Source organism: Lactuca serriola, chromosome 1 (genome assembly GCF_051521515.1).
Source record: "Lactuca serriola cultivar US96UC23 chromosome 1, Lser_US96UC23_V15, whole genome shotgun sequence".
Taxonomy (NCBI): domain Eukaryota; kingdom Viridiplantae; phylum Streptophyta; class Magnoliopsida; order Asterales; family Asteraceae; genus Lactuca; species Lactuca serriola.
Window position 1 is genome coordinate 84,705,574 of NC_136408.1, and position 72,089 is coordinate 84,777,662.

The 72,089-nt window shown below is 36.7% G+C and overlaps 3 protein-coding genes across 4 annotated transcripts in view; 2 read left to right on the forward strand and 1 right to left on the reverse strand.

Annotated features, from left to right (window-relative positions):
* Positions 1-20,483: 20,483 nt before the first annotated feature.
* On the forward strand, positions 20,484-29,448 carry LOC145093870 (linoleate 13S-lipoxygenase 2-1, chloroplastic-like). Of its 2 annotated transcripts, none has more exons than XM_079032119.1 (8): positions 20,484-20,911; positions 24,140-24,408; positions 25,494-25,740; positions 26,244-26,564; positions 26,644-26,729; positions 26,825-26,935; positions 27,015-27,322; positions 28,192-29,448. In XM_079032119.1, exons 1-8 carry the CDS (start codon positions 20,494-20,496, stop codon positions 29,225-29,227), a joined length of 2,796 nt encoding a protein of 931 aa, XP_078888245.1. In that variant the 5' UTR covers positions 20,484-20,493; the 3' UTR covers positions 29,228-29,448. The 2 variants fall into 2 exon arrangements, with proteins under 2 accessions (XP_078888245.1, XP_078888249.1); XM_079032123.1 differs by having other exon boundaries at positions 24,146-24,408.
* Positions 29,449-64,996: 35,548 nt separating this feature from the next.
* On the forward strand, positions 64,997-70,617 carry LOC145093883 (linoleate 13S-lipoxygenase 2-1, chloroplastic-like). Its single transcript, XM_079032129.1, has 8 exons — positions 64,997-65,452; positions 66,284-66,552; positions 67,781-68,027; positions 68,118-68,438; positions 68,549-68,634; positions 68,835-68,945; positions 69,038-69,345; positions 69,447-70,617. The coding sequence occupies exons 1-8, from the start codon at positions 65,008-65,010 to the stop codon at positions 70,486-70,488; spliced, it is 2,829 nt and encodes a 942-aa protein (XP_078888255.1). The 5' UTR covers positions 64,997-65,007; the 3' UTR covers positions 70,489-70,617.
* A 1,405-nt stretch (positions 70,618-72,022) lies between these two features.
* The window catches only part of LOC145093893 (uncharacterized), a 3,066-nt gene continuing 2,999 nt past the window's right edge, over positions 72,023-72,089 (reverse strand). Inside the window, exon 3 of the mRNA XM_079032138.1 lies at positions 72,023-72,089. This exon is cut by the window's right edge and continues 1,034 nt beyond it. The gene's annotated coding sequence lies outside the window, so the exon portion shown is untranslated.

A 72,089-nucleotide genomic window follows, 5' to 3' on the forward strand; every position in this document is an offset into this window, starting at 1 on the left:
TAGTAAGGCTTATATTGTACTGTTTATGCTTTTGATTTGTACGAACATGACATCCCAAGTCTTTTAATGAAATACATTTCTATGGAAATGCTTTTGATAAATCTTTATCATATTTTGTTTTGGGACAAATTCCGCAACACTTTTAATTAAAATATTACTCTGATTTTTAAACAAAGCATAAACAAACCGGTCTTTTCTGGCCGTGATTTTGGGGATGTCACAAAATGAAAGCCTTAAAAAATTTATAATTGTTATCATTATTTGTTATTTTGTAATTTGTTTAAAAAAATGATTTTGAAAGAAGGGGGGCATATCCATTCTTCAACCACAAAAGGGGCATGTAAGTTCTGTATGCAGAGAATGCATAACTATTTAATATATAAAATAATCATATAAAAAATCTCCAAGAATAATTCAAAGTGTTAAGGGTGGTAGTGGGCTTAAATGAACTAACAACCAATCAATGTAGACTATACGATTAGGGCTAATAGGCTTTACAACTATATAAATTGAAACTATTGAGGGTGGCAAAGCACCGACATGCCCCTAAATTGGCTCCGCCACTACCATGAGGGGGAGACCATGGCCCTTGGATGTAAGACCATGGGGGTAGCCCATGGAATTCCAGATGAAGACCATGGAGGGATTCCATTGCAAATCTATGTATATATATGCATGGCATTATGTGGTTATGTGTTTTGCATATTTTGGGAAACTCACTAAGCGTGTGCTTATAGATTTGTTGGGTGTTTTCAGGTACTTCTAGTTCTAAGGGCAAGGTTCCGACTTGATGGCACAGTGTGCACTCTCCAGTATTTCCGAAATAGTTGTTTTCAATACTCTGATCTTTTAAGCAATGTGTTTATGAATGGAATTTTGGAAAAACAAATATGAATGGGATTTCTAATTATTAAATGAAAGATTTTATCTGAATTTTTGGGTTGTTACAACTGAATCAACCTAACCGAGTCAACTCATGTTGGCTGACCCAGTACGAGTATTCGGGATGTACTCCGGAGGTACATTGAGCGTACTCCAAACCCTCGCAGTTGACCACCATCCGGGTGGTTGACCTTGTACGAAGGGCGTACTCCGACTACGCGGGGGTGTACTCTCGCATCCTTCAAAACACAATAAGTGCTTAATGGATTAAGCACTTATGTCCATATTTCAGATCAAAGGCTCAAATACGCTCTAGAGTCATAAAATTTCCAACTTTATGACTTTAAATGCCCATTAAGTGCATAACTCAAGGTATTAATCCATTAAGACCTAATTGGGACTTCATTTTTATGACTTTGGATCCCTCATAGGGTCTGAAAGGACAACTCAAATCATCAAGAACATGACATGCTCAAGATAAGACATTTAGGACCAAAAAGCATCACTAAAACACCCATATCTAGATCTATATGATGCAAAGGTAAAGTTGCAAGCTTTTTACCTTAGAATGGTTGCAAATGAAGACGAAGTTCCAGATCCAAAGTGCTTCACTCTTCCAAGATGAGCTTGGCTTCCTTCGTTCTTCTTCTAAGTACACAAACACACTCTTTTAGGATAGAAATGGCTTTTCAATGGTGAAATAGGGTTACAATACAAATAAGAGGGTGGATGATGTTTAGGTGAAGGGAAATGAGGCCACAACGATGCTTAAATACCATCAAAATCCTAAAAATTAGGGTTTCCCCATTTAGGAAGTACGCCAACATACAATGATGTATGCCCAACGTACTAGGGCGCGCCCTAGTATGCTCAGCGTACACCACGTATGCATGGCATGCTCCAAAGCCTTAAATTACCAAAATGCCATTAAGGCCTTTTTTGCATACAATTCTTGAACTTAGGGACCAAAATTCAATACATCTCAATATAAGGATAAATAATGGAAGTGCTTCAAAACCAGATGTTACAGCCACGTCGTGGTAAGGGACTGGTCAGTCGCGATTCAAAAGCTCACCACGTTTTGGCCAGCCCTTGGCCACACCATGGTTCGCCTGAAATGTTGAAATTTGTAACAAGTCCTTAATCCATTAACACCAACCCTTAAACTTTCCAAAAGGCTAAACCATAGTCAGATAAACCATAAAAATCATAACTTCATGAGCTCATACACTCCATGCAATTTCTACTCCATTTTAGGTTAAAAAGGTCAAAATGTGCCCTTGATCCAATGCATGGTTGTAACACCAGGAGACCAGGAGGCCAATTAAGGAAAGAAAACCTCCAATGAAGAAGGCAACTCATCGAGTTGAAGGGAGAAAACTCGACGAGTAGGAATGATTGTCACGCGTGTTTTTAGAAGACCAGCTCGATGGGTTGGAGGGGACCAACTCGATGAGTTGGATGGGGTTTGGGAAACCCTAGATCCGGGATTTTGCACCCTATTTAAACACTTTATGACTTAGGGCTTGGACTCATTTCCAGCCTCCATTGTTTAAACCCTAGATCTCGAAACCCTAATGCTTGTGAGCCATTTTGAGAGAAATCTTGTGTGCTGAAGCTTATGGAAGAAGGAAAGACTTAAGGACTCAAGGAGGAGATTATAGATCCAGCAACTTCGTTCCATCCTCATCATTTTCTGGTAAGCAAGTCTCAAACTTGCTTAATAACCTCTTAGATCTCTTATATTTCATTTTTATTGGGTTTTTGGTCCAAGTAGCATGTTATTTGGGAAATGGACGTCCCAAGTGAGTATACCTTCAGATCTAGAACCTAGAAGGGCTCTCATGGCATAAAGGTGAAAACCTTATGTCCATTGAAGCCCCATGCAAGCTTTGGGATGTTATTTTGGCATTTTAAGCTCCAAAAGGCCATGCATGAAGGAAAACGGTGGATGCTTTACGTGTTTGGTAGTATCTAGAGTCCAGATCTCAGTTTATATGCCTTGGTTTAGAGTATAGATGGTGTTGCGACAAAGATCTAGGTCTTCAAGAATTAGGGTTTGAGCTAAACCCATCATGTAAGGATGATAACGGGTAAAGCTGGAAACTTTGCCCTTAAAAGGATATTTACAGAGTATATGTGAAGTATGAAGCTCAGATCTGATGAATAGGGGCTTAACCCAACGAGATGGCTTAATAGACTAAAGAACTCACTGTGTCCATAGAGGAACTTGACGAGTTGGTTCGAAATTCCCCAACCCCGTAGATGGAAAAATTCGACGAGTTCAGGATGAACTCGAAGAGTTCAGCCGATTTGTCCCGATTCCGTATAGGGTAGAGCTCGACAAGTCTAGGAGGGACTCGACGAGTTGACACATTTTATCACAATTCTACTGAGCATGGAAACTCGACAAGTCAGAGGGATGACTCGACAAGTTGAGTCAACTCGGGATGTTGACTTTGATTGGACGTTGATGTTGACTTTGACCAAGGTTGACCCATGAAGGGGTTTTGAGTATGGAATGATATCTAAGGAATTATTGAATTTTGACTAAGTATTATGTTGATAATGACAGCTCGGGGAGTCATCAGAGCACCCGTTAGAGATTCCTTATTGTGAGATTTTGCATTCAGTTATGGGAGGTGAGTTATCTCCTGTAGGGACGGGTCGAAGGCACTAATTCTGGCCCATTTATGAATGTAATATGTCTCCGGACTTCGGCCCGATACCGGGGAAAGCCCGTGGAATGTTTACATGTATGTTTCCGAGTTGCGGTTCAATGTCGGGTGGTACCCGAGGAACGAATGCATGTTTAGTTATACTTGTTGTCTTTCTAATACTTGCATGTGCCTGGTAGGGAGGTGAGTGTGGGCGGGGTCCCATATCTCATCACTAGCTGAGAGTGGACGGCGTTCCATATCTCACCATTAGCAGAGTAGGGGCGGGGTTAATGATAGGCGAGGCCTTAAGACTACAATATACAGCGTTGTATATGATTCCTTATGTAATAGCATGATTATATGTTATTTTTTGTATGCATATAGCGGGAGGGGCACAGAGACAGGCGGGGCCTGGTAGAAACAGATTTGTATACCGATCGGGCTCGATGCCAGGCAGGGACTGATGTTGGACACTGTCTGATGTCGGGCGGGGCCCGAGGAAGGGGCGGGGACCTAGTGTATGTGATTATGTATATGGTATGTAGTAGCTTGGGGAGACTCACTAAGCTTCGTGCTTACAGTTTTCAGTTTTGGTTTCAGGTACTTCCGGTAGCAAGGGGAAGAGCTCGGGATGATTGCAGTGCACACACTATTGTTTAGCCTGAGATGTTTTTACTCTGATATGTTTTGACAGATGTTTATGATATTTTTAGATACATGACTTATGATGTTTGATGACTTATGGTTTTCCTAATGATTTAAAATGAAAATTTTGGACTGTATTTTGGGATGTTTAATTGGCACTAAAACACAAGATCTAAAGATAAAACACTCCAGGGACTCATATGATTGACAAAGTTGCAAGCTTTATCTGAAGTTATTTCCACGATATCCATTAAACCATAAAAAGGGACCAAAAATTCTAAATTTTACTAGAATCATGAAGTTAAATGTGACATCCCCAAATTTCACGGCCAGAAAAGACCGGTTCATTTATGCTTTATTTTAAAATTAGAGTAATCATTTAAAGAAAACGGTTACGGAATTTGTTCCCAAAACAAGATATGATAAAAACTTATCAAAACATTTCTCAAAGAGAATGTATTTTCATTAAATAATAAAACCTCGGGATGTCATGTTCCGATACAGACACATAAGCATAAACATAACATACATTCATTTACTCTAGTGATTTACATCTCCTTTAATCTCTCAGTGCAAAGCAGCTTCATATCCATACCTGTGATACAATTAAACTGAGTGGGTCGGGCTTGGGAGCCTGGTGAGCATATAAGGTTTTCAACCCACAATAATACAATTATTATATTCAATCATTAAATAAACAACCCAATTACCCATCCCCATTATCTTCTTTACTCTTAAGGTTTTACCCTAAGAATCAACTATCCTTCATTCATTCATTCCTAAGGATTGACCTAAGGAATTGGCACGAAGTCCATTGCTGCCAAAGTTTATCTATCAGGTACTAAATCCATAAATATCAGACGCTAACTCCATAGTCGCCGAGGTTTACTCAAGCGGCGCTAACTCCATAGTTACCAAGGTTCACTTAACAGGCACGAAGTCACATCACCACCAAGGTTTACTCCATAGGCGCTAACTCCATAGTCACCAAGGTTTATACAATAGGCGCTAACTCCATAGTCACCAAGGTTTATACAACAGACGCTAACTCCATAGTCACCAAGGTTTATACAATAGGCGCTAACTCCATAGTCACCAAGGTCTATACAATAGGTGCTAACTCCATAGTCACCAAGGTTTATACAATAGGCGCTAACTCCATAGTCACCAAGGTTTACTCGACAAGCACGAAGTCACATCGTCACCAACTATTCTATCTACCCATGTTCTACCCAACATATTTGTAGATACAAAATACATATACAGTTTAACTCATTTAAAACATATATAAAACATCCATTCCAAGCCCATCTCAAATAGACAAATAATATATAACACATAGCACGTATTTTGTAGCTAATACTTTATATTTATGTATTAGAAGAAAGTAACTATACACTCACACATATAAATAACAATATATATACACATAGCACACATTTTATAAAATACTTCATATCTATGTGTAAAATGAAAGTGACTATACACTCACTTGATCAGAAGATGATCGGACAGCACTACAGCTCTAAGAGTAGTATTCTTCGGTGAAACCGGGATATATTCACACACTGGGTTTCTCGTGGGCAGAGCTTCGGCTCAGAAACTCTTTTCTTCTCGGGATCTTCGGGGCTTCGGGACTTGCTTCGGGTCTCGGGGTTGATACCGGGGCTTCGGGATATTTCTTTCACAAAAATCGAGGTAAAACGGGAGAGAGAGAAGAGAAAATAGGAACCCTAAACGGCTGGCCCTTCACATCTATTGATAGGGCAAAATCTGCCCTTGCCACGTCGTGGCACCTTTTTCCACATCGTGGGCTTGGTCGTCACTGCATGCGTCATCGCAAGTTGCGTCTGGGGGACTCCCAGAGGTGTCAGAAGACTTACCACATCGTGGCACTGCTTGCCACGTCGTGGTATCTGACACTTTTGGGGTTTCGTGCCCCGAACTTCAGAAATTCATAACTTTCGCATACGAACTCCGTTTTCGACGTTCTTTATATCGATGCGAAGGTGATATTATGCTCTACAACTCTTGTTTAGACTCCATTGGCTAATTTTGACTTTATTTTTAATATATTACAATTATATTACTTATATATTATTGTTAGTAGGCCGAGATAGGAAAACTTCGTTATAAACTCATAACTCCTTCGTCTGACGTCCGTTTTCGTCCGTCTTTCCGTCGTTGCACTACTATCGATGAGATCTTCAATTCTCATTTAGATTTTTTGGATAAATATCGCTCTAACGTAAATTCACTATTTACGTCACGTTGTGCCGTGTCGATTCTGTCGCGAAACTTCGACATGTCATAACTTCTTCGTTATAATTCGGATTTTGACGTTCTTTATATATTCGGAAACCTCGTAACATAAAATAAATCTTATTTAAGATTACTCTTTCTAAATAATCTTTCCCAAAAAAAGTCATTTTTGACGCTTATCATCTCTAAATTGACTAGCCCAGATCTATGGGCATTACAATTATCTCCCCCTTAGGATGATTACGTCCCGGAATCATCAACGAAATAGGATTCGTATACTGACTCCATAAGTTATCTCTCCATCCTAAGTAATAACCTTGATGCTCAATCCTGCATCTGCTCTTCGTATTATGTTGGACTTTCAATCATAACCTTCGAGTTACAAAATAAATCCTTATTGTGAACTCCTTCTTCTTCTTAGGATAAATACATTCCTTTATCTATTGTAACAGATCGATGGTTCGTGTCTCGATGACCTGTCATCGTAGTCGGACTCAATTTGATATGACCGTTAGGGTCAGAATATCAATCATCATCTTAGCCACTATTGAAACAATGGTAAAGACATACTTGAATGAAACGAACTCAATTATAAGCTTCTTGGTAACCTTGTGACTTTCCCTGATCCAAGCGTGAGTCCTGTGCTTCCAGTAGTATAGATCTCTACTAATATTCACACCTACTCATACTCGTCCCAAGTATTGTCTTGCAGTCCCCAAGCCCTAAAATCACCAAACAATTTAACACATACTAATGTGTCCAATTAATCATAAAAATTCTCCTAGACTCTACTAGGACTTCTTCCATGCGTATCTTTAATCATCAACTCTACTTCAACTCGATTGGTGATGGAAATACTAGACGATGAGAAAACTTCAAGAATTTTGCCAATCGTCCCATTATCCTGCCAATCGAAGGTGTACTTCAAACGTATCGTACTCCTCTAAACATACTGTTATTTTATAATACATATTCTAAAGGCAAGATACCACTCTTACGATATCTTCCGATAGGTGTCATTCACTATCATAAGCCTTTCATTTCCTCCATTTACTCAATTCTCTACGAGTCTTCACCATGACCTCTTGTATACCCAAGCAGGCGTTCAGTGTACTGAGCAAGAATTTAAGATAAGAAAGCTTTATTTACAATAAACATATGACTCTCCTAAACGCTCCGAAACGTTTACATGCTAGTTCTAATATCGTATCAAACGCTTAGAATCCTAAACACATAAGGTCTCCAGATCCGGTCGGCAACAGACCATAGATCCGAACAAATAATAGCATATATGGAAAACATATAACATTTAGCACATAAAAGCATTTAGGGTTTACCCTAATTGTAACACACTATATAATGATCTCTTTCTTGGGAAAATCGGGGACTATGATATGCATGGAGGGCAAGCCGATTCTTGAAGTGTTCTAATTTCTCTCTAAGTTATTCCAAGTGCTTATGGTGTTGTGTGAACCATTTGAGGTGTCACACTTGGGGCACTAGGCACTCAAGCTTCATAAAGACAAGCACCAACAAAAGGTATGTTATTCTAACTTGTGTTATTCAAAGTTTTGTATGCTAGAATAGAACAATACCTTGGAAAGTTGATATTTGCATGTATAATAGAGAAAACATAGATCCAAGGTATTTAGGGTTGCATGTACACTTAGGAGTGTTAGATTGCTCAAAACCCAACAGTGGTATCAGAGCCTAGGCTTGTTTTCTTGTTGTACTTGCTTAAACTGCTTAAAAATCGACTTTTGGTGCTGTCTGCCCAGCAGACTCGCCGAGTCCATGAAGGGACTCGACGAGTCCAAGGCAAAATGCATCCAACTCGCCGAGTTTGTTCATGCACTCGACGAGTTGGACCCCCACACATCATATTTTCGAGTTTTGGTGCTGGAATTGGTCTAGAATCATTACCTTTGACTGTTTTGGGCCTATAAAACTTGTTTTGAATGTGGTGATGATTATGTTAAACCAATTTCAATGCTATAATAAAAGTTTCAAGTTTATATGTGTTCATGTTATTCTTGAAAATTGTTGATTATGAATGATCATGCTTATGAGTTTTGCTAGATCATAGAAATTGCGTGCAAATTGTTTGTTGATATAATTCATGATCTTGTTGAAAATTGTATGGAGTTCATAACTTGTCCTCAAGTTATTAATTTTCAAGAATTTTATGTTTCCTTGATTTATGAGTTAGTTTAGATTGATAATGAAAAAAATTATGTTTTAGTTGTTTTCAATCCATATTAGTCTAAAAGAAGTTCATAAAATATGTTTTTGTAACTTGTCTTCAAGTTATGTGAAAAGTCATATTTATGAATCTGAAAAACTCATAAAAGTTTTGTAGGTTACATAAAATGTAAGAGTTTTTTCCATTAAATAGTTTAATGACTCCATAACTTGTCCTCAAGTTATGGATGTTGAAGAGACACTTCTTTAAAGTGTTTTAAAAAAAATAAGGGGTTACATTAAAATGAAGAGTCTTCATTTTAATGAACCATTAAACTCATAAGTTATGATTTAAAGAGTCTTGAAATAGTTTCAAAAATTTCCCTCAAGTTTTGGAATTTGAAAAGTTACTCCTCATGTATACTTTAATTCCAAATTGAACATTGAAATTTTAAAAGGTTTAAAATTTCACCCTTATACTATTATTATAATTTTAATTATATAGATATGTATAAGAGGAAGTCAATCTTACCGTTAGTAGGCCTCATTCACGAAGCCAGTCTATAAGGGGGTATAAGGTTACTGCCTATAAAATGGCAGTTTAATGGGTGTCCACTCTCACCCACCGCTTCCTTGACTGGTGGACGGTCGTTAGCCGAACGGGTAGGAATGGACTATAATTCTCCCTTCATTAAAAGTATAATGAAAAATACTAAGTAACTAAACACTTATAAATTCCCAATCTTAGTTACTTAGGAAAATGTGAAAATGTGCTAGCCCATAAAATTACACTTTGTACCTTACCAAGTCGTTAGTGGAGCGTGTGTGGTTAACCGGCACACTAACATGGACTAGTAAGAGTGGCAAAGGGTAACTTGACTTTATTATAGATCGGTGGAGCGTGTGTGGTTAACCGGCACATCGATTAGGTAATATTGTTAAGGGTACCAAGTCAATTTGTATGGTTATTCACACCTTGTTTGTGATCCTCGGCATCCCAGTCACAAATTTGAGAGGGCACAATCGAGATTCAAACATGCCATTGAAAAGTTCAATGTATCTCAAAAGATCTACGAGTTTCAAAACCAATAAAACCTAATAATAAAATATTTCGTTTTCATGGTGGAAATTGGTAAATCGTCATTTACCTACCTTCAACTATTTTATAATTTGGATTACGACATCCCTCTTCCAGTTATAAATAGGTTATTGGGTCCCAGCCTTAATATTTCATATTGGGTGTTATATTAAGGACTTTAAATCAACTAACTTGAATTTCTCTCATTATAGATGTCTAGTTTAGACAGTTATGGTCTTCCCAAATCTTTAGGAACAAGCTTCCTAATGAAGATGATATCCCAAATGGCAATCAAGGTGAAAGATCAATCCCTTTGTTGGGCATTTGTGGGACTAGAAATCATACTTCACTTCATCCACCTCCTCCAATAAATCTCCCTATCCCACAAGTTTTAAGACTTGATAAGTTCTAAGTCACTCAATCCCTATTGGCAAGCAAAGTCTATATGTGCTTAGATCTTGGGGATTAAGCCACATATTGACAAGTCGGGAGAGTCGGGTGTCGAAGTCTCGAGGTAGCTGGCTGCTGACTTGGTTCTTCAGTCACTCCCTGATGACAGGTCGCGACAAGACCCTTAGTGATCTTACCTATTTGCTTGATGATGCTAAACCAGCAGTGATTTGGAGCATTAGTAAAGCAAATTGGATTGGAAGATATACTTTCCAAACCTATTTGGACATTGAAAATGGTGACATTGGAGGTACAGGAAAAACTTTCTCTTCCCAATGGAAAGGGATCGGCCATTGTCAACTCTGTTGACCAAATGGTAAAGAGAAAGGTTAAGTCTGTGATAGTCCCATGTACCGTTTCCAAAGAGTCCATATGATTCTGTTGCCAAAGGAAAGACATTGGTTGCGAAGCTGCTAAATTTACCTGGAACATCTTAAGGATGGTAAAGTCAATAGGTTTGACTCTACTTCAGGTAAAGTCTATTGTCTAACTCTATTAAGTTTCTATTTTGAGATTCTTATTGCATAATGTGACGAGGTCACATGTTGATGTTTTAAGAATCAAAGAAAAAGTGAAGAAACTTAAAAGAAGTACATGCTGATTCTGATCGCGAAGATGGATTTCGATCGCATGGTTCGGTGATCAGAATTTTGAGTTGTTACTTAAGAGTTATGATATATTGCTTTGGAATAGATAACAACAAGTTTTCCATATGGATTGTAAGGATAAATTTTTCCGCAAAGTTTTAAAATAAAAGAAAAATGGTTTTGATTTTATTTATTTTAAGTATCCTTATAATGGCATTTGTGAAAAATTGTTGATTATATGTTTCCATTGATAAGCAATATGGGTAAATGGATTTGATTCTTTGATTAGTGGAAGTGTCATAATGTACCAAATAAGGAAAGAATCTCATCACCCAAGTTTCAGTTGAATAGAAACTTGGAATCATGCAACTTGTATTGTATGATCATGAGAATTTTTTTATATATTTGGGAAATTAAGTCTAATTCCTTGTTCACATGTATATGTGAATCAAGTGAAGGACAAAGGGATCGGATACACTTGGGTGTGCGCTGATCAAGTCCACCACAAAGTTGATAAGATTATTCATTATGATTTACTAAAGTTTAGTAAATATGGTTATACTTACAAGTTTAAGTATAGTTCTGGATCATTGGAGAAGTTTCAATGATAGACATAATGAGTAAGAAGAATCAAATAAGGCAGAAAGATAAAAGTTTCTCTAATCTGAAGAGATGGGAGAGTACTTGAGTATCTTGTTTTATGATTATCTCAGTGATTATGAAACCATGTCACAATTGATACTCTAAGGACACCTTAGTTCATTTTGTTTGGCTAAGGAGAGGAATCGTGAATTGTTGAAATGGTTAGATCAAAAGATAAATTATACTTCATTCCAAAATTAAATCTTGGAGTCATACTCCAAGATTAAGCCTTGAGTGACATAATCTTAAGAAAGGTTTAAAACACTTGTTAAATGTAGAGTAAAATGTGTTCTTACTCTTGTACATTTGAAATTGGTAAGTTGTGAGGTTTTGGATAAAACAAAGACCAACTAAGACCAATTGTGAAAAGTGTTTAACTTGATAAGAATCTGCACTAACTCTTGAATATTCGTTTTTGTCAAGGAATGGTTCTTGACAAAGAGAATCTTATATGTCAAGAGGTCAGTGGGAGTCTTAAAAGGATCTTAAGATAGATTTAAGAACTAATCAAGAGATTTGTTAATCACTAGACCACGACTTGAGGTTTGTAACCTATCGTGTTGACATATTCTGTGCCCATTCCAGTTAAAGTTGGTTTTGCATTGGAGTTCTGAGAGTTCTCAACTGGTTGCATAACAACTTGGAAGCAATGGCAGGCCCTTGTGCTACCAGGTGGCAAGAAATTAAGACTGCACAAGTTCAGTCCATATGAATTTGGATTTGTCATTAACCTTGTCGTGTGATTATGGTTATGTCAAATTCACATGGATAGGACCACATACACCATCAAAATCTAAGTGTCATAAGGTTTCTCTCCGATTCATGAAAATGATAGTGAGGAAACTCTTTCACTAAGTAGATTTAAGTGGATAGCAAGTGTGAAGTTTGCATTCTCATGTCGTTAGTGGAGCGTGTGTGGTTAACCGGCACACTAACTAATGAGAATGGCAAAGGTTTAGACTCACATGTGAGCTATCTAAGGAAAGGTTTAGACTCCAGGTGTATGATTTGATAAAGTCTTATCAAGGCAATCTAGTATCAGAAATCTGACTGATTTCTAGGTACATGTCAAAGCTAGTGGGAGCATAAAGTGTTATGCTAGTTAGATAATAATCATTATGCTAGTAGGAGCATGATGATTATGTTGAAAGTTAGCAATGTTAATTATAGAAAACAAAAGTTTCAACTCGCTTTGAAAAAGTTGTTTTACTATAATTAAGGGAGAGAAATTTATACTTCATTCCAATTCTACAAGCTTAGATTGAGATTTTAATCAGCTTTAGTCAAGAATATATATGAATGTTATGTTGGAATGGTTCAACATAAGGAATTTCTATATATGTTGCTTTCTCAAAATTCGATTATGATTACGGCATCCCTCTTCATAGTTCGAATTATGAGAACATGGCAAATAAACATTTTATAGCATGAATCGTATCCCATATGCTTCGGATATAGGATCGATTGCATGTGTTATAATATTCATCCATTCTAAATTTTCCTAATGCTTAGGGCATTAAGAAGGGAAAAGGGATTAGAACTGGATATGACTAAGATGATTAAGCAATTGTCGAGAACAATTTGGGGTTTTCCAAAGTTTGGTTACTCATGGACAATTGGAAGTATAGAGTAAGGATCGTATTGACATATTTTGGAAAGAGGCAAATCTTGTTCAAAAGTGATGGTCAAGATGGGAATATGGAATTGTTTCCATAGGTGGAAGTTATTCTTTGAATCTGTGTAAGATTAAAGAACTTAATGCAAAGAAGGATGTTCAAAGGAATGTACTTTGAATTTGAGACTTCATCTCCATGGAATTGCTTTCCATTGGAATACTTTGTAATGTTTGTTGCCAAGTCTTTGTGACTTGTGTGAATATCATTACAAGAGGATCATTGCATAGATTATGGTAAATGACAAGAACTTGGTATTCTTACATTTACAATAAGGATTGGGATTGTGAAAGGAGAATCATTGAGGTCATGTTCAATTGATATACATTTCACAAAGAGATGACCATATGTAAACATAATGAGCATACTTGGAGTATGGCATAGCTATTGTTTAGAGAAACATAGTATGCATGCTTGGAGCATGGCATCACTACTGTTTCAATTCAAGTATTAAGTTGATTAATCGAAACATGAATAATGAGTGATCAATATGGTGCTTAGATAAAATGTGTTTTATTTACGCTCACATTATTGAGGCCATATAGGACTAGTATTATTTTGTGTTTCACTTTGCATGTTTTGACTTCCAGAATAACTAGGTCATTCTCCCGAATGACCAAGTTATTCAAACCATCCACAGTCGGTCATATGTTGGAAGTAGATATGAATCAAGACTATCGTGAATTTGGCTTGTATGATTTGTCTAAAGTGCTTTAGACAATGCAATAGTTGCTACAACATTCATGAGTACTCATAAGGGCTGAGTATTGGATTCAAACCACGCTCATTTGGATTCACTTCATGGATTTTATCACGAGTGAATCATGAGACGATAATATCTTATATTCTTCAAACCTAGAGATATGAGTTGTTGCTTATGAGCTGGTTATACATTGATTGTACGAAAACGCATTGGTATCTCGATGCTATAAAACGTGCCTTTGTGTATGATTCAACAAGTAGTCAGTACAAGCATATGAGTCGAAGTTTATCCATTCCTTTTACCCTCAAAGGGATAAAAGCGATATTTGTGGGCCCCTCGATGATTTAGTGATGACAAAAGTAAGTGCTCGGCCGGGCCTGGACTGATTTGATTTGTTCAATTAGTCAGTCGTCATAAATCAGAAATCGGGAAACAACAAATGGACAGAGAGAATGATTATAATCCATGTCTCAGTCCATATGATATCTAGAATGGAGGAATATATGATCACTTATCTAATGGACAAGTCATTGACAGAGGTCAGAGTTCATCGACAAGGTCAGAGATCGACAGATGCTTTTGAGAGCTACGATTGCTAGTCGGGTTCTGAAGTCATACTTGCAATAATAGTTTTAGACTTATCCAAGTGGGAGACTGTTGGATTAATGTCTAAGTCCATAACTATAATTGGTAAGACTTGACCCGACCCAGCATGGTCCATTTGGGTTGCATGGCATCATGCACTTGGATAGACTAAAATGAGAGAAATAATACTTAAGGTTTATTAATATATTATAAGTTCTAATATATTAATAAGATTATTTAATTAGTATTGATCAATAATTAATTTAGAATTAATTATGTGATCAAAAGAAGACTAATTAAATATATGGGTTGATTGTGTAATTCATCCATACTTATATAGTGGGCTAATGCTCCATGGATTATCAAGTTGGGCTCAAACCCATTGGATGCTCCATGGTGTATTTGAACCCATGGATCCATGGAAATGGATAGCCATGACAATTAGGGTTTACCCTAATTGTAACACACTATATAATGATCTCTTTCTTGGGAAAATCGGGGACTATGATATGCATGGAGGGCAAGCCGATTCTTGAAGTGTTCTAATTTCTCTCTAAGTTATTCCAAGTGCTTATGGTGTTGTGTGAACCATTTGAGGTGTCACACTTGGGGCACTAGGCACTCAAGCTTCATAAAGACAAGCACCAACAAAAGGTATGGTATTCTAACTTGTGTTATTCAAAGTTTTGTATGCTAGAATAGAACAATACCTTGGAAAGTTGATATTTGCATGTATAATAGAGAAAACATAGATCCAAGGTATTTAGGGTTGCATGTACACTTAGGAGTGTTAGATTGCTCAAAACCCAACAAGGGTACACCAGGCATACGCAACAGAGGGCCAAAACCCTAAATCCCGGACGTGTTCCCTGTTTAAGCATCTTTTAGCCTCTTGGACAAAACCCTATCAGTCTCTTTAGCCTCATTTCGTCTACCTTCAGCTAAGATATTGTGTGTGAGGGTTATGGAGCTTAAGGAGTGGGTTTTATGGCCATTTTAGAGTTCTTTCAAGAAGAGGAAGTAGTCAATCAAGCTTGGGGCGGTTTGGTGCTTCAAGAATCTGCATCTTGGTCATGTTGCAAAGCTTCTGGAGGTAAAAAGCTTGCACCTTTCCACTTAAATCCCTAGATCTAGATAGATTTTTCTAGTTTTGTACCTTAGGTTGATTTTAGACCTCCACTTGTGAGTCAAGCAACTCCAGAAGATGGGAAATGGCAGATCTGAGGTCCCTTGGTCCTTTAGTAACATAAAAATGGAGTGTTGATGGGAGTTTTGGCCTCATGCATGGGTTAAAGACCTGTTAAAAGGTCTTAATGGAGGTGTTGGGTGTATATGAAGCATGCAAAGGAATAAAGTTGCCAACTTTATGCCTTAGGACGTCTTAACAAACTTAGATCTGGCTTTTGGACATAAAGGAATCGAGTATTAAGCACTTAATGGAGAAAGTGCTTAAACTAGTAGTATGTTGGGCGTAACCCAGTGTACGCTGCGTGTAGTCCCAAGACCCCAGTACGCTGTGCGTACCAGGATGGTACACCAAGCGTACGCATCACAGTTGGGCCCAAATCTGTTTTGGGCCTTTGAGCTATTAGGCCTCATTTGGTTATTGGATATGGTTGTATTCTGGGAATTATGAATCATTTCACCTGTTATGGGCCATGGACATATTGATTGGGCCTTATTAGGCCAAGAGGCCTATTAATGATCTTGGACTTTGGGACCCATTAACAAGGGAAGGATAATTGGGTCTCATGGAAGGGTTTGGAGTTTGGGTTTCCTTTGATTAATTAAATTCCTAATATTGTTTAATATTATTATTTAGCACGAGAGGTTACAGACTGTTAGGAGAACAACTTTTGTATTCAACAGATAGAGGTGAGTCTTCTCACCATACCCATGGGTCTAAGGCACCAAGGCCGACCCATTATTTTATTATGGTATATGTGTTAGTCATTTTGTGATTTGATATGATATGTGATTGTGTGTTTTGCATGGAAGACCCCGGGGGGAGCCCATGACACTGGATATAAGACCATGTGGGGTAGCCCATGGCATTTCTAGGTAAAGACCATGTGGGGTAGCCCATTGCATTGGATGTAAGACCATGTGGGGTAACCCATGGCAGTCCTAGGTAAAAACCTTTTGGGGGTAGCCCATGGCATTCTTACAGGTTTTATGTATGCATGGATTTTATGATATGTGTGTAGCTTTAATTAGCTAATAGGATATGTGAATTTGTATTGTGTGTGTTATGATCTGAGCCCAAGGGAAAGGGCAAGGCGTGATGGCGCGACATTCACTCTATCTCTCTTTCACTAATATGTTTTGGGGACACTCTGATGATTTAATAAGTTGTAATGAATGCTGATTTGAAAACAATTATGTTGCGATTTCATGATTTATGAAAATGTGTTATATTAGATCAACATCATCAATAATCAACAAAAAATTCAATTCGTATCATTCATTCAACATCGATCATCAAATAAAACATCGAAATTAAGGTTAGAAAAAGATCAAATCATTTTTTGTTTGAAAATTTTCATATATTTCTCTACCAATCTACTATTTTGTAAGATTTAAATAGTCAAAGTATCATATTTATCACATCTTTTAAAAAGTTAACTTGTATGCACTCCAACTGTTTGATGAAATTCATAAACTAAATTACCACGTTATATTCATATATGAATATGTTTTCTCACCTGAATCAATATGTGATTATTAAAACACAAAACAAATATGTAAGTCTGTATGTTATTCATATGTGAATAACATATAAAAATTATATATATTTCTGAAAACACCTTGTAATATTCATATATGAATATACTGTGCAATATTCAAATATACCAACTATTATTCATAAGTAAATATACGATCTAATATTCACAAGTGAATATACTATGTACTATTCTCATGTGATATACCATGTAATACTATATAATATTCACATATGAAAATATCATCTAATATTCATAAGTGAATATACCATCTAACATTCACAAGTGAATGCATCGTCTAATATTTAAATATGAATATAGTATGTTTAGTATATGCTATACTCATATATGAATGATACTTAAATTGTACAAAAAATTAATCATAGTTTTTATTCGTAAGTGAATAACGAATGTACTGTAGTAAAAACATGATTCATTTATTAATAATGATAGCTGAAAATATAAAAAAAAAATTATTTTATCTTAAAACTATATCAATATGGATGTCTATTTGTAGAGAGTAAAAAAAATCATGAATTTTGCTATATTTAAAATCATTTTTCGATAAAAATAGCTTCTTAAAAAAAAAAAACAGAAAAACTATGTTTTTGTATATACGAAGGTAATGCTTAGCATAGTTTAAGGAAACATGTTTTATTGGAAAATACATGTGCATTCCTTTCCTATTTCTGCCGATATGTTGGAGGCTTTTGCAGCAAAAATAAATAATTGGCTGAGAATGATTTCCCCATTCTCAACTTTTTTTTTTCTCAATTGAACCCTCTGTGTGTGTGTGTGTGTGTGTGTGTGTGTGTGTGTATATATATATATATATATATATATATATATATATATATATACACTAGCCGTAGACCCGCGCAAAGCGGCGGCGAAAAATAGTTTCTCATTCGGCAATAAGTTCTATACGGAAACCTGTTAGATTTCAAGTAACACAAAAACATATGCATATTGTTATCGATCGGTTTTATGGAACAAATAAATGTAACCCTCGCAATACAAAAGAAAATAAATATTTTGGTGTGTAGTGTACGTTTATAGTCCTTCATTTTAGAAAATCATGACACATCCATACGAAGTGACTTGCTTATACATTTATTGGTATTGATAAAGTTAATAAAAAGGAGAATCAAAGTTAATCTTAACAACCCAGTTTGTTTAATATAGATAACTCTAAACGGATATATCCTATTATCCACTTTACTATCTAAAGTTTTAAACCGGAAAATAATAAAATTAATACAACCATATTTCATGGAACATAAATAAAAAATGGAATACTAATTTTCTATTAGTCATAAATCATACATAGATATTTTTTCTTCATATTAAACAAAGTATTTGATTTTACAATTGACTGGTCAATTTCGATTAGAGGGCATAAATAATAAATAAAACTTAAAAAATTACAAATAAAATGGCCTATATAATGGATTATTTGTTTTATTTTAATTGGATAAGAGATCAGGTCAAATTTTTGGAAGAGATAAGATTTCAAAGGTAATCAGATTAAAATTTAATATTATTTTATTCATGATTAGTTATACTTTACGCTTAGAGAGTTGAACGTCTTAAAAACATAATATTATTTTATTGGATCTATTTATAGAAATAGTAGGATTTCTTTTATAAGTTAGTGTATATATATATATATATATATATATATATATATATATATATATATATATATATATATATATATATATATATATATATATATGATCCGTTGAAAACTCATAGTTTTTAGAGAACCCAAGAACTAAAAGTGGAGCGTTAGATTTAAGTAAACTAATTAAGGGCTTGGTCGTCATCTTAACAAATTCATTTAATATTCAATTTTTTGTGTTATTGGAAATATTAATAAAAATGTCCTAAAATTAACATAATAAATTAAAATTTTAGAATTTCTTTTTAAATAATTTTTTTATTTTTTAAAAAAATGCAGATTTTTTTTGAGAAAACTTTAATTTTTTTTTTTTAAAAAAATGAAATTTAGAAAAAAAAACTACAATTTTTTTTAAAAACAATAAATTTTGAAAAATCAATAAAAAGTTTTGACATTTTTTTTTCTCAAACTTGACTATGTTTTCCAGTTTTTTATAACTTTAACCACTTAACTGGTTAACCTGGTTACCTTTTGGCATGAAAAGCTGACATGAGATACTTACGAGTTTAAAGTTGAATTTGTTTCCAAAAAAGACACTAAGTTTTTAATCTTTTCAATTTTGACACTAGGTTTTGTTTTTTGGTTTTTTTTTTTCAATTTTAACACTCTATGTTTTTTGTTCCAAATCGAACATCATTTTTTTTAATATTGATCATTTTTTATTTGAAACCCTATAAATATTTTTTACTATGTTTTAAAATATATACATTTATTTATTTTTTTCATTTAAAAACCATATTTTTATATAAATACAGTAAAACATATTTTTATATATTAGTTATACCATGGGAACCAAATTAACCATAAACTTCGAATAAGAATAACAAAATTTTATTAATTATTGCTTATGAAATACTATTTATTTTATTTTTTTGTTTTAGATTTTACACATATTTTTATTTACAATTAAATAATTCTATTAGGTATATATTGATGTCGTGTTTAACATTCGTTTGAAGCATTAAAGAAAAGGTGATAAATATAGAATATAATACCAAAATTTAATAAAAATACTAAAATAGATGTAATAATAGCGATATTTATCTTTTATAAATATTTTTGAGAAAACTGAGCTGAAAAATAAGATTTAATAGGAGTCACACCAAGAGATTCAAGATGTTCCTTCATAACATTATGATTTAAATGTACAAGAAACTTATATTTATATAAAAATATTGTTTTTAAATGATAAAATGTATTAAAAAGATATTTATATTGTTTTAAATGGAAAATTGTCAATATTGAACTAAATTGGAAAAATGATGTTCGACTTATAACAAAAAAATAGTGTCAAAATTGAAAAAAATAAATAAATTTAATGTTAAAATCCAAAAAGTGAAAACTTAATATTTTTTGTGGGAAAAAAAATCAAATTTGAGAATTTAGTATGTCATGTCAGCATGCCACGTCATCATGCCACCTCGGGAGGTAACCAGGTTGACCGGTTAAGTGGTTGAAATTATAACAAATTGAAAAATATAATGTCAAATTTGAGACAAAAAAAAAAACAATGTCAACTTAAAATTTTGATGTAAACTTAATATAGTTTGTGTTGCTTTCCCTTATTATTTTGATTAGAAATAGAAAATACGAACTAGTAGACTAAAACTTCATGATACCAATTGTCGAGGGACAAATTTGTAACTTCATCATTTTCTATTTCAAACCCCTCTCTTTTCTTCTATATAAAACGAGGCGTGCATGAGAGTGTCTGCAAATCAATCACAAACTCACAAACATGTTGAAACCTCAAGTCAACCACCTCTACCTCCATCAAATCCCCACTCCGCCAATACTCACAAGGTGGAAGAAGAATTTTATAGCCGGAGATGTGGGTGTTGACGGTGGCCGAAGCCTTTCATCTTTTGTATCTCTCAACACACTGGCATTTCCTACCAAACATCGCCGGAGATGTGGGTCTTTCCTCTCTCAGCGTAACACCGGCAATTCAGTCGGCCAAATCAAAGCCGACGCCGGAGAATCCAATACTGCCAGTAGTGTCATCAAAACCATCAGCCTCAGAGCCGTGATTACAGTCCAGTTGACTGTGGGTGGTGTCCTGTCGAACTTAAGTTTTACGAGAGCTTTTGACGATATTGGAGATTTGCTCGGAAAATCACTCCTTTTGGAGCTAGTTTCCGCCGATGCTGACTCAAGTAAGTGTATATGACGGTTGTTTGAGAGTTTTTGATAAGTTAATAGGAAATAACTTATCAAAAATGAAGCGAAATCTATAAATTGTTTTTTTTTAAACATCTATTACAAATATTTATTTTTACTTATGTGTGGAACCATAATATTAAAAAACTGATTTTTTTAGTTTTACTAACACACTCTAAAGACTAAATGAATGGTCGGATGGAGTTGGGAGCATCAACCAAAATATATCTTTTAAAGATAAAGAACAAATACAGGAGTTAAATTTGAAGTATAGATTGATCTATGGGAAAATACTCAGTTATAGATATTTTTGGGATTGAATTGCAAAATATAGACAAAAAAATTGAATTTTCGGGTATATACATGGATTACGTTGAGATAGCTCCGAGGGGCTCCGTGGAATCCATTGTAGTTCCGCGAAATGGCAAAATCGTAAACAAATTAGGGTATTAAAAAAAAACTCAAGATCTATTCCGCGGAAGTTACCTCCAAGGAATGAACTCATTCCGCTAAGGTAGCTCCAAGGAATGAATATTCATAATTTTTTTTTATATCGATTTTTTAGGGTTTATATTTATTATCCAACTAATTATTTTCAAGAAAAAATTATGAATTCATGATAGTATGAATTTTCTTGAGAATGTTTGGAATGAATGTGAAATGGAAAAAAATTGATCTTTTAATTGAAGATCTTTACGTAAAAGAATCATTGGACATGATTTTTTTTTTTTTAATTTTTTTTTCCTGAAGATCCATTCATCAGAGTTACCTCCGCGGAATGAGTTCGTTTTCGGAGCGGAATAGATCTTGAGTTTTTTTTTATTTTTTTTATTATTTTTTAATACCCTGATTTATTTACGATTTTGTCATTTCGCGGAGCTACAGTGCATTTCGCGTACTCGGAGCTACCTCCGCGGAATCCATGTCTATATCCGGAAATTCAATTTTTTGTGTCTATTTTTTAACTAAACCCCAAAAAACCGTATTTTCCCATGATCTATTTGACGAAAATGAAAGCCCGACAAAGATAATAAATCACATGGGATGTATATTCGTACATAATCAGCAAACGTGGGGTTTCAAATCTGAAGCAATATTATAAAAAAATGAACAGACTAACATCAATTATTGATTAGATCGAGTTCTTCTCTTTCTTCTGTTGATAGTTTAATACAAGTCAAGTTATGAATAAGATTAATATGTTTTTAGGACATTATATTACATTGAAATGTATAAGGTTTAATCTATCATATCAAATAAATTGTTGCATCATTATTAAGTTTTTCATACAGCTTTATGCTGCAATTCTTTTCTCTCTTGATTCATTTAATTATACAAATAATATAACATATTTTATATTAAAAAGGTTTTTTTTCCTACATTTTTATTGAATATATTTTTAAATTGGGAAAATGACACATACGCCCTATGAAGTTTCTAAGGTTGACCATTTTAGTCATTTAAGTTTTTTCGTGGTTTTATGAGGGAACCAACTTGTGAACAACTTGTTCTTTTAGTCCCCTTTACTTGTTTTAGCCGGTTTAGAGCACACGTATACAAAACTTGGGGCCCACCTCTCTCTCACACACAAACACACCAGAAAAAACCCAGAAACAACCAAATTGTTGCCTTCTTCAACCCATCCTCTCGTCTTCCTTCTATTTTGATGGCAGACTGATCCAATCACCACCAAACCACCGCCATGGCCAGTTGAAGCAAGCCTCCTTATATTTTGATGGCACACAGATTCCACCAGGCTTCAACGTCCGTTCAATCTCTCCAATGAATTTATCTGGATAAAGAGCATGGTCAAACACATTCGAAAACTCAAAGTCAAAAGCCTTATCATCAAATGGTTGATGATGAAAATCACCCTTAATCACAATAGGCGGGTAGGGTACAAGATCCAACCCGATTGAATCATTAACTCCAACCTGTTTCAAAGCCTCCACTTCCTACCCAATCCGAGCTCCAACACAAAGCGCCTTTGATGAATTTGCGAGCAGTTTTTCTTGTTTTAATTGGAGAAAAATTTGGGTGAAAACCCGAATCTTTTGGTCCCCATCCCTGGAGGTCCATATTTTCGGAGTTTTTGTGAAGCTGGTGGTGGATGTGGATGTCGTAGGAGGTGTATTCGGGTCGGATTTTGAGTCCGTTGATGGTGATTGTACGGTTGCTGGGAGTTGGGGTGTTTGGATTGTAGAGAGAGAAAGATGAGGTAGAAAAGAGAGAGAGGAGAATTAGAGAGAGAAAGAAAGCTTTGGGTGTTGATGATTTTGGTGGGTTGATTGGTTCTTTCATGTCTGCAACTCCTATATCTATAACAGAGGATACTAAAGAGCAAAACAATACATCGTGCATGAGAGAGAGAGAGAGAGAGAGTTGTGGGCTCCTCTTATTATTTTTAATTATTAAAATGTAAAAATACGTGAGCTGTCATAAGGGGTAATCGGGTTACCCCTTCGTTTTCTCAAAAAGGACGTTTTAGACCCGACACAACCAACTTTGTTCCCTTAAAAGGTACAGAAATAAAATTAGGGACTGAATGAGTAAACCCTAGAATACGTCATTTTCCCTTTTAAATTTAATTTTTAAGACTTATGCTTTAGGTTTATAATAGATCTAGTTATACAAAGTAAGTTTATTTAAAAAACTAGATCTACTACCGTTAAGTTATAATATAATTTTAAAATACGCTTGATATGATGAAGCCAAATATAAATTATAATTTCATGTAACTTGCGTTTTTGTTTTATAAGTATATATTATTATTTCTTTCCTTTTTCCGGATTATATTCTATTAATTCCTAATTTTACGATCACACTCCAAATCATTTGTGAAAAAGACTACTCAAATTTAAAAATTCACGCATCCATAGTTGATGAACAGAAAAAGATAATATTCTTTCAGAAATTGTTATTTTATTTAGGGTTTTTTTGAATGATGTAGAGGCATAACGATTTTATTTTTTATCGATCCATATGAATTACTATCAATATAAAGCCGATTTGAGGCAAAACAAAGGACCACAAAATGATATAAACGTCATCGTAGATGGCAACAAAAACGGGTGCTTCGATTGTCTTGTTACATAGCATAGATGTGACATTTTGATAAATAAAACACATATATTCAGTTGAATAAAATGCTAGAAATCAATAAACTAAAATTTCAGTTATATGTTTGTTGATATGTGTCCATTTTTTAAATTTGGTTTTTGAAGAGACAGGATTACAGAAGGCTACAATACAAGATTATGCACATCGAACTGGTCAAAAAGCAGACGACCTAACATATTTAGCAGAATTTGAAGTACCTGAAGATTTTGGTTCAATCGGGGCCATTTTGATTGAGAACGAACACCACAAAGAGATGTTTGTAGAATCGATTGTACTTGAAGGCCTCCCCATTGGTCCAGTGAGTGTCTCATGCAATTCATGGCTTCATTCCAAGTTTGATAACCCTATAAAACGAGTTTTCTTCCTCGATAAGGTTAGTGATTAATCAACTTTATATTTAATCATTCTATCATTTCTACAAAATTTTATGAGTTTGAATCATTGTGTTTGGATTTTATTTCGAACATATAAACAACATGGCCGATCGATAAAAAATAATACCAATTAAAAGATACTAAATTAAACGGATTTTAATAAAATAAATACTAATATCAAGGACACTTTATATTCATGTTTGTGAAAGTTATCTTAAAAAAAGAATAAACAACATCTGCGAGTTAAATTCTTTTTGATAAAAAGGAATAAAAATTACAAATATTAAAAACCTTTAAAAAAAAAAGATTAAATAGTACATATGCGAGTTAAATTCTTTTTGATAACTCATACATTATTTATGGTATTTTATCATAAATAAATGATCAAAATTTAAACCTAATCTTTTAAGATTAAAATTATTATATTCCTATTAATATATGAGCTCTTTTGTTAAAAAACCTAAAGAAAACATATTAGGAAAAAATACATATTGTATAATTAAAGCATCAAATATGAAATATAGATAATACATATAGACATATAATTTTTGATGTTAAATTGTAATTACTTTCTCTTTTATAATTAATTTAAAGATAAGATAATATATTATAATATGTATAAGAAATTACATCTGCTATATCGGAATGACAGTATCTTGGATTAAATAATAAAAATTTACATCAATATAACGGAAACAGACAACAAATTGATTCATCAATTTTTCTGGACGAAAGAAATTATTTTTTTAAAACCACACCTATAGATATTAGGTTATAACGTTAATATACATGACTAATTTGACCATGCATTAGATTTTTATTTGGAAATAAGTTAATTTTTATATCAACAGTATTCTATAAATAAAAATAAAACCAAATAAATAATTCATATTAGTTATAATACTCTTAAAACAAATATTACCAAACAGATAACTTGTATAAAAATAAATTTAAAATCTTTATGTCAGTATGCTGCAACATATTAAAAACATTAAAATTAAAATTTCAAATACAAATAAAATAATTATTATATTTAAAATATAACGGCTTGCTTATACTTCGTTTTCTGGGGTGGGTTACGCAGGTTTCATGCCTACCGTCGCAGACTCCGAGCGGGTTGAAGCAGCTTCGAGAACAGGAACTAGCGATTCTTCGAGGCGATGGCGTCGCCGATAAACCTCGAGAAAAGAATGATAGAATTTACGATTACGATGTCTACAATGATCTTGGCAATCCCGATAAGGATCCGGAGTTGGCACGACCGGTGCTCGGCACCAAGGAATATCCTTACCCTCGTCGTTGCAAAACTGGCCGACCTCGCACTAAATCAGGTACTTCACCATTTCTCATAAGCCACATTCTAATCTCTGCAATTAACACGTAATCTGTTCCGATTTTAGTACATATAGAGCTAATATTTCAATTCTATGAAGAAACTACGTTTATACATCTAAAATTTTACCTGTCTAGTTCTGATGTGAATTTGTTATCTCAATAGAAGTTTATGTGGCGTTGCCTCTGAAAAGTTCCGATTTAATCTTTCATTTTGGCAGAGTAGAGTGAAATCCTGAGTTCTATCTAACTACGGTAGTAATTATCAATCGTAATCTTAGAATCGGTTCACATTATTAGGAAATGTAATATGCTAAGGTTTATGATGTGTCTGTTGTGATTCATGTATCTAAACCTAAATTGATATAAGAAACATCCAAACCGCTTATTAAAGAAGTAATCTTACTAATTGCCCCTTTTCTAATCATGGAGTCAGTGGATGTAAATTGAAAACATAAAGTTGTTGTCTGGTTTGATTACTGAGTAGAACTACAAAATGCAGATCCATTATCAGAGTCAAGAAGCAGTGATGTTTACGTCCCAAGGGATGAATCTTTTTCAGAAGTTAAGAATATGACTTTTTCGTTCAAGACTGTGTACTCAGTGCTTCATGCAGTCATACCCTCAATAGAAACAACCATGATTGACAAAGATCTTGGGTTCCCATACTTCACAGCCATTGAATCTCTGTTCAATGAGGGAGTTAATCTGCCACCATTAGACAACAAAGGGTTTCTTGGAAATGTTCTACCTCGACTTCTGAAGGCTATGGAAGATGCCCAAAATAACATCTTGCTTTTTGAAACTCCTGCTATGATTGAAAGTAACTACAACTCTCCCTCCTCCCTCTCTCTTTATCTCTCTCTCATAGACACAAAGATTTTACGTTTGTTGATTTGCAGGAGATAAATTCGGTTGGCTTAGGGATGAAGAATTTTGTAGACAAACCATTGCTGGACTTAACCCTTTGAGTATTAGTTGTGTCACGGTATATTTTCACTTTCAATGATTTACTAATTTAGAAAAGATACTTTAGAAGAGTAAATCACTAACTTGTATTGGTGAATGTAATCATGTATGCAGGAATGGCCACTGAAAAGTAAACTTGACCCTGAGGTTTATGGTCCACCTGAATCCGCCATAACCGAAGAGATCATCATGAGAGAGATCAGAGGCTTCTGTTCACTTAAGGAGGTAGTACAAGTGTTCAACTAAGACTAATTATATAAAAATCTTGTACTAATTTGTAAATTAAACATGGAATTTTGCTCAGGCAATAGAGAGCAAGAAGCTTTTTATTATGGATTATCATGATATCTTCCTTCCATATGTGAACAAAGTCAGAGATCAGAAAAAATTCAGAACAACTTTATACGGATCAAGAACACTGATGTTCCTTATGCCATCTGGAACATTAAGACCATTGGCCATTGAGCTCGTTAGGCCACCTGGCAATGGGAAACCTCAATGGAAGCGAGTATTTACTCCATGTTGGGATGCAACAGGTGCTTGGCTATGGAAGCTTGCTAAGATCCATGCTCTTGTTCATGATAGTGGTTACCATCAACTAGTAAGCCACTGGTAAGTTTGATTAATCCATTTTCTTATTAAAAGTTTTATTTTGTACCTGTGCTTTTCTGAAAATCCCAAGTTTGGTTAAACATTATTTCTTTTAGAACAATTTACAAATTTAGTCCCTGTACTTTAATTAAATTGCAAGTTTGGTCCGATTTTGCTGCTTTTCCGTCTTACAAAGAAATCTAAGTCTTAAAAGAAAGAGTAATTTAAAATTTTGGTTTCTAAGAATAGCTATTTTTGTATTTTTGATCCCCAAAAGTTTTCTCTTGCTATTTTGGTCATTATTTGAGGTTTTTGTAACGTTTTTTTTGTTCGTGTTTCAAGAAAAAGACTGTATTTTGAGGACCAAAATTGCAAAAATTAGTTATAGTCTAAGGGCCAAAAATAGTAATTTTACATGTAACAGAGGACAAAAACTGTTACAAGAACATTATTTGAATTTTTTGTAACGTTTTTTGGTTCCTATTTCAAGAAAACGACCATTTTTATGACTAAAATTGCAAAAATTGCTAGAGTCAAGGGCCAAAAATAGTAAATTTACATGTAAGAGAGGACAAAAACTGTTACAAGAACCTCAATAAGGACCAAATTTTCAAGATTACCTTTTGCGACCAAAATTGCAAAACTCAGCTATACCCACAACTAAAAATGTAATTTACTTTAAAAGAATAAGTAATACACAAAACTTGCAATTTTGAGTAAAATCACACGGACCAAATTTGTAAGACTTGCATATAGTTATTAGAGGGACCAAATCTGCAACAAAATGTGAACTTAAGGACGAACATGTGATTCCAAGTAAAGAACAAGGAGCAAATTAGTGATTTACTCTAAAATATTTTATTATTCGTATTTGATAATAAAATTTTCAGGTTAAGAACACATTGTTGCACTGAGCCATATATAATAGCCACCAACCGCCAGCTCAGCAAAATGCACCCGATACACAATCTTTTACACCCTCATTTCCGATATACAATGGAAATCAACGGTTTAGCCCGTGAAGCCCTAATTAATTCGGGTGGAATCATCGAATCTTGTTTCTCACCCGGAAAATACAGCATCGAGTTGAGTTCAATCGCGTATGGTCAACAATGGCGGTTTGACCACGAAGCATTACCCGCTGACCTAATCGCAAGAGGCATGGCGGTGGAAGACCCCGATTCACCACACGGCCTAAAGCTAACAATAGAAGATTACCCTTACGCAAATGACGGTTTAGTCCTTTGGGATATAATCAAAGATTGGGTCACCAACTATGTCAACCATTATTACCCCGAAGACAACAACAAAAATCTTGTGGAATCGGATTCAGAGCTTCAAGCATGGTGGACAGAGATTAGAACACTCGGACACGCAGACAAGAAAGACGAACCATGGTGGCCGATTTTGAAAACACCAAAGGATTTAATCGGGATTTTGACAACAATAATTTGGGTAGCTTCCGGGCACCATGCAGCGGTCAACTTCGGGCAGTATGACTTTGCGGGTTATATTCCGAATCGGGCAACGATTGCCCGAGTTAAAATGCCATGTGAGGATCCGACCGATGATGAATGGGAGACGTTTAAACGAAGGCCAGAAGATGAGCTTTTGTCGGCGTTTCCTTCTCAGATTCAAGCTTCACAAGTGATGGCAGTTCTTGATGTTTTGTCGAATCATTCCCCGGATGAGGAGTATATTGGGGAGACAATGGAGGGGGCGTTTGAGGCAAATCCGCAAATAAAAGCTGCGTATGAGATGTTTTCAGGGAGGTTGAAGGAGTTGGAAGGGATTATTGATGGGAGGAATGCGGATGAGAGTAGGAAGAACAGGAATGGAGTTGGAGTTGTACCGTATAACTTGCTAAAGCCTTATTCGGAACCTGGTGTCACTAGTATGGGGGTTCCGAATAGTATTTCTATATAGATGGTTTGTTGGATTTGGGGTGATGAATAATGGAGCAAGAAATCGTGATTGTTATTGATCATTTTCCTAGGGGTGAATTTTTCTTGATTAAACAATAAAATGGAAAAAGTCATTTTTTGTTAAAAGTTAACATGATATCTTTTTCTATGATTGGAAAACATTGTGGTTATTTTGTGTACAACCTTGTTTTTATTATATGCCAAAATGTCAAATTACTATGCTTTCTTCTTTGTTGAGATTTTAATGAGTCAAATGTCATGACCAAGGTTGTCAAATTATAACTTGATGTTTTCTTTGTGAAATACAAATTATAACTTGATGTTATTAAGAAATCAATGGTGGTAACTTGATGTTATCAAGACATCAATGGTGGAAGCAAAGATATCATAGGTTCTGTTTGATAGATATATTTTTAGGTCTAAACAGATCTTTTTGGTTGAATGAGCCATAAAGACCGGTTGATTGAGCCATAATGACTGTTTGATTTGCACAAGAAAAATAGTAGGGGTGTGCATAATAACCGAAAAACCAAACCAAAACCAAATTAACCGATATAATCGAACTATTTTAAAAACCGTTGGTTCGGTTTCTAAATTTTGTTAACCGATAACTAATGGTTCAGTTATGGTTTTATAGGTTAACCGAACCATTATTAACCGAACCGTTAACTTTATATTTTAATATATAAAAATTATAGATTATATATAAAATAATATAGTCAAACTTATTTAAGATCTGTTGGGATTAAAACCATAATTGAGATTGGATGAACAAGATGTGGAAAATAAGAACAAACACAAATATGAAGATTATGTCGACTGATCATTCGATTTATTTAAATATGAGGAATAAATTACACTTTCAGCACAGACTAAAGAATCTAACACTGCATAAGAAACCTCACAACGTGGCGGCTACATTTTGCCTCACTCCTAACCCTAATAACGAATAATACATGACTATTTATTGGGAAAAGACAAGTCTTGAGCTTTTAACCTACAATTCATCGAAGGGGCCCATTGTCATCATCTTTGGAGTGCTTTGAAACCCTACAATCTCCCCCTCAAAGTATGGAATGGATGACTGTCACACCCTAAAACCGGAACGACGGAAACGTTCTGGGGTGGATGACATCATGTCAAGTATCACAACATATGCAGTATAGTAATCAAAGTACACCAACCATTGCATTAATAGTAATAATTTTACATAGTTTACATTTCATAGCAACATCAAAGTAATACAAGGAATAATATAGATGAAGCTCGGTTCTAGACTGACTTCGCAAAGCTCCCGGGATGTACCTGTCTATCGCTGACCTGAGAATACAAGTTATTTTGAAAGCGAGTATCAGCATTTTATAATGCTGGTGAGTCCATAAGCATTTAGTGTCATTAGTATAAATATGCATTTTTATTCAAAATAACTTTATGAAAGATAGTACTTTAAAATCTACGGTGTATTAGTGTCCTTTACAGAAAATGTTATATTTTCTAAATAAAAGCAGTCTTTTACCAAGACCCGATTGATTTATGTTTTAAGGAGTAGTTTTCCCCAAATTACTATCATTACCAAATACAAAATTGACTTTAAAAGAGTAATGAGAAAATCATAAGTGAAAATACTAGGGGAAAATAATATATATACCTCAGCAGTAACACTGCTGACTAAAACAAAAGAAAACATAGACTCCAGGAGAGTATCAAATGAATGATACGCCTGGCTCAGTCTAACAAAAGGAAGTACAGACTCCAGACAGTATCGAATGAACGATATAGCTAGCAAAGTCTAAAACAAGAAAATACAAACTCCAGACAGTATCGAGTGAACGATACAGCTAGCAAAGTCTAAAACAAAAAGGGTGAATGTGAACCCGTATGTAACCATGCTGATCGACGATAGAGCATCCGATGACCCTCCAGGTCACGCGTAGAGGTAGTGGCATTATGTCACCCATGGGCCTTACTGGCGCGGACTGTAGCTAGTAGTCTGGGTGTGGGAGTTTCAGTCCCATATAGATCTATACACATGATGTTCGCTCTCCTTCCCGGAGACTCTGGTTACACGGTGTTGGCGCAATGAAGCGTCGTAGAGGGAAAAATTGTGTCACATTCTAAAGTAAAAGAGAGAGAGGGAGATAGAGAGAAATAGAGTGTAACATCCCAAAAATACGAGCCAAAAATTTCGTTTTTAAAACATGTACTTAGCAAAACATTTAGGAATAAATCGTTCAACAATCATTCCATTTCACAAAAGATGTTGCATATCGGAAAAACATTGTCATAATCATAAAAGTATCAGAGTACAATTTCCCAGGAAGATATCATAATGCGGAATACAAGCAGGTGTGTGATGTACTGCTACTGCGCAAGCTCCTTCCCCTTCGAAGAAGAGGTACCTGAAACCAAAATCGAAAACTGTAAGCACGAAGCTTAGTGAGTTCCCCCAACATACCACATACCATACAATCACATAACATGCATATATTGTCAGGCATATCTGGGTGCCCGACCTACCCCTTCGGTCCTCTCGACCGGATACTGTCTAGTATAACTGGGAGCTGGCCTCCCCTTCGGTCCTCTCGACCGGATACTGACCAGTATATCTGGGAGCTTGCCTCCCCTTTGGTCCTCTCGACCGGATAATGACTAGCATATCTGGGTGCTGGTCTCCCCTTCGGTCCTCTCGACCGAATACTGGGGACTATTTCACCCCCTACTACTACCACATAACACACATATCTCATAATCTATCTAGCAAGGTTGGGCATGACTGCCCCTTCGGCCCTATCGACCGGTAATCTGGGGACTATCTCCCACTACTATCACTAGCACATAGCAGCATATCATACTCGAACATAAACATATCACAGGTAGTAGCAACCTTAGATGAATATCACAGAGACAATCATCCATCATACAACTCCTACTGGTGGGTCGGCATTGTGGCCGTAGACCCACCGCTACTGGAAGGTAACTCACCTCAAAGTAACTACTGATCTGTGTGGGAACTGACCGTCTTCTTCTGCTGCTGCTCCGGAAATCCCCCGGCTATAATTCCCACAAAACCCTTAGTCAAATACTGCTAACCGACCTCGGGGTACAATGACCATTTACCCCCAACCAAACCAAAAGTCAAAGTCAAAGTCACTGCCAGTTGACCCGACTCGCCGAGTAGGCTTGCCAACTCGCCGAGTCCATATCCCTTTGTCTGACCATGAGCCTGTCTCTACTTGTCGAGTTAGGCATTGAATCGACGGGTTTTCCTTCTAACCAAAGGCCAATAGTCCTTCATCCTACTCGCCGAGTTGTTCTTGAGACAAGAAGATTGCCTTGAACTTGCCGAGTCATGGCATTGACTCGCCGAGTGACTTCATGAGTGAGTCTGGCTTCCGACCCACTAAGTCACACCCAATGACTCACTACTCCCAACCCACAAATGCGAAAAGGGTGAAAACTCGGGGACTCACGACTCGACTCGCCGAGTCAGATGAACGACTCGTCGAGTCGGCCACATGCAAAAACTATACATGCGATTATGCTTGGATCCAGCTCATGCCATTCATAGATCTGGGTTTCTAGGGCATGAATAACACGTAAAGTTTCCAACTTTACGTGTGAATAATCACCAATAAAGGTTTTAGGGCTCAAAATGCACCAAAAGAGTAGATCTAGGGCTTTCATGCAATATGGCTTCATAAAGACAGTAGATCTAAGCTCCTGGAGCTCAATCACACCTAGATCTAGAGGCTAACAACTTATTACAACCCACAAAGCACAAACAAGCTTGGGGAAAGGCTCAAGAAGGACTTCCATGGAGCTAAAAGGGACTATAAGCATGAAAACAGAGGGGAAATCGAGTTATACCTTAAGGAAAACACTGAGATAGCTCAAAGATGCCTGGCCTCCTCCTCTTCTTCTTGATCTACTCTCCTTCCCACTCCAAATCTTCAAGAAAACACACCAAATGCTTCAAACTCACAAGGAACAAGGCTTGAACGAAGTATAGAGCTCTGAGGGTGAATGGGAGCGAGCTTGGGGGGGGAAAAAGGGGTTTAAATAGGGTGCAAACCCTTGAAATTTAGGGTTTCATCTGTTGGAACTTTGTTAAATGGAAAACACTCTCTTTGGGACTTGTCCCACATTGGAAGAAACAGGGGAACTTATACTCCCTTAAAAAGCCTCATACTACTTGTTTACTAATTAGATCAAAGGCTTGGACTAGAGGGATTGGGTTGGATTTGGTGATTGGGCTAGTCAAATTGGTCTTGAAAGCTTATATTAATATATATATTTAATGGTCAAAGATTGGCCTTGGGCCTTGGGGCTCTTGGGGTCTCATTGACTAGTTACATTATTTTATATATATATTAATTCCGATTTTGACTTTTATTATATATTAAAAATCTGTTAAATTCGTTTTAACTGTTTTGACAGTTATTTTCGGTTAGCAGTTTTGGAGGGAAAAAACCTGTCAATCTATATGTATAAATAGATCACCAAAGACCAGATTTCGGGTTCAGAAATATTGCATACATATTCCTCTTATAATTTCGTACTCCAAATACAATGAAGGGAACATAGAGAATTTCGTCAGAATCAAGAGAAGTTCTTGGTTGATTGTTGTATCCTCTAGACAGATCCCTACCAGGGAAATTTCTGTCTTAGGACACTGCAATTTGCAGGCCTCAATCTACATAATTTCGTTTTTTGTGTTTCTATTGTAAACATAAACCATCAAGTATGTTTTCTGTAAACTGATTCTTGTATATTTCATATATATATATATATATATATATATATATATATATATATATATATATATATATATATATTCAATCTCGTTTGTTTTATTTCTATTAATCTTGTTGATTGTATACTTCTGTCATAACAATCTAAGACAGAAATCAAAGAGTGAAGAATGGATCAAAATTCCATCATCAAAACACATGTGGAAAAGCCTGAGAAATTCAAAGGCTCGGATTTCCGGAGATGGCAACAGAAGATGTTGTTTTATCTAACAACTCTTCATGTTTCCAATGTTCTCACTGATGATTCTCCCTCTCCTCCTACTGGTGTAACCACTGCAGAAGGAACAACACCACCCACTGCAGCCCAATTGGCAGAACATCAAAGGGCTGTGGAAACTTGGAACACAAATGAATATAATTGCAGAAATTATATTCTAAATGTCCTAGATGATTCCCTCTATGATATCTACTCTACCATCACTACTGCAAGAGAGATATGAGAATCACTGGAAAAGAAATACAAAACAGAAGTGGCATGTTCCAAGAAATTCGTGATTGGAAAGTTCATGAATTTCAAGATGGTGGATACCAAATCTGTCCTCAAACAGGTGGAGGAAATTCAAGTCATTGCACATGATCTTGAAGTTGAAGGTATGGGTATAAACTCTAACTTTCTTGTTGGTTCAATCATTGAAAAACTTCCTCCTTCTTGGAAGAATTTCAAACTATATCTTAAACACTTAACTGATGACATGAGTTTTGAGCAACTTGTGTTGAGAATTCGTGTGGAAGAAGATAACAGATTGAATGAGAAAGCAGATGCAAATTCCTTGGAACCAAGTGCAAACTTTGTTGGAGAAGCAAGTAGTTCAATGACAAAGCATAACAACAAGAAAGGGAAGCAAGGCTCCAAAAACTCTTCCAAAGATGGCAAAAACCATGGCCCAAACAAGAAGAATTTCAAGAAGAATTCTGGTCCATGCTATGTTTGTGGCAAAACTGGACACAAGGCCAAAGATTGCAGATTCAGGAGGGGTCAAGGAGGAAATAATGGAGGAAACAATGGAGGGAACAATGGAAACAATGGTGGCAATTCTGGTGGAGGAAATTCTGGTCAAGCCAACATGGTTGAATCACTAAATCAATTTGTTTTTGTGATTCAAACCAACATGGTTAGCAATTGTGTGGATTAGTGGATTGATACCGGAGCCACAAGGCACATTTGCAACTCTCGAACCATGTTTTCTACATACCAGAAAGTCTCGGATTCTGAACCAATGTTTATGGGGAATGGCTCTACTGCAAAAGTTGAAGGAAAGGGAAAAGTGAAACTACAACTGACTTCTGAAAAAGAACTTGTTTTATGTGATGTCTTGCATGTTCCTGAAATTACTTAGAATTTGATTTCTGGTCCTATTCTTAGTAACAAAGGTTTCAAACTTGTATTTGAATCTGATAAGTTTGTTCTCACCAAGGGTGGGATGTATGTTGGAAAGGGATACCTTAGTGAGGGTCTCTTCAAAGTCAGTGTCTTACCTTTATACTATGGTGTTGAAACACCAAACAATGATGTAACCAATATTAATGCTAATGCAATAATGGGCACTACTAGCCCCTCTTCTATGTATATGCATGATCCTTCAATTTTGTGGCATTCTCGTTTGGGACATGTCAATTTTCGTTCTATTCAAAGAATGGCAAAACTTGGCATGTTACCAAAATGTTCATTAGATAAAAACATAAAATGTGAGGTTTGTGTAGAATCAAAATTTTCACAACATCCTCATAAATCAGTTGAAAAATCTAATGAAATACTTGGCTTAATCCACTCTGATTTATGTGATTTTAGAGCAACACCTACAAGAGGAGGAAAGAATTATTATATATCTTTTATTGATGATTACAGCAAGTATTGTTATATTTATTTGTTAAAAGATGAAGCCTTGAATTATTTTTAAAAATTACAAGACTGAAGTTGAAAATCAACTAGACAAAAAGATCAATATTCTAAGGTCTGATCGAGGAGGAGAATATGAATCCAAAGACTTTGCTGAATTTTGTTCTTTAAATGGTATTATACATCAAACAACTGCTCCATATACTCCTCAACAAAATGGAGTGGCAGAAAGAAAGAATAGAACATTGAAAAACATGATTAATTCAATGTTAATTACTTCTGGAGCACCACACAATCTGTGGGGAGAAGCATGTCTTGCAGCAAATACAATACTTAATAGAATTCCTCAAAAAAAGAGTGATAAATCACCCTATCATCTGTGGAAAGGGAGGTTACCCTCTTATAAAAGGATGAAAGTGTGGGGTTGCCTTGCTAAGGTACAAGTACCTCTTCCTAAGAGGACTAAACTTGGACCAAAAACCATAGATTGCATCTATCTTGGCCCTGCCATGAATAGTACAGCATACAGGTTTCTTGTGTATAAATCACATGTTGATGAGATCCATAACCAAACCATCATGGAATCAGTAGAGGCTGAATTCTTTGAAAATATTTTTCCTTTTAAGGATAAAGGGAAAGAGGTTACCTGCTCTAGGAAAAGACCTCTAGATGATGGACTGAATGATACAAATCCAGACAAAAGTTTACAATCAAATGAAGAGAATTCTTCAAAGGTTCAAGAAGAGAACTTAGAACCTAGAAGAAGCAAACGGGGCAAAATAGCCAAAGATTTTGGACCTGATTACATGACCTATGTAGTGAATAAAGAACCACAAACATATAAGGAAGCTATGGACTCCTCTGAAGCTCCTTACTGGAAAGAGGCAATCAAAAGTGAGATTGACTCCATTGTGCAAAATAACACTTGGAAATTGGTAGATTTGCCACCTGGGCAAAAACTAATTGGGCACAAATGGATATTCAAAAAGAATTTTAGACCTGATGGTACCATTGAGAAGTACAAAGCTCGTTTAGTAGCTAAAGGGTATCGTCAAAAAGAGGGTCAAGACTTCTTTGACACCTATTCACCTGTTACAAGAATTACATCAATTCGCACATTAGTAGCAATTGCAACCATTCATAATTTGGAAATACACCAAATGGATGTGAAAACTGCCTTCTTGTATGGTGAACTAGATGAAGAGATATATATGAATCAACCTAAAGGGTTTGTGGTTAAAGGTCAAGAAAACAAAGTCTGTAAGTTAGTTAGATCACTTTATGGACTAAAACAGGCTCCAAAGCAATGGCATGAGAAGTTTGACAACACATTACTCTCTAATGGATTTAGAATAAATGAATGTGATAAATGTGTTTATGTCAAATAATACAAGAATGCTTATGTCATCATATGCTTGTATATGGATGATATGCTTATAATGGGTACTAATTTGGATGTGATCAATCAAACCAAGAAAATGCTACACTCCTCCTTTTCCATGAAAGACTTGGGAGTAGTAGATGTGATCCTTGGTGTAAGAGTTCAAAGAAGACCAGATGGTTATACTCTTACTCAGTCCCATTATATTGAAAGTGTACTCAAGAAGTTTGGACACTATGATGACAAGCCGGTTGTCACCCCATTTGATGCTTCTAGTCATCTAAAGAAGAATAAAGGTGATATTGTAGCTCAGTTAGAATATACTCAAGTTCTCGGACTTGGCTTATAGTGTAAGTAGATTGAGTCGTTACTCCCACAATCCTGGGAAAGATCATTGGTATGCATTAGTGAGAGTGCTTAGATATTTAAAGCATACAATGAACTATGGACTGCATTACACGAAATATCCTCCTGTTCTTGAAGGGTATTGTGATGCAAATTGGATTTCCAATACTTCTGAGGCAAAATCCACAAGTGGATATGTGTTCACTCTTGGTGGAGCTGCTATCTCTTGGAAATCATCTAAGCAAACTGTGAATACTCGTTCTACAATGGAAGCAGAGTTTGTTGCTTTAGACAAAGCTGCTGAAGAAGCTAAATGGCTCAAAAGCTTCCTAGAAGGTATTCCTCTATGGCCTCAACCTGTTACTGCCATTGGCATACAGTGTGATAGTATGGCTGCTCTTACTAGAGCACAAAGTCATATATACAATGGCAAGTCGAGACACATTAGGCGCAGACATATTACAATAAGAGACTTGCTGAAGAATGGAATCATTTCCATTAGTTACATAAAGTCAAAGGAAAATATAGCTGATCCCTTGACAAAAGGCCTTAGCAGAGAGCAAGTTCTCTTCACATCGAGGGGAATGGGCTTAAAGGCAACACAATGAGTCACCACCTAGCGGAAACCTAACCTAGCAACATTGGAGATCCCATGGTATAGGTTCAATAGGACAACTAGTTGGGGAAGACTCAAAGAAGCACTAACACAAAGGTATGCTCACTCCTATGATATTTATTTCGTGTTTTTCCGTTGATGATATAGGGATGAATTCTTTATTCTTAATAATGCTGATAGCGTTCATAGTGGAATAAGTACGGATTGTTCCAGATTAGCATTACCTATGTGAGATGGATGTGAGGTCGCATCTTTGGGAGCTGATATGGCTAAGCTCTCTAAAAGTCTCATGAAGAAAGGATTGTTCACGACCGAAATGAACACCACGGTAAGAAATGATCTATGCTTAGCTATGATATGTGTGAAACTTCTTGTTTTTGATTCTACTATAAAAAGTGGTTAGTTCAAGAATCTAGTTCACTACCCACAAAGTAGATCCAAGTAGTACTCACTATGAAAGGTTCAAGTTTTACAACACCTATTCAGATGCATGTCATATCTTACTTCCCTTATTTGAATATCAAAGTTCACTTATTTTCTATTCAAATGTGGGGTATTCTTAGAGTTTGAATAGAAAATGTGGGGTATTGTTGGAACTTTGTTAAATGGAAAACACTCTCTTTGGGACTTGTCCCACATTGGAAGAAAGAGGAAACTTATACTCCCTTAAAAAGCCTCCTACTACTTGTTTACTAATTAGATCAAAGGCTTGGACTAGAGGGATTGGGTTGGATTTGGTGATTGGGCTAGTCAAATTGGTCTTGAAAGCTTATATTAATATATATATTTAATGGTCAAAGATTGGCCTTGGGCCTTGGGGCTCTTGGGGTCTCATTGACTAGTTACAATATTATATATATATATATATATATATATATATATATATATATATATATATATATATATATATTAATTCCGATTTTGACTTTTATTATATATTAAAAATCTGTTAAATTCGTTTTAACTGTTTTGACAGTTATTTTCGGTTAGCAGTTTTGGAGGGAAAAAACCTGTCAATCTATATGTATAAATAGATCACCAAAGACCAGATTTCGGGTTCAGAAATATTGCATACAGATTCCTCTTATAATTTCGTACTCCAAATACAATGAAGGGAACATAGAGAATTTCGTCAGAATCAAGAGAAGTTCTTGGTTGATTGTTGTATCCTCTAGACAGATCCCTACCAGGGAAATTTCTGTCTTAGGACACTGCAACTTGCAGGCCTCAATCTACATAATTTCGTTTTTTGTGTTTCTATTGTAAACATAAACCATCAAGTATGTTTTCTGTAAACTGATTCTTGTATATTTCATATATATATATATATATATATATATATATATATATATATATATATATATTTCAATTTCGTTTGTTTTATTTCTATTAATCTTGTTGATTGTATACTTCTGTCATAACATCATCAGACAACGGTAACTCGCCGAGTCCAGAATATGGACTCGCCGAGTCGCCAACTTAAACGTGTTCCGGATCCCGTCTCTACTCGGTGAGTCGGACCTGCAACTCGCCGAGTCCAAGGCTAAAAATGAAAAACACTAAGATAAATTTTACGTACCAGAAACCAGGTGCTACAAATCTCCCCCACTTATTTTAGACTTCGTCCTCGAAGTCTGCTGCTCGATCCTAAAACAACTCGGGGTAATGCTCCATCATTTCTTCCACCGGCTCCCATGTCCACTCGGACCCCTTTCGGTGCTGCCACTGCACCTTCACTAACTCCACCCTCTTGTTCCTTAGATCCTTCGACTTCCGGTCGAGGATCGTGATTGGGCGCTCAATGTAATTCAGGCTGTCATCAACCTGTATATCTTCTAACGGCACCACCGTTGAATCATCCACGAGACACTTCCGCAGCTGGGAGACATGGAAGGTGTTGTGGATCTGGCTGAGCTCGGCTGGCAGATCTAGCCTATATGCCACCTTGCCCACCCGGGCTACAACCCTGAACAGACCAATGTATCTCGGGCCCAACTTGCCTCGCTTCCTGAATCGAATGACGCCTTTCCAAGGCGACACTTTCAGGAGAACCATATCCCCGACCTGGAACTCCAGGTCTGATCGACGCCTGTCGGCATAACTTATCTGCCGACTCTGCGCAGTCTGAAGCCTGCTCCGAACCTGCTGGATTTTCTCAGTCATTTTGAGCACCACCTCGGTGCTCCCCATGACCCTCTGGCCAACTTCACCCCAACGTATCGGGGTCCTGCACCTCCGACCGTACAACATCTCGAATGGAGGACAGTCAATACTCGCGTGGTAGCTGTTGTTGTACAAGAACTTAGCCAAGGGAAGATAGGTATCCCAGCTACCACCGAAGTCTAGCATGCACGCCCGCAACATATCCTCCATAGTCTGGATGGTCCACTCACTCTGACCATCCGTCTGCGGGTGAAAGGCGGTGCTAAAGTGCAGACGAGTGCCCAACTCATCATCAAACTTCTTCCAAAACCTGGAAGTGAACCGCAGATCTCGATCCGATATCACTGACACTAGCACCCCGTGTCGCGCCACTATCTCCTTGATGTAAATATCGGCCAACTTTTCTGTCGAGATGCTTTCCTGAATCGGAATAAAATGGGCGCTCTTGGTCAATCGATCCACGATGACCCAAATCGAATCTACTCCTCGCGCCATCTGGGGAAGCTTTGTGATAAAATCCATCGTAATATCCTCCCATTTCCACAACGGGATATCCAACGGTTGCATCTTGCCGTGCGGTCTCTGATGCTCGGCCTTGACCTTCCTGCAGGTCAAACACCGCTCGACGTACCACGCCACATCCCGCTTCATGCAGGGCCACCAATAGTCTAGGCGAAGACCCCTATACATCTTCGTCGCCCTTGGATGAATAGAGAATCGGGATTTGTGCGCTTCCTCCATCAAGATTTGGCGCATGCCTCCATGATACGACACCCACACCCTACGGTGTAGTGTCAATAACCCCCGACTATCATAATTGAAGGAGGTGACTTGAACCACTATTCGCTCACTCTTCCGATGTTCCTCCTTCATAGCCTCCTGTTGAGCCTCCCGAATCTGCTCCAACAGGGGAGTCACCACAGACATCCTCATGCAAATATCCCTGATCGGCGCCGCCTTGCGGCTAAGCGTATCGGCCACCACATTGGCCTTCCCTGGGTGGTAAAGGATCTCGCAATCATAATCCTTCACCACGTCCAACCACCGACGCTGCCTCATGTTCAGATTTGGCTGATCCATGAGGTACCTCAAACTCTTGTGGTCCGTGTAAATGGTACATCGAACCCCGTAGAGGTAATGCTGCCAAATCTTGAGGGCGAAAACCACTGCCCCCAACTCTAAATCATGCGTCGGGTAGTTCGCCTCGTGAGGCTTCAGCTGCCTCGAGGCATAAGCAATGACATGCCCCCTCTGCATCAACAATGCGCCTAAGCCTAAGATTGATGCATCGCAATATACCACAAAATCCTCCACGCCCTCGGGTAGGGCTAAGATCGGCGCCTCGCACAATCTCTGCCTCAGAGTCTTGAACGCTGCCTGCTGCTCAGGCGCCCATCGAAAGACCATGACTTTCCTAGTCAACCGTGTCAGGGGTACGGCTATCTTGGAGAAATCCTGAATGAACCTCCGATAGTAGCCTGCTAATCCTAGGAAACTCTGAATCTCAGATGGAGACTTCGGAACCTCCCACCTCATCATGGCCTCCACCTTGGCCGGGTCTACTGAAATCCCATTCTGATTGACGAGGTGCCCAAGAAACTACACCTCGTGCAACCAAAACTCACACTTGGAGAACTTGGCGTACAAGCTCTCCCTCCTCAAGGTCTCCAAAACCTCTCTCAGGTGCTCCTCATGCTCCTCCTGCATCTTGGAATAAACCAAGATGTCATCAATGAAAACTATCACAGACCGATCTAGCATCGGCCTGCACATGCGGTTCATGAGGTCCATGAACGCGGCAGGGGCATTGGTGAGCCCAAACGGCATCACCACGAACTCATAATGGCCGTAACGCGTCCGAAACGCTGTCTTCTGCACATCCTCCTCTCTGACCCTCATCTGATGATATCCTGAACGCAAATCTATCTTGGAGAACAAAGATGCTCCTTGCAACTGATCAAAGAGGTCATCAATCCTTGGGAGTGGGTAACGGTTCTTCACTGTTACCTTATTTAGCTCCCGGTAATCTATACACATCCGGTGCGACCCGTCCTTCTTCTTTACAAACAGGATCGGGGCTCCCCAGGGTGAACTGCTCGGTCGAATAAACCCCTTGTCTAGCAGCTCCTGTAGCTGTGTAGACAACTCCTACATCTCGGGAGGAGCCAACCGATAGGGTGCCTTGGCTATTGGAGCCGCACCGGGAACTAGATCGATCTTGAACTCCACCTGATGCTTCGGAGGTATTCCAGGAAGCTCCTCCGGGAACACATCAGCGTAGTCTCGCACCACTGGAACCTCGCTCACCGTCGCCTTACCCGTCTCCCGGGTATCGATAACATATGCGACATACCCCGTGCATCCCTGCTGAAGGTAGCGCCTAGCTCTCGCTGCTGAACATACTATAGGTCCACGTTGTGGCCTCTCGCCGTGGATCACCAACTCTCCCCCGCTTGGGGTCCTGACCCGCACTAGCTGCTGTGCGCAATCTATCATTACCCCATTAGGGCTCATCCAATCCATGCCTATAATCACCTTGTTCCCCCGCAAAGGAATGGGAACTAAATCCACCAAATAGCGTTCCTCAAATAACCTTAGGACACAATCCCTGAATACTGATGACGCTCGCACCGATTGATCATCGGCAATCTCTACCTCTAAAGGGCAATCCAACATGCCCGAGGACTCAGTAAACCTCTTGCTAAGTGCAAGGGAAACAAATGATCGGGTGGCACCCCAGTCGAACAACACCTGAACAGGAATACCGTTCACATGGAACGATCCTAATGCATATACACAGAGCATATATTAATAACATAACATCATAAAAATAAAGTAGAGGGAAAGAATCATACACGTCACCACATCGGGTGCGGCGCGTGCCTCCTTTGCCGTCAGCTGAAACGCCCGGCTCCTCACCACTGGAGCCTCTACCTTTCCCTGCCGGCCATCGGTAATCCACAGGGTAGCTGGAGCCGGCGCCTTAACCGGCGCTGATGCTGTCAACTGGGGGCAATTGGCCTTCTTGTGGCCCCTCTGGTTGCAGTGAAAACACAGCAACTCCGATGTCTGAATCACAGGTGCAGGGGCGGTACAATCCCTACCGAAGTGCCCTAACTTGCCGCACTTGTAGCAGCCTGACGATCCCAACTTGCACGCTCCCTCGTGCGTCTTGCCGCATTTCCTGCAGTGACCCCGTCCCTGTTGGCCTTTCGGCCCCGCATCGGATCCCTTGGGCTTCTTCCCCAAAGCCCCCATAACATGCCCCTCCTCCGCCTTCCTCTTCCGGATGTGCTCTATATCTATCTCCCTCTCCCTTTCCTTGGCAATCATAGAGTACAGGGTAGTGCAAGCTGAAAAACTGACATGCTCCCGAATATCAGCTCGTAGCATATCATGATAGCGGGTCCTCCTCATATCCTCATCACCCGCGTACTGGGGCACCAGCAGCGCCCTCTCCCGGAACTTGGCGGTGATCTCCGCCACAGTCTCTGTTGTCTGTCTCATATCTAGGAACTCCCTGGCTAGCTGCTGAAGCTCGATAGCCGACGCAAACTCTGCCCTGAACCTGGTCATGAAGTCCGACCAGGTCATAGCCTCGACAGCCGAGGCTCCCAACGAGTCACCTACGGACTCCCACCAATCCCTAGCTCGATCTCTCAAACATCCTGCTGCATCCTTACCTTCGACCCCTCAGGGCAGAAGCTAGTCAACTGTGCAGACTCAATGTCTGCAATCCATCGTCTGGCAGCTATGGGGTCCTTCGCCCCATGAAAATCCGGCGCACCACTGCCCCGAAAGTCCTTGAAGGACAGCGTGCGAGATCCCGACTGACCAGATGCCATGTCGCTCCTGAATGCCCGGAGGCGATCCTCCATCAACTCCAATATCCCTTCCTTGATCGACCCGAAGATGATGGGGGTCGACTCAAGGATGCCTCTGGTGATCTCAGACGCGATGAGCTCGCGTAGCCCCTCATCTACTGGCTCGGAACCTGATCCCGAACCCGATCCCTCTCCTGTACTGCCAACTGCTGGCCTCGAACGTAGTGCCACCATTCTGAAATACAAAAGAAGTAACAACTGTTAGCGATACTGATACCTCTGGAGGGATCACACCTACTACAAGTTCCCTGGTCTTATCTTGGCATTCCTCGATTCGGGTACGGATCCTCTGCTTTCAGTAGTACGGGCCCATACTACCTTCCACATCTATCCGTACCTTCTCCAAGGGCTGTCTTAACTCCACCAGGTCCCTTTCACTACCGCTGATCTCTGCTACTCTTATCCTAGGCTTACCCTAGGAAACCTCTGACTCCACCCAACCCAGTCCTCAGCTGCTGAAGGCCTCTTGGTGATGCCAATTAGCTATTACCTGAATACAATCACATGTGACGAGGCTCGGATAATCCTTCGAGTAAGGTACTCATCCCTACAACGGTTAGGACTCAAACAAGAGCTACGCAATAGGGTCAAATCCAACACTCTGAGATTATTCAACCTTGATCGCATGTGACTTTAACGTATTCACCTAACAGCTAACTCCCATCACTTCAAAGCCCACATAGCACAAAGCAAACAACATTTGGACATAAAGAAAACAATCTCAAGCAACTCTATCCTCGTAGAGAAAAACTGAACTACCATACAATGCTAAACTCGCAATATCAAGCATAACCTAAACAGGCCATCATACTGCTGTCTACTCAATTCTAGCATACAACTTTTCACACACTGAAGCACATAAAGCAGGCACATAAGGCATCACTCCTAGATCCTTAGTCATATTCTAGCATATTGTTCTACTGAAACTGATATGCGTAACATAAGCTTGTATGGGTACTTTGGGGAATACTTACTTGAGCTTGGCCGGCCGCGCACATCACACACTTCGTTCTTTCTTAGAACCCTTTACTAGCCTTTTAGAAAACATTTTCTTTTTCCAAAAATCTTTTAATCCCTCGATTTGAGTTCAAACACCCCCGAAGGTGTGTTCGAATCCCTCAAACCAGGGCTCTGATACCAACTTGTAACATCCCAAAAATACGAGCCAAAAATTTCGTTTTTAAAACATGTACTTAGCAAAACATTTAGGAATAAATCGTTCAACAATCATTCCATTTCACAAAAGATGTTGCATGTCAGAAAAACATTGTCATAATCATAAAAGTGTCAGAGTACAATTTCCCAAGAAGATATCATAATGCGGAATACAAGCAGGTGTGTGATGTACCGCTACCGCGCCAGCTCCTTCCCCTTCGAAGAAGAGGTACCTGAAACCAAAACCGAAAATTGTAAGCACGAAGCTTAGTGAGTTCCCCCAACATACCACATACCATACAATCACATAACATGCATATATTGTCAGGCATATCTGGGTGCCCGACCTACCCCTTCGGTCCTCTCGACCGGATACTGTCTAGTATAACTGGGAGCTGGCCTCCCCTTCGGTCCTCTCGACCGGATACTGACCAGTATATTTGGGAGCTTGCCTCCCCTTTGGTCCTCTCGACCGGATAATGACTAGCATATCTGGGTGTTGGTCTCCCCTTCGGTCCTCTCGACCGGATACTGGGGACTATTTCACCCCCTACTACTACCACATAACACACATATCTCATAATCTCTCTAGCATGGCTGGGCATGACCGCCCCTTCGGCCCTATCGACCGGTAATCTGGGGACTATCTCCCCTTATTGTCACTAGCACATACCAGCTATCATAGTAGCACATAAACATATCACAGGTAGTAGCAACCTTAGATGAATATCACAGAGACAATCATCCATCATACAACTCCTACTGGTGGGCCGGCATTGTAGCCGTAGACCCACCGCTACTGGAAGGTAACTCACCTCAAAGTAACTGCTGATCTGTGTGGGAACTGACCGTCTTCTTCTGCTGCTGCTCCGGAAATCCTCCGACTATAATTCCCACAAAAACCTTAGTCAAATACTGCTAGCCTACCTCGGGGTACAAAGACCATTTACCCTCAACCAAACCAAAATTCAAAGTCAAAGTCACTACCAGTTGACCCGACTCGCCGAGTTGGCTTGCCAACTCGCCGAGTCCCTATCCCTTTGTCTGACCATGAGCCCGTCTCTTCTCGTCGAGTTAGGCATTGACTCGACGGGTTTTCCTTCTAACCAAAGGCCAATAGTCCTTCATCCTACTCGCCGAGTTGTATGAACAACTCGCCGAGTTCATCTTCATCCGAAGAACACTCTAAGCTGTGACTCGCCGAGTTGTATGAACAACTCGCTGAGTTGTTCTTAAGACAAGAAGATTGCCTTGAACTCGCCGAGTCATGGCATTGACTCGTCGAGTGACTTCATGAGTGAGTCTGGCTTCCGACCCACTAAGTCACACCCAATTACTCATTACTCCCAACCCGCAAATGCGAAAAGGGGGAAAACTTGGGGACTCGCGACTCGACTCGCCGAGTCAGATGAACGACTCACCGAGTCGTCCACATGCAAAAACTATACACGCAATTTTGCTTGGATCCAGCTCATGCCATTCATAGATCTGGGTTTCTAGGGCATGAATAACACGTAAAGTTTCCAACTTTACGTGTGAATAATCACCAATAAAGGTTTTAGGGCTCAAAATGCACCAAAAGAGTAGATCTAGGGCTTTCATGCAATATGGCTTCATAAAGACAGTAGATCTAAGCTCCTGGAGCTCAATCACACCTAGATCTAGAGGCTAACAACTTATTACAACCCACAAAGCACAAAAAAGCTTGGGGAAAGGCTCAAGAAGGACTTCCATGGAGCTAAAAGGGACTATAAGCATGAAAAAAGATGGGAAATAGAGTTATACCTTAAGGAAAACACTGAGATAGCTCAAAGATGCTTGGCCTCCTCCTCTTCTTCTTGATCTACTCTCCTTCCCACTCCAAATCTTCAAGAAAACACACCAAATGCTTCAAACTCACAAAGAACAAGGCTTGAACGAAGTATAGAGCTCTGAGGGTGAATGGGGGCGAGCTTGGGGGGCGGAAAAAGGGGTTTAAATAGGGTGCAAACCCTTGAAATTTAGGGTTTCATCAGACAGCGGTGACTCGTCGAGTCCAGAATATGGACTCGCCGAGTCGCCAACTTAAACGTGTTCCGGATCCCGTCTCTACTCGACGAGTCGGACCTGCAACTCGCCGAGTCCAAGGCTAAAAATGAAAAACACTAAGATAAATTTTACATACCAGAAACCAGGTGCTACATAGAGATAAAGATAGAGATAGAGATAGAGATAGAGATAGAGATAGAGATAGAGGTAGAGATAGAGATAGAGTCTCCTAACTATTCCTATAATAGTTACTAGGGTTCCAGAAACATGAATAATAGAAGGATGCCTGGACTACTCAAGGCGATGAATTGGCTGAGAGAGAGAGAGGTTTTTTGTCCATACATGTATACATGATATATAATTAATATTTAAACGACCTTCGGACGGATAACCGATACCCACGAGACCACATCCCAACGAGGAAAAGGAAATAGGGCGAAATAGCCTTCCTAAGTCCTTTAAACATTATTTATATAACTATACAAATATAGGCATGCATTTAACGAAATAGAAGCATAGAAGAAAACTTTCGTAAAACCTTTGGAAAACCTTTAAAAATAAGAATTTACGACTTGATATCATTTTGTAAAACAAGCTTTGAAAACCTTTGGAAACCCTTTGAAAAACCTTTCAGAAACAACTTTGAAAAATGATTTGTATAAAACGGTTTAAGTGAAGAAAACCTTTGCTAAGAAATCCCGACTGGATGTCTTTTAAGTAAACAAACTTTGAAAAACTTTGGATAACCTTTAATGATCTAAAAAGGGATATTCATACTTTAACAAGATTTGAAAACATGATTTGGAAACCTTTAATCTAGATAAACAGTTTAACATGCAAAATCTATTTTGCTATACAGTTATTGATCACATGTGATTTATCTAATAACTATACAGTTCAAATTGTATTCCCCCCCCCTATAAAAGCAGTTAAAATCATTTAAAAGGTTAATTCAGGGGTATGAACTCACCTGTTGTGGGTGATTCGGATGAATGGACGGTATAGGATGCTAAGTGTCAAGTGAGGACTTGGCCACACACGCAAATCCTATTTAACATGTAATGATACATTTAAGTATCCAATTAGTCATTTAACAATTAATTATGCAAGTTAGGACGCCCTAAAGCATGAAACACTTTGCTACAAGTACTAGGAGTACCAAGGGTTGCATATAAAGAGAGCATAGTATCATTTTGGAGTTTACTCCTCAAATGGTAGTACCTAGGGGTGTTTACGGCTTTAATACCACTTCCCCTACGAGTTTACAGCCGTAAATTCATGGTTGTGGTGCCATTGGGATTTTGAAGGTCTTATATCACTCAAGGAATTATGCTAGACTCGAATCAAGGGCTAAGGAAGTGATTGGGGCTCAAAATGAACACAATTAGGGAGTTTACGGTCCTTGGACCACCTCTGTGGGTGTTTACGGTCGTAAACACATGGGTTTATGGCCATAAACCCATGTTTGTCCCTTTCTTATGTGTTTTGGGTGGTTCTAATTCATGCATGCAAGTTTCTAGACACTTAAACAAGCATAGGAAGGTGTTAAGGGCCCTTAAACACCCTTAATAGATGTTTACAGTTTTGGGAGACCTTCCCGTCGTCGGTATCTCCTTCCCGTCGTTGTCTGTTGGATTAGTGTCTAAGCCCGTAACCATATTTGTCAAGTACTTAACTCGATTGTGCATGGTCCTTTTGGGTTGCCTTCACCAAAGCAACTTGACTGGAGAAATAATAGAGAGAGAGGTTATTATGATTTATTAATATGTTATAAGAATAATATATTAAAGGAGAAATCATATTTGTTTAATTAATATTGGTCAAAAATTAATTAAGAATTAATTTAGTGATCAAGTGTAATTAATTAAACTAGAGGGGCTGAATTGTAATTATGTGATAGTTACAAAATAGGGTAATGGTTATCCTAGATATAGGGTGGACGAATTCAAGGGATAAGATATCCTTGAAATCGTCCAAAGGATAAGGATAAGGGTTTTCAAGGCTTATCTTATGGTTACTTGGTGGGCAAGCAACTAGATAAGGATAAGGACTGAAACCCTAATCCCTACACCTATATAAAGACCCCTTGGCTAATGAAATTCGTCCATGCCTTGTCTAGGGTTCCTAGGGATGATTTTCACACCTCTTCCCTCTTTCTATTACCTCTCCATTTGCTCTTGATGTTTGTGAGCCATTAGAGGTACTACACTTGTGGTACTTGCTTTCAAAGACAAGAAGATTCAAGATTTAAGTTGTTATTACAATATAACAACAAGAGGTATGTGATCTAACCTTCTTGGTGAATTTCAAAAATTGTAGGCCACATTAGGGTTTCTTTATGTGTTCATAATGTTGTGTATCTAATAGTGAAAACATAGATCCAATTCTAGGGTTGCATGCACACATATGATTGTTTGTACAAAACCCATCAGTGGTATCAGAGCCTTTGGTTAACTTGTTTTCAATTAGTATTATACAATTGTATGAACTTGGCATATTAGTGTTTATAGACAATAAACCCTAGGAGGCTAGGATTTTCGATATTAGGGTTTCCAAACCCTAATTTGCAAAAGTTTGAAAAAGATTTTCAAATCCTTTTCTTAAGCCTTTAGATTTCGAAATCTAGAGTTTTTCATAACCCCTTGATTTTCGAAATTGGCCTCCTCCCCAAGATAAGATCCTAAATTTTAGGGATTTGGATTATCCCATATCTTGTAATTATCCTTTAATTGTTATATATGGTAATTAAATATTCTGCATTATCCTATCCTTATTTTCGAAATCTATGTAGAAGTTTAAGGGATTAGGATAAGTTAAATGTTTAAATGGTAATTATCCTTATGATTTAGATAATCTCTTATGATTTGATAATTTAAATTAATAGTTTAATTCAAGATAATTATTAAATCAAGAGTTTTAATATTTAAAATTTTAATTTAAATGTCTTAAATTCGAAAATTTTAAGTGAGATTAAAACTTAATTGTTTTGAAAAGTTTCAAAACCTGCCCTCAAGTTTTGGAATTTAAATTGTTGATTAAAAGTTTAATTTTGAAAGTCTAAATTCTAAAACCCTAATTTTGAAAAAGTTCAAATTAAACCCTTATGGTTTTATTAAATTAATTAAGTGTGTAATTAAAAGAGAGTTAATAAATCCATAATGATATTGGTTAATTAAAAGTGTAATTTAAACCACCTAGTATTTTAAAAGTGTAAAATACACCCATATACTATGTATAACCTTAAAAGTTTAATATTATATATGTATAACTAAATGCTAGTCTTACCATTAGTAGGCCTCATTCACGAAGCCGGTCTATAAGGGGGTATAAGGTTATGACCTATAAAATGGCCGTTTAATGGTTGTCCACTCTCACCCACCGCTTTCTTGATTGGTGGAGGGTCGTTAGCGAAACGGGTAGGATAGGGCAATCCTCTCTTCATTAATAAGTACAAATTCCCAATCCTAGTTACTTTAGGCAAAAGTGAAATTGATGCAATCCCATGAAATTACACTTTGTACCCTTGCTAAGACGTTAGTGGAGCGTGTGTGGTTAACCGGCACACTAATTGGGTTCTAAGAAAAGGTGGCAACGGGTGACTTAATGTTTGTCATAGTTCAATGGAGAGTGCGTGGTTTACCGGCACATCAAATAGGTGACTGTAACAATGAGGGCACCATGTAGATTTGCATGGTTATTCACACCCACTTTGTGATTCTCGGCATCTCAGTCACAAACAAGAGGGGCATATCGAGATTTAAACATGCCATTGAAAAGTTCAATGAATCTCAAAGGAAATCTAGGAATTCTTAATACATTTAAAACTTAAGCCTTTATGTTTTTCATGGTGAAGAATTAGTGAATTGTCATTCACTTACCTCCGAATTATTTGCATGTTGGATTACAAAATCCCTCTTCTAATGTGTAAATAATGTTGTTGGATCCTAGCCTTAATGTCTCATTTGGGTGTTTCATTAAGGATTTAATCAACTAACTTGAAATTTCTCCCGTTTTGTAGATGTCTGATTCTAACCATGGTCTTCCCGAATCCCAAGGAAAAGGTATTCCTGTTGAAAGTGAAAGCTTGTTCCAAAGTGAAGGATCAATGTGGACTAGCTTGATTTCACTCCCTCCTCCTCCTCCCATTGTTCTCCCTAACCCACAAGATTGAAGATTTGAAAGGTTCAAGATCACCGAAACCCTATTGGCAATGGAACATGAAGATGGTAAACCCGTGTGTGCTCACGTCCTAAGGATGAAATCACACATTGATAGGTTGATTATGTTGGGTACGTCTTTCCCCAATAAGTTGGATGTGGACTGGGTTCTTCAGTCACTCCCTAAATCATATGATAAGTTCATAAGAGAGTATTATATGATGGATCTTGACGCGACCCTCATTGACTTAACTTACATGCTTATTGCTACTGAATCAGAAATGATTTGGTGAAGCAATGGAGCATATTTGTCTATTAATTCAACCAACCATGCTTCCGTGGACACTCTAGAAGAACCCACCTGTTTCTGCTGCCAAGAGAAGGGGCAATGGATACGAAGCTACCCAAAGGACCTGAAGACTCTAAGAAATGGGAGAGTCAAGAAGTATGGCTCTACTTCAGAATTAGAGAAAATAGAGGAAGTTTGATGGAAGAGCAAGATGAGTCCGATCACGAAGAAATGGATTATGATCGCATGGATTCGAAGATCAGATTTTGAGCTTAGGAAGTTATGATAGATTTGTTAGGAGTATTTGATTACATAGTTTTTCAGTTGAATTTTGCATTGTAAGGACATGTTTTCCGCTGCTTTTATGAATAAAATAAATTTTGGTTTTATCTTATTTGTTTATCCTTACAATGGCGTATATGAAAAATTGATGTTTGTGTACTTCTATTATTAGCAAAATGGATTTGATTCTTGATTAGGTTATTTGTGGAAGTGTCAAGAATTTACCAAATAGGGAAAGTTTCTCATCGCCCAAGTTTCAAGTGGATAGGAACTTGGAATCGTGCAACAAGTATCGTATGATGAATGAGAACTTTCACATTTGGGAAATTTAGACTAATTTTTGACAAAGTGTCAAATTAAGGACTAAGAGATCGAGTACACTAGGTCGTATGTTGATCAAGTCTACCACAAAAGTGATAAAGACATTCGTCATGATTTAACAAAGTTTAGTGAATATGATTATACTTATAAGATTGAGTATAATTATGGGTTGATTAAAAGAGTTTCAATCAATAGCAGAACGAATAAGAAGAATCAAGGAGGCAAAAAGATAAAAGTTTCTCTATTCTAAGAAGAAGGGAGAGTACATTTTATTATGTTTTATGATAAGTCTTAATGATTAAGAACCTTATCTCAATTGATCCTCTAAGTGAGTCTTAGTACAATTTGTATGTCTAAAAAGAGGAATCGAGAATTGTGGAAATGTTTAAATCAAGAAGTCAATCATACTTCGTTCCAATATCAAGTCTTAGAGTAATACTCCAAGATTGTGAATTGAGTGACAAGTCTTAAGAAGGTTTATAACATTCATCAAATGTGGAATTTGGGAAAAGGTTTTCTTATTCTTGCACATTTGAAATTGGTAAGTTGTGATGTCTTGGATAAGACAAATACCAACTAGGACCAATCATGTGAAATGTTTTGTATTGATAAAACTACACTAATTCTTGAATATTTGTTAAGAAATGCTTGTTGACAAGAGAACCTTATATGTCAAGGAGTCAGTGGGAGTCTTAATGGTCTTGAAAGATTTCAAGAACAAATCAAGAATAAACCTTATCAATCATCACTAGTACACGACTCACTACTAGAAAATAGACCTTTAATGACGCGCTTTTTACGACACGCGCTGATTAACGATACACAATAGGACGTGCCCTTAAAATAGTGTTATCTCTCCAAAAAATTTAAGGATTTACGTCACGCATTATTGCGTGCCCTTAATTTAGTGTCTCAAGAAAAAAAATTAGAAACACGGAGGGCGCTTTATCTTAAACGCGCGTCGTCTGTACATGTCGCTTTATAATTTTAATGAAACGCGCTTTTAGTTAATGAAGGGGGAAACGAAATCCCCAAAATTTTGAAAACCTGCCTTGTTTTTTCTATCTTCTATCTATTTTTCATCCTTGTAATCCAATCTCCCCTCTCTGATACTCTCTCCTCTAGATTTCCCTTCATTCTCTACCTCCCGTCTCTCTGTAAACCTCGAAGGTGAATCGTAATTGATCTGCGAGGTCTCCTTCTTTTTCTTTGTTTTCTCAGGTACAACATCATCCTAATCCATTAACCCCTTTCATTTTTCATTAAAAAAAAACCCCACCCTATCAGACCGCTATACATCTCTGCTTCAAGATATCCCATCTCAATGAAAGTGATTCGGGCCTCACTCCTCTCTCATAGCGATTTAGGGTTTTTTGGTACAAGTTATCGACTAAGACACCGACGACTTAGGGTTTTATCATAAATGTTGTGTATGTGCACTTCGATTGATCCAATGACGAATCCACAATGTTTGGTTTGGAAAATGTAAAACAGAGGTAACGTTTGTTTCTTTTTGAGTTCATACAGATGAGAGAATCACGTCATCTGTCGATTCTATCATCTCACAGCGTTAGTAGCCCCTTCAGGCGGTTTCTCCGGTCAGTGGCTCACTCCTTAACACTTAGGTACAATTTTATTCTGATTTCTTCTTCTTATACTGCTTCTGTCTTTTGTAAACACAATTTTGATTCATAAAATATATGTTATTCTTTCTACTCAATTTGCAGTTACAAATTCTGCTCTTTCAGCTCACAATCGTAAGTGGTATACAGTTTCACTGAAGCCAAGTTCCCTGTAGTGAATATGATGGTTGTTATCATAACTTCATAATCACAAAAGCCAAACAAATTGTTATATTTTTACATATCTATTCAGGGCACAAGAATTGGGTTCTCTGTGTTGCAATGGTGAGAATTAGAAAACCGTTGATTTATTAGTGTTACATATTTATGCTTGCTTGTGCTTTGTTCAATGATTAGTGTATCCTAATAAATTCAAAAATATATTGAGCTTTGTAGTCGTCATCCAGAAATTAAGTGGGCTCAGAGAGAGGATAACATTTATATCACAATTTTATTGGCGGATACAAAAGATGCAAAAGTGAATCTTGCTCCTGAAGGTGTTTTTACATTATCTGCTTCAGCTGGTCAGCATGAGTATGATCTTAAGCTTGAGCTTTTTGACAAAGTTAATGTAGAGGTAAGCAACCATTTATATTCTAAATTACTTTGTTATATCATTATGTCATTTTACTATATACTATATCTAGATTCAAATATATTCATATTTAAACTCCACTTATATTCTAAATTACTTTATTATATCATTCATTAGGCATGGAGGGTACCTAAAGTCTTGCGTCCTTTATATGATCTCCAACTGTTCTCGCTCAAAAAAACAACAATGATGGTAATACAACATTTTAAATCCATAACGTTTCCAAATATACCCTTATGTCATTTTACTTAATTAATAAATAATTGAATATGTGACAGGCTTTACGCCAGCTAAGGCAGATCGCTCTAAAAGCTTCAAAAACCTCATTGATTTCAATATCTTCTGATTCTTGTGATTGCAGCTAAGACAATCGGGTATAAATATAATTATGGTCTTTCTTATAATCTTTTGTACTTTACTGACATATTCTTGCGATTGCAGCTTGTTGAACATGTTGCTACATGCTTAATTAAAATAGCAGAAAGAGTATAAGAATCCAGTGAAATGCTTGATGAACTTTCTAAACATGGATTGATTCATCAAGTGGCATATCTTATAGACCTGATCAACCATACCACTCTATCTTATTTTGTTCATACTGTATGTCCATCTTCTTCTATTTTTAGCAATTTTTGTTTTTTTTTCAATCTTTTTTAAGAACTCTTGTGTATTTTTATGTAGGGTTTAATTGGACTACTTGTTAAACTTGCTTCTGGTTCTATGGTGGCTGTGAAGACACTTTTTGATCTTAATATAAGTAGCATTTTGAAAGAGATCTTTTCAATATATGACCTTTCACATGGAGTCCCTTCCCCTCGATCAATTGATGGACATTATAATCAAATGCATGAAGTTTTGAAGTTGTTGATTCAGCTTCTACCCGTTGTATCCAGAAATCAAGAAGTTCCATTAGCTGTAGAAAAAGAAGCTTTCTTGGTGACTCATCCTGATCTTGTAGAGAAATTTGGGAATGATTTATTACATGTCTTGATCCAGGTTGGTTATCATTTGTCAATCATGTTGTACTGATTTCTTGCTAACTTTTACAATTTCCCTGATATACCCTTTCTTTTCTTCTCATTTTTGAACAGGTTGTTGATTCTGGGTTGGATTTATATATCTGTTATGGGTGTCTATCTGTTGTTGACAAGTTACTTTATTACAGTAACTCTGATATGCTTCTTGATTTGCTTAAAAGCACCAACATTTCAAGGGGACATAATCTTGAATTCTTGATACTCAACTATACTTTTTTCTATCAAATTTCTCTTCAGTTTTAATGGTTTCATGTTGGTAATTTCTCAGGTCAATTGCTTATACAATCCAGAACTTAAAGCTGAATGGGATTCAACCAAAATGGCCAATAAATAGAGATTAGCACAGTACATATCGAAAGTAACAGGCAAAACAATTGACCCAAATACCCTTTTTGACATTCAGGTGAAGCGCATCCATGATAATAAAAGACATGTGTTGTATACAGGAGAAGCATGAAGAATCCAAAGTGGCAATCTTGTAATTATGCATACATATCATTCTGCCTTCTAAATTTCGACTTAACAGTTTCTTTTTTTGTGTAAAAACAGATGAAAAGATAGCATTATTGGGTGCAATACAATCTTTATTCGAGGGTTCAATGTACACTTTTGTGTTTCTATTGACTCCTGTTTTAAGCCCAAATGGTGAAGACATTCCACATGGTTTCATTTTTCTACTTTCATGTTATCTTCCATGTTAGGAAGCTCATTAGCTTCTCGGTTATTAGCACACACACTGACATACATTGATATTGTGTTGTGTTGTGTGTGTGTGTATGTATGTATATATATATATATATATATATATATATATATATATATGTATAAAATCAAGATTCACTTTCCACTCGGACAAAAATACTCTTCCGGATTGTTCTGAATTATTATGACCATTTTGCCCTCATAGGAATTTTGACATTAACATATATGCACACATTTCTTTTAGTGTAGATTTTGTCGAAGAGAAATGACAACAAAGAAGATAAGTATCTCTTGTTGTTTGTATATATACACTTTTCTTCTTGTTTAATAACTTAAAAACTATTTAAATGTGAAAATTGAAGGTTCACACACTGTTAGAAGGATTGGAAAAGATAATTGCAAGTGCAGATATTCCAATGTTCGTCTGTGGTGACTTCAATTCAGTTCCAGGAAGGTATGTGTCATTTCTGCTACATTTGTTATGTGTGTTGTGTGGCTAACAAACATCTATTTTCATTACTTTGGTGTATGTAATTATTGATCCATAGTAAGTCCATGGATTTACTGTGTTTTTGGATTGTCCTATAGGTATCATCTCAGCTTCTGATTAATTTGGTGTACTATTTTGGCAGGTTGATCTCTAGGGCCTGCTAGAAGGATTGGATATTGCAGTTAAGCATCTATCTAAGACTTCACGGCAAGGACTTGATGAATATAAGTTAGCAATGTTTTACTTGATTTAGACATGAACAAGACTCAAGCAAAAGCAAGAGTCATACTTTGGCATGGCTAGAAGCTTTGGAGGAAACAAGACTCAAGCAAAAGCAAACACACAGAGAGTGGTTAGCACATAGTAAGCTAGATAATGCGATTGTATATAAATTCTACTTCTCTTGAGTTCATTTCCTTTATTACAATTACTCAGTATTGGAATAATTATTTGTATTTGACATATTAGTGAAATGAATTATCTTTGTTATTTATGGTATTTTATTTTGTATTATGAGATTTTTAAGGTATTATTTAATTTGAAAATTAGTAAATCAATAATATAATATTTTTTTTAAACATTTAAAATTATGATACGCAAAAATGTGTGTCATCTTCATTTATAACATGGCCTTTCTTGCCAGGGGCTTTCTTGATACGCATTGTGTGTCATTAACACGCGTGTCGTCTTCCTTTATGACAGGGCCTTCCTTGATACGCATTGCGTGTCGTAAATGCGCGACGTAATTGTGCGTCGTAAATGAGCGTCGTCTATAGACGACGCGCAAAAGCGCATCGTCTCTCTTTATGACAGGGCCTTCCTAGACGCGCATTTGCGCGTCGTCTGAGCCTTTTACGACGCGCAATGAGCGTCGTAAAAGGCTGTTTTTCTAGTAGTGACTTGAGGTTTACAACCTATCGTGTTGACACTATTTTGTTTTCTGTGCCATTCCAATGGAGTTTTCTATATATGTGAGTTCTACGAGTTCTCAATGGATTGTATAGGAGCAAGACACCTTGTTCAATGGAAAGTACATTGAAATGAAGGGGTGGGCTGCTCAATAACTTGGAAGTAATGGTGGGACCCTTGATGGCAAGAAATTAAGAAGAACAAGTTCTATCCATAAGAGTTTGGATTTGTCACTAACATTATCTTGTAATTATAATTATGACGAATTCACATGGATGGGAATGTATACACCACAAAATCTAAGTGTCATAAGGTTTCTCTCATTCATGAAAATGATTGTGAGGAAACGCTTTCACTAAGAGAGATTTTGAAGATAACATTATGTAATTTGGGTTTCTCAAATTCAACTATGCTTACGGCATACCTCTTCATATTTCCAATTGTGGGAAATGGCAAATGGGTTTGAACATTTTAGACTTGTTGATATGAGTCCTAGAATCGTTTAGACATATACATATGAGCTGTCCAAGGAAAAGTGTATGAGGTTGAGAAGCTTAGATAAAGTCTTATCGAAGCATCTAGTATTAGAAATATGAACTTAAGAAATTGTTTTCTAGAAGTTCAGCTGATTTCTGAATACATGTCAAAGCTAGTGGGAGCATAAGTGTTATGCTGGTAAAGAGATAATCATCATGTAAGTGGAAACATGATTATTATGGTAAGTATTGCAAGTTAGCAATATTAATTATAGAAAACAAGTGTTATGTTTTGCAAAGTCGTAAGGGTTGAAAAGTTGTTTTACTATAATTAAGGGAGAGAATATTATACTTCGTTCAAAATCTAAAGCTTAGATTGAGAAATTTTAATAAATTTAGTCAAAGAATACATAGTGTGTTCTTAAATTTCGATTATCATTACGGTATCCCTCTTCATAGTTCGAATTATAAGAACGTGACACATAAAATATTATGGCAGAAGATTGATAGAGTATCGTATCTTTATGTAAGACATTATGCATCGTGTCCCATACGCTTCAGGTAAAGGATTGATTGCAAGTGCTATAATATTTGACCATTCTAAAATTTTTCAGATGTCTAGCGCATTAAGAAAGGAAAAGGACAAGAATTGGCATTGACTAAGATAATTAAGAAACTATCAAAGGACGATCTAAAGATCGCTGAGGATTGGTCACTTGTGAGTAGTTGGAAGTATGGTATTGAATGGACCATATCGATATTATTATGAATAGATTAGATTCTATTAAGAATGAGTTGCCATATGGTAAATATGAAAATGTTTCCATATTGGGAGTTGAAAATTAAGGGTTTATGTCTAGATTAGAAAATTTTATCCAAAAGGATGTTCAAGGAATGTACCTTGAGTGAGAGACATCATATCTATAGAATTGTTCTGCAACAATTTTGATAGAGTACCATGTGATTTCGTTGGCCGAGTCTTTGTGATTTTTGTGCCGTGACTTCACAAGAGGATCATTGCATAAAATATTAGAATTTGACATATTCTAAAAGGTGGCAAGAATTTGGTATTCTTACACAAATTATAAGGATTGGGGATTGTGAAATGAGTTGCATTTGAAAAGTTTTTCAATTGATCTATTACACAAAGTATGGACCATAGGAAACCAAAGTGTGCATGCTCGGAGCATGGGACAATTGTGGTTATGATTTGAGTTATAAAGTTGATTATCTGAAACATTAAATAATGGATAATGAGTAATCGATATGGTGATAAATAAAAGGTGTTTTATTTATACTCAAAGGTTTGATACCATATATGATTAGTATTATTCTTGTGTTTCACTTTGCATGTTTTGACTTCCTGAATAATTAATTATTTCATAATAATCAAATTATTCGAATGGTCCACAGTCGTTCATATGTTGGAAGTAGGTATGAATGAAGACTGTCATGAATTGGTTTGTAGATTGTCTAAAGTGTATTAGACATAGCAAAGGTTTGTTGCAACGTTCATGAGTGATTATGAATATGATTTTGAGCATTGGATTAAACCCACGCTCACTTGGATCGCTTCATGGATTTTATCACGAGCGGTTGGTGAGACGATAATATCTTGTATTCTTGAAACCAAGACGTGTGAGTTGTATCTTGCGAATCGGTTACACATTGATAATATGTAAACGCGCCAGTAACTTGGTGTTATAAAACTTATTGTTGTTTGTGATTTGGTGAGTGAGTGCAAGCAAACATTGAGTCGAAGTTTATCCGTTCCTTTTACCCAAAGTGGGATAAAAGTGATATCTGTGGGCCCCTCGATGATTTAGTAATGACAAACGTAAATGCTCGGCCGGGCTAGGGATAATTTGATTTGTTCAATTAGTCAGTCGTCGTAAATCGGAAATCGGGAAACAACACATAGACTGAGAGAATGATTTCAATCCATGTCTCACGTCTATACGATATCTAGAATGGAGGAATATATGGTCCCTTATCTAAAGGACAGGTTACTGATAAGATCAGAGTTCGACAGCGTCTTTGAGAGCTACGATTGCTAATCGAGTTGTACTTACATTTGTGGTTACTAGACTTATCCAAGTGGGAGACTATTGGATTAGTGTCTAAGCCCGTAACCATATTTGTCAAGTACTTAACCCGATTGTGCATGGTCCTTTTGGGTTGCCTTCACTAAAGCAACTTGACTGGAGAAATAATAGAGAGAGAGAGAGGTTATTATGATTTATTAATATGTTATAAGAATAATATATTAAAGGAGAAATCATATTTGTTTAATTAATATTGGTCAAAAATTAATTAAGAATTAATTTAGTGATCAAGTGTAATTAATTATACTAGAGGGGCTGAATTGTAATTATGTGATAGTTACAAAATAGGGTAATGGTTATCCTAGATATAGGGTGGACGAATTCAAGGGATAAGATATCCTTGAAATCGTCCAAAGGATAAGGATAAGGGTTTTCAAGACTTATCTTATGGTTACTTGGTGGGCAAGCAACTAGATAAGGATAAGGACTGAAACCCTAATCCCTACACCTATATAAAGACCCCTTGGCTAATAAAATTCGTCCATGCCTTGTCTAGGGTTCCTAGGGACGATTTTCACACCTCTTCCCTCTTTCTATTAACTCTCCATTTGCTCTTGGTGTTTATGAGCCATTAGAGGTACTACACTTGTGGTACTTGCTTTCAAAGACAAGAAGATTCAAGATTTAAGTTGTTATTACAATATAACAACAAGAGGTATGAGATCTAACCTTCTTGGTGAATTTCGAAAATTGTAGGCCACATTAGGGTTTCTTTATGTGTTCATAATGTTGTGTATCTAATAGTGAAAACATAGATCCAATTCTAGGGTTGCATGCACACATATGATTGTTTGTACAAAACCCATCACTGTCATCTACTTGTCATCGCCATCATCATCAATCTTTCAAGTAAGTTTTTTTTGGTTTTATTTCACTTAGGTTTTCGTTTTGGTTTAGGATTCATTTATCGTCATCATTGATTGCCTTGTTTGTTTTGAGTGTTTCTGGATTTCGGCTTCATGCGTGATTAGTTTTTTTTAGGTTCATTTAAAGCAATGCATAATACAACTTAGGGGGACATGAAATTCAACAAAAAAATCTCTTTTCGTTCTCTTCTTACTGTGAAGATTTCGAGTGCAAGCTTAGACTAGGTCTAAGTGTATCTGATTTTTGGTTCAATTTGATAATATAATCCAGCAAATGATTGATTTTCGGTTTGTGTAACTTGCTTCTTGATTATTGGTTGTAGAGTAGAATGAGGCTTGGCTGGAAAATGGTTTATGTGATTATTGCTTCTTTATTATTGGCTTCTTGATTATTGATTATTGATTTTTTGTTTTTGTTTTGATTTATTTTTATAATGTGGTTATGTTTGAGCAGGGGCTAATCAGTTAATTGGCACAATAGAACGAGGCCTGACTGTTTTGAAGGTTAGCATAATCTCCTTGTTATTATGGTTTTAAAGTCATGGATTAAAGTTAAGTTGTATGTTATTTTTATAGATTAAATTGTTATTAAACAAAAGTACATTGCAATTATGGATTTAAATTTAAGTGTATTGCTATAATTATAAACTAAAATACATTGTTATAATAAACTAAAGTACATTGTTATTATTGTTTAAGTATTGAAATATGTACTATTTTTTACGTTGATAGGTTGCATGTGCAAGTTTCTATTATGGAACAACAACAAATGGAAATGGTTGAGGATGATGGATATGTCTGGAAATTAATCCTGTGGTCCCCCAATAATCCACCCGAGGATGATTGATAAGTATTTTGAAACAATTGAATTTGTAATTGATATTGTTTGTTTGTTTTGCTAGTGCTTAGTTTGTATGGTATTTGGAACAATTGATTTTGTAAACACTTGGTATTGTTTGTGTGTATTGTTAGTGCTTACTTTTGTATGACATTTTGGACAATTGAATGGAATGTATCGAACTTGGTATTAGGGACGTTTTTTGGTGTATTTTATATGGTATTTGGAACAAATGTGAAATGAATGTGGTATTTGACAAAAAATTGGAAATTTTTAAATTTTATTTTTTTTAAATAAAATGAAGTTAGCAACGGAATAGCTACGGATTTTCGTAGCTATTTAGTTCTGTAGCTATTCCGTAGATATTTAGTTCCGTAGCTATTCAGTTACGTAACTATTCCGTAGGAAATCTGTAGCTATTTATTTCCGTACCTATTCCATAGTTATAGTTGCTATAGAAAATTCTGTAGCTATTTCGTAGTGATTCTGTAGCTAATCTGTAGCTATAATTTAGCCATGTGCCATTATGCTACAACCAATTTTCCGTAGCAATTCCGTAGCTATCCGCTTATAGCTACGGAATAGCTACGGATTGTGCTGTAGCTATTGCACCAATGTTCTAGTAGTGATTTTGTATGTTGGGTTTGTTGTTTTAAGAATAACATTTAATATTTCATATTATCAATGCAAACATTTATTTGGATAGACAAAATGTACAAATGGTCCTTGTGGTTAGCCCAAAATTGTCACTTTGGTCCAAAAAAGTTTGGACTAGCACCAGAGGTCTAAAAGTTTTCTTTTATTGCGAATTTGGTCCATTTTAAAATTGAAGGAGGTTAAAATGACCTTTTTGCCCTTGTTATATTTTTTTTATTTTCTTTTTATTTCCTCCATTACTTTTTAATTAAAAAAGAAATATAATTAAGTCTCTCTCTGTCCTTCTCTCCCTCTCTCTAACCTTCCTTAACACTTTTCTTTTCTTTTCCAATACTAAAAAACAAATCTTCATCTTCTTCCTAACGTAGGAAGCTACTGCCTAAAACCCTAGCTCCGGTGAAATATGATGGTGTTCTCAGATTGTCGCCCTTCTCTCACTCTCTTTCAGATTTGCTAACCCTTCTCTCCCTCTCTCTCAGATCCGTAAACCCTGTAACCCACCTTTGTGATGTGTCAAAGATCCACAAACCCACCTGTAGGAGGCGATGATGAGGGAAGTGGTGGAGACAAGAAGGTGAGAAACGCCACAGTCATAGAGAAACTCGTTGAGGCCAGTGACGACACCGATGACGGCCACTACAAAATCAGTTGTAAAACAAGCAATTGATCAAATCGATGGGGAAGATCTGGTGATCAAATCGACCCTCCTTCCCTTCATTATTACCTCATCGATATGCCCTAATCATTGCCCTTCACTTCTCCTTCCTAATCGCGTCTATCGCCATCTCTCCCTTCTTTCATGCCCCTAAAGACTTCCCCATTAACGTCACCACTCCTTCCATCGTTTCAACCTCTTTCTAAATCAAAATTCTTTGCCTTTTCCCTGATTGGAAAAAGCCAAAATCACAAGTAGGAAGATGTTGGGAATGATTTTGCAGGTATGATTCTGTGTGTATGCGTGTTGTGTGTGTTTTCATCCTCATATATTCAATCTGAAATTGATTTTAGGTTTGATTGCAGATGAGGTAGTGATGATGAGGATGGGTTTCAGATAAAACTTCGGTGGAAGCACAACTCAATCCTTTCCCTCTTTCCTATGTATATATGTGTGATATGTGTATGTTTAATTTTAATCTGAGAAATAATTGTTTGTGTTTTCTTAGGAGCAAGACGATTATGTGGAGAGAGAGAGAGAGAGAGATAGAGAGAGAGAGAGAGAGAGAGAGAGAGAAAGCGAGAGAGAGAGAGAGAGGTATTTTTCTTTTAATCATAAGAATATTTAAATAAATAAAAAACTAAAAAATTAAAAAAATCAAGGGTAAAATCATCATTACAAAAAAGTTTAAATTGAATTGGACCAAACTCGCAACAAAATAAAAAGTTTGGACCTCTGATGCTAGTCTAAACTTTTTTGGACCAAAGTGATAATTTTGAGTGAACCACAGGGACCATTTGTGCAGTTTAGTCATTTGGATATTGTTGTATTGTAAATATCTATGGTAACTCAATTTATAGCATATTACCTTTTCTCATAATTCTTAATTAGTGACTATTTTATTTGGTCTCTAATAATAAATATTTGGTGACCACTTTTTCGGTCACTAAAGTCACTAATAAGACAATCGATGACATTTTTGTGGTCATTAAACAGGTCACTAATTTGATAAAGTACTGATGACCATCATTGATTAGTGACAATGTTAGCGACGAAATGGGTTGTTGGGCCTGTAATTAATGACAAAATGTGATGACCAAAACTTTGGTAACTAAATCATTTAGGGACTACTCTTACATTTCGTCACTATCTAACATTTTAGTTTGTAGTGGATTAATTTAAAAAAAAAAAAAAATCATTGTGAACTTATATTAATTTTAAATGTTATGTGTTTGATATACTTCTTCTAAAGTTCCCGGTCAACAAAAAAGTAGGAGGTAATAATTCAAATGTAGCTACAACGACAAAACAACGAAACCGAACCACTCGTCTAGTTACCCTTCAAGTAACATGCAATGCGCACGATTAATAAATAAAAAACGAAATCATAAAAAGAATAATAAAGACAAAAGATATTTTCGATACTTCATAGTCCAGTTTAAGTACAAAAAACTACTAATATAACTTACTTAAAACGTGACTTTTCGGTGTTGAGGCAGACGTATAGTAGAAATGAATTCAAAACAGAGAACAAAGTAGACTATATATAAGGAGGCATGCATGATACTTTTTGTGCATCAATACCAGTTCACAAACATGTTGAAACCTCAACTCAACAACCTCTCCCACCACCACAGCCTTGCTCCGGCGTTACTCACACAAGGGAAGAAGAATCTTATCCCCGGAAATAGGGTTGTTGACAATATCGGAAGCCCTTCTTCCTTTCTCTCTCTTAGCACCCTAGCATTTCCTACCAGACCTACTCATAAGTCTTTCCGTTCTCCTAGTCACACCCGCAACTCAATCAGCCAAATTAAAGCCGGCTTCGGTGATTCTAGTACAGCGAGTGTCACTCAAACCATCAGTCTTAAAGCGGTGATTACAGTCCAAATGACGGTGGGTGGTGTCCTATCCAACCTTACTGTTGACAGAGCCTTTGACGACATCGGAGATTTGCTTGGAAAATCGCTACTTTTGGAGCTTGTTGCTGCCGAGGTTGACCCTAGTAAGTGTACATGCTGATGTTCTGCAAATTATATTATTATACGACCAAAAATGTAAATGGGCTTAACAACTTGTAATTTAATAATGGGCGGATGCATATGCATGGTCTTGGTATTGGAGACAACTTGCAAAAACGAAAAAAAAAATGTCAAATCTGTCATAATCTAAATCAAGAAAAGAACATTAAAACATTTCTATTTCTAAAAAAATCAATAAATTAACTCCAAGTTTGAAATTATTCGTAGATGCAACGTGATGCAGGATAAGGTAACTCCGCCACATCAGCCACACAACCCATATCTATTCCTCGTATGCTTTTTGGCCAAAAACCAACCTGACACATCTCCAACACATGATAAATCGAAGAAACTTTTAACATATAGTTTTTTATATATAAAGTACAACATATATAAATTATAAATTGAATTATTTTTCACAAAATCTGAAAAGAATATAAAGAACTACCAGTAAATTGTAGTTTTGGTTTCTTTGGTTGTGGTTGATACGAACCTTCAGCTAATTTAGTCTTAATTAGTTTGGAAAATTTTACACTCTTGATTTTATGGTTGGAAAATTCTTCAGTTTAGTTGCGGTTAATGCATGCCAATTACGTTAAGTTTTATGCGGTTAATGCATGCCACAATCATCATCACCACTATATGCCACGATCACTTTCCCATTCCAATGGATACCATTATATACCACCATCACTACCATAATAAGATGTATTGGATTAGCGACATGTTTTCGTCGATGATATTTGGTGTTTGAAAGTCTATTTCGTTGTAATCTTTGCCTATTAATTTGACTTTTTAATATTTGATTTTTGAAGAGACCGGTTTACCAAAGGCTACGATAGTGGATTATGCTCATCCATCTGGTCAAAAAGCAGACGACTTAGAATATTTAGCAGAATTTGAAGTGCCTGAAGATTTTGGGTCTATTGGGGCTATAATGATTGAGAACGAACATCGCAAAGAGATGTTTGTGGAATCTGTTGTAATTAAAGGCCTCTCAACTGACCCCATCATCGTCTCGTGTAATTCTTGGGTTCATTCCAAGTTTGATAACCCTGAGAAACGGGTTTTTTTTCTCGACAAGGTTAGCAACTAATTGATCTTCTAATGAGTCACTATCCAATATGATATATAAAGTTTTACAAGTTTTAGTTATTGCAAAAAAAAACAACAATTTGATTCAATCATTTCACACGATTATTCAGAGTTTACATTTGATAGCACTACTACTAGAAAGAGGGACCTGGAATTTTCCTTCAAAGTCATCTTTGGTTAATGATGAGATGCACTTCGTCTTTAATCCATTGAAAATCTGTCGATAATTTTCCAAAAATAGACAAGGATTACACCTATGGTTTTTTTCACGGTAGCTAATCCGTGTTTTAATCCAGAGCTAATTTCTTTAAAGGAATTCCACAATGTTTTGTCGTTAATTTGCATGTCTACATATTAGCTAGGAAATAACTCCATTAATTATTATCTACTCTAATAAACGAAAGTTTTTTTTGCTCTATGTCCTCTTTTTATTTATTTGGACACATGACATTTTGTAGAATTTTTAAATTTTTTATTTTCCACTTGTTATTTTATTGTATTTTTCATTTTATTAAATTAAAATTTCACATTTAATATGTAAGGTAATATATATGTAAGGTATTTATTAAAAATGATATATATATATATATATATATATATATATATATATATATATATTCAATACATTAAAACCTCACTAATTTTAATAATTCAAAAAATTTCTTATTTTTCTTACAAATTCAAAATTTTCAAATTTTTAAAATTTCACATTTTTTTTAAATAAACTCATGTAGTACATAGATCTTACACCTAGTGCATATCAAATATCGTTTACTTTTTTTTCCTACTAATCTTTTTATTTACTAGATTAACGCAAGTGTAAAAATCAAAAGAAAAATAAGAAAGAAAATTAATAGATTTCACATACGTCACAATTTTCTTTACCACGTCATAGAAAATGAAAAAATTTCCTTCCGGTAACGAAATATATATATATATATATATATATATATATATATATATATATATATATATATATATATATATATATATATATATATATATATATATATATATATATATATATGGCTGTCTAATTAAAGGAACTCACATCAAACGTTTTAAGTAAAAAAACCAAGTTTAATTTATTTACTTGATTAACTAGTAATGATAGAACTATAGTGCATAGTGTATACAGGATTTTTATCGGCAACTTTTTAGTTTTAATTAATAATCGATACTTATTTTACTTTGCGTTTTTGGTGCGCCTGCCGCAGGTGTCATGCCTACCTTCAGAGACGCCGAGCGGATTGAAGCAGCTGCGAGAACAGGAACTAGCGATTCTTCGAGGCGACGGCGCCGCTGATAAGTCTCGGGAAAAGAAAGATAGAATTTACGATTACGATGTCTACAATGATCTTGGCGATCCAGATAAGGATCCGGAATTGGCACGACCGGTCCTCGGCAGTAAGGATTATCCTTACCCTCGGCGTTGCAAAACGGGTCGCCCTCGCTCCAAATCAGGTATCCGATCGTTTCCCATAAACTAAACAAATTATCAGAAGTTTCTGGGTTGTTGGTTCATTTGATTATTAGGTAGAATTGCAAATGCAGATCCATTATCAGAGTCAAGGAGTGGTGATGTTTATGTGCCAAGAGACGAAGCCTTTTCAGAAGTTAAGGATATGTCTTTTAATGCCAAGACTGTATACTCGTTGCTTCATGCAGTCATACCTTACATAGAGACATCTGTTATTGACAAAGACCTTGGGTTCCCATACTTCACAGCCATTGAATCTCTGTTCAATGAGGGAGTTAATTTGCCATCATTAGACAACAATGGGTTTCTTGGAAATGTTTTACCTCGACTTTTTAAGGCTTTTGAAGATGCCCAAAATAACGTCTTGCTTTTTGATACTCCAGAAATGATTGACAGTAAGTACTTTAATCAACTCTCTTTCTCTCTGTCTACACACACATAGCGAAACACCTTCTTTCTTTCTGTCAATTAACGATTTTTTTTTTTTTTTTTTTTTGATTTGCAGGAGATAAGTTTGGTTGGATGAGGGATGAAGAATTTTGTCGACAAACTCTTGCTGGTCTTAACCCTCTGAGTATTAGCTTAGTCACGGTATATTTCCTAGAAAGAAATATAGAAAAACCTTACTTAATTGTTTTTACTTCATGAGTACTTTCAAACGTAAACATGGAAACAAAATACCCAATTCAATTATAAAAAAAATCCATGTTACATTGTTTAGACACGATTCTGCAACTAATTATTCATAAAGAAACTTTAGAAGAGTATATAATAAGCCTGAATATGTTCAGGAATGGCCACTGAAAAGTAAACTTGATCCAGAGGTGTATGGTCCACCCGAATCAGCAATAACCAAAGATATGATTTTGAAAGAGATCAAAGGCTTCTGCACGCTGGAGGAGGTATGATTATTAATTAATAACTATCTAAAACTTGTAGTTGCCCATTATTAACTTGGAAATTAAAGAAGCATGGAACCCTACTTCATATGCAGGCTATAGAGGACAAGAAGCTTTTCATTCTAGATTATCATGATATCTTCCTTCCATATGTGCACAAAGTTAGAGATCAAAAAAAATTCAGAACAACTTTATACGGATCAAGAACACTGATGTTCCTTATGCCATCTGGAACATTAAGACCATTGGCGATTGAGCTTGTTAGGCCACCTGGCAATGGGAAACCTCAATGGAAGCGAGTATTTACTCCATCTTGGGAAGCAACAGGTGCTTGGCTATGGAAGCTTGCTAAGATCCATGCTCTTGCTCATGATGGTGGTTACCATCAACTCGTAAGTCACTGGTAAGTAACTAACCATGCATCCTTTATTGAAGTGAACCATAATCTTAATAAAAGTTATTTTTATAATATGATACACTGATTTGAGGATTTCAAATTTTCAGGTTGAGAACACATTGTTGCACTGAGCCATATATAATAGCCACCAATCGCCAGCTCAGCAAAATGCACCCGATACATAATCTACTACACCCTCATTTCCGATACACAATGGAGATCAATGCTTTGGCTAGGGAATCCCTCATAAATGCTGGTGGAATTATCGAAACTTGTTTTTCCCCAGGAAAATACAGCATCGAGTTGAGTTCAATCGCGTATGGTCAACAATGGCGGTTTGACCACGAAGCATTACCCGCTGACCTAATCGCAAGAGGCATGGCGGTGGAAGACCCCGATTCACCACACGGCCTAAAGCTAACAATAGAAGATTACCCTTACGCAAATGACGGTTTAGTCCTTTGGGATATAATCAAAGATTGGGTCACCAACTATGTCAACCATTATTACCCCGAAGACAACAACAACAACAAAAATCTTGTGGAAACGGATTCAGAACTTCAAGCATGGTGGACGGAGATTAGAACAGAAGGACACGCAGACAAGAAAGACGAACCATGGTGGCCGATTTTGAAAACACCAAAGGATTTAATCGGGATTTTGACAACGATAATTTGGGTAGCTTCCGGGCACCATGCAGCGGTCAACTTCGGGCAGTATGACTTTGCGGGGTATATTCCAAATAGGCCGACAATTGCCCGAGTGAAGATTCCATGTGAAGATCCGACTGATGATGAATGGGAGGTTTTTAAGCGTAGGCCTGAAGATGAACTTTTGTCTGCATTTCCTTCTCAGGTTCAAGCTTCACAAGTTATGGCTGTTCTTGATGTTTTATCAAATCATTCTGTAGACGAGGAGTATATTGGGGAGACGTGTGAACCAGCTTTTGAGGCAAATCCAGAGATAAAAGCTGCTTATGAGATATTTTCAGGGAGGTTGAAGGAGTTGGAAGGGATTATTGATGAGAGGAATGCGGATGAGAGTAGGAAGAATAGAAATGGAGTTGGGGTTGTACCATATAACCTTCTAAAGCCTTTTTCGGAACCTGGTGTCACTAGTATGGGGGTTCCAAATAGCATTTCCATATAGATGGTGTTTGAAATTCTCTATATTGACTGGGTCATGTCATGTTGTAATTCCATACAAAACTCTTTTCCACTAGACCATGTAAGGGCAATAAAATTGTTGTTTACCCAAATAAAATTGATGTTTATTGTTTTGGTGTGTTACTGGTTCTGCAATGTGTCCTTGGTAGTGGTGTTATGTCTTCTTGTTCAAAATAAATTCAGGCTATTCCTAGTTGAACTTAATGAGGTAACACATAATAGATATTGTTAGTATTGTAACCAGCGGTGTGCCCGCGATAAACGGCGACGACAAATAGTTTCAGGACGTGGATTAATTTATTTCGATGAATAGTTTCCTTGCGGGTATCATATTAGACCATAAAAACATTTTATAATCAAGTTACAATATTAATAATTCTTTCATTTTTACAATCTTCAAACGTTGTTAAATCCATTTATGCATCACTTTCTCGCAAATTACAGTTAATCACTCATTCATAATGTTAACTTCTAACAACTGTAACATCTTAACTTGTTTTGAAACTTAGACCGGTTTGGTGGGTTGCAGGGTTGTAATAATTCAATCCGATTTTTTATTTTCAATTTATTTTAAGTTGTTTTTGTAGTTTTGAAACAATTTTAATTTATAAAGTTAACGTAAATGTTGACAAAACTGCAAATTTGGTCCTTGTGGTTTGGCAAAACCTTTGGATGGGGTCCAAAAAGTTTCCAGCTTGCACCAAAGGTCCAAAATCAAGGTTTTCATGGGTTTTTAGTCCATTCCGTCATTGACCGTTTGTTTGGGGCCGTTAGTGCCTTCACGTGCCCTCCATGTGAGGGCATTTTGGTCATTTTACGTACTTATTTTAAATAATATCATATTTCTCCTTTATATACATACTCATACGCAATCCTCTTCTTCTTCTTCATTTTTATTTACAGAGAAGCAACAAAAGGGCTTCTTCTTCGTCTCTCAAAGGATTCTTCTTCTTCGTGTCTCGTCTACTTCTACTGCTACGAGATTCAAAAATGGTGCTCTGCTTCTGTGGGAACGTTGCTGTTGTGCGAACCTCATGGACTTCACGAAACCCTGGTCGACGTTTCTATGCATGCCCTAAAATGGTAAGCAAACTCATATTAGGTTATGATATTTCGGTAGTTATGCAATAACTCTTCTACTTTAATGTATTCTTGTAGGGATCCAGATGTGGATTTTTGGGGTGGTTCGATCCCCCTATGTGTCAAAGATCAACTGTTATCATACCAGGACTGTTGAGAACAATGAATAGGTATGAGGTTGAAGTGGGCCAGCTGAAGATGTGTTTGCTTGTCTCGTGGGTTTTGTTTCTGTTGTTTGTGCTGTTTTGGAAATAGGAATTAGAGGTTAGGACTTTTTTGTTGGTAGTAACCACTTAAAAATGTGGTCTTTTGGTGCTAGAAGGTTTAATTGTGGTTTATATATGTTTTTGTTGGTAGTAACCACTTAAAAGTGTTATCTTTTGGATCATTGTATATGTAATGCTTTTATGACAATGGGAAGTGTAATGGTTTTATCCTTTTATGAATATGAAATTATAAAGGTTTGATCTTGACATGATATGCAAGTGTAATGGTTTTTCTCTA

Coding starts and splice junctions, on each gene's coding strand:
- LOC145093870 (XM_079032119.1), top strand. CDS start 20,494: ATGTTGAAACCTCAAGTCAACCACCTCTACCTCCATCAAATCCCCACT. Junction 24,409..25,493: donor GAGTTTTCTTCCTCGATAAG/GTTAGTGATTAA, acceptor TGGGTTACGCAG/GTTTCATGCCTACCGTCGCA. Junction 26,565..26,643: donor AACTCCTGCTATGATTGAAA/GTAACTACAACT, acceptor GTTGATTTGCAG/GAGATAAATTCGGTTGGCTT.
- LOC145093883 (XM_079032129.1), top strand. CDS start 65,008: ATGATACTTTTTGTGCATCAATACCAGTTCACAAACATGTTGAAACCT. Junction 66,553..67,780: donor GGGTTTTTTTTCTCGACAAG/GTTAGCAACTAA, acceptor CGCCTGCCGCAG/GTGTCATGCCTACCTTCAGA. Junction 69,346..69,446: donor CATCAACTCGTAAGTCACTG/GTAAGTAACTAA, acceptor TCAAATTTTCAG/GTTGAGAACACATTGTTGCA.